Below are 72,089 nucleotides of genomic sequence, written 5' to 3'. Positions count from 1 at the left end.
CGTTAGCCCAAGCCCATCCTTAGGGGACTTGCACAGTCTCATTAGCACTCCCCTCTTTTATTGAGAAGACTAGCCCAGTCTTATAGACATTCTTAGGCATTAGTCTTTCCTCATTGCAAGGGCGATGAAAGAGTCATCTAGAGTCCCCTTTTAGGAGACAAGCTATGTCTCTGAAGAGAAAGTCGTATCCTTTGGAGACAGGTTTTTGTCTCATGAGTGAGTCAACCCTTTAGAAAACTACCCAAGTCTCATGAATTGTACCCCCTATTAGTTGAAGACCAAATCGGTCCATTAGTTGCCTATTCCAATCTATCATTGCAGGGGCAATGATGAGGATACTTGGAGCCAACCTCTCTTTTAGGAGACTTGCCTAGTCTTATTAACACCCCTCCTTGTCTCCCCTTTCTCTAAAAGACATGCTTTGTCTAAATAGCACCCCCTCTTAGAGTCACTAGTCTGAGAGCCAGTCCATTAGCATAGGAGTCTGTCCTTAGCTAGAGAGTCAGTCATTCTTTCAGGTGTCTGTCCTATCATCATAGGGGTTATGATTCTATCCAACCTCTCATCAAGTCATGTGATTTTATCCAAATCCTGCAAGGTATAGGATGTTGTCCAATCCTTGCAGAGATGTAATTCTATCTAGCCCTCCCCGCAAAGCATAAGATGCTGTCAAACCTTTGCGAGATATTAGAAGTCTATCCTACCCTTATGATGATAGGATTCTGTCCTCTTGTGTTAAAAAAAAAACTTGAAAAATATCTGAAAAACTAAGCACCTTAAAAGTCTTGAGTCATTAGGAGTGTAGTTAGGAGAATCTGTTTCCGAACTACGTTGGCTTGATCCCTTTCCACAGGGTACGTAGTGCAACTTGGGATCCATATCCCAAGTCCAGCCAAACCTTTAAAAATAAACTTTTCAAACCTTCAAAAAATACAAAAATTCTTCAAAATCTTTTCAAAAAGATCTTCCCCTAGAGTTAGGAATCTGTCCTAGATATTTGAGGTGTTTTAGAGTTAGGCGGTTGTCCTGTTTGTATTGATATTGTATGTCTTGTTGTGTGAGTGTCCCTAGAGTTAGGAGACCTTGAGTCATGGTCGGTTAGACATTTAGTCGAACCGATGGCTAGACTAGGAAGCATTTCGTCAGCCCATGGTTTTCCTTAGGATGCACAGCCTAGTTACACATAAGATGTAGAGCCCACCTGTATTAGCTTAAGGCTAACCAATTTGTATTAGTTAGGCATATAAAGAGTCCTAAAAATTACAATTCACTTGAACTTAAGCGATCGTACAAAAAGCTTTAAAAACCAGTCGAGTCTAGTTGATCGAGTCTAGGATAGCGGTTCTAGATGGTTAGGCATCGTAGTTTAGAATAGGTCATCGAACTACGTTGATTCTGATTCTTCCCGAGGCCGGGATACGTAGAGCAGTCAGGATGGATGGCCATCTTGGTCCGAGTCAAGTATTGCATTAGAGTCTTAGGATTCGTCGTGTCGAGTTGTGTGTGGAGTCAGGTTATGATGTGTGTTTTGTTGTGTTTTCTTACTTTCTTGTGCAGACCTTATACCTTTAGCTGTAGCATGCATGCGTTTACACACCAGAACTTAGACGCCAATTAGGTATGACACTCATAACCTAGCTATTCTTGGGTGACACTTCTCTCATTTATTTTACGTGTGCTTATTATTCATCTCCGAGACATGCATGATTAGGGAGACGTCTTTTCGGAGATATATATTCCCATTTCACATGACTTTTGCCCAAAACTCTTCAAAATTAATAAATAAATGGCATAAGAGACCAGGTGCTTGCACTTGGGCAGATGAGGTGCTCTTCGGACCTTCCAAATTCGTAACCAGGCACGAACCTTTTTTTATATCTCTAGTTATCCATTGCAACAGAGCATAGTATGGGATCCAGGGCCTATTTTCTTGGATGGTGACTCTTCTTTGTTGAAGGTACGTCTCGAATCTGGGCTGGTCCCCGAATCGAGAGGTATCTCACCTTTGTATCGCCACTCATGCTGTGAGAGGCACATTCTTTCGAGAGTTCCTTGGTAGAGCTCTCCATTCACGTGGATGATCCAAAGAGACTTTCGTGGGGGCTCGTCCCCCCGCCTCTCTCGGATCGGGGTCCACACCACGGAACACTTCTTCAACAAACAAGCTAAAGATCGTTACCAAGCCTGCATAGATCGAGTTGTCATCTTAGGGCAAAAAGTTATGTTTCAAGACTTCAACAAATTTGATCTTCTATCACTTTTTGAATTCCAAGGTTGGTCCTTCTTTCTAGTCTATAGCTCTCCAGTCTATCCTGAGATAGTTAGGTATTTTTATGCCATTCTGGATATTTTCTATGAAGGAGTAGTGATGAATACCCATCTTCAAGGAGACAAATTTGGATTAAATTTGAAGAACTTCTGTACGTGGCTTGATATACCTAATGCAGGAAAGAGGATCTTCTTTTGAGGGAAAGATGAAATAGAAAATCACTTTTCAAGAGAAGAAGTATACGGGACATTAGGTGTTGCTCCTCCAAAGGATAAGTTAAATATCAAGGCAAGTATAGTGAATGATGCAGCTAGGGTGATTCATAAAATTATGGCATACAATATCACCCCTAGAACAAGAAATTTTGATGCAGTGAAGCCCTTTGAAGCCCTTATAATCCATTGCATTATGAAAAGATCCAATTACATTTAGGCTTCATCATGTTGGGGTATATGGATGAGGCAGTCAAGAGAGAACAGGGTGGCCTACCTTATGGGTTGCAAACTACTAAGCTCCTAAGGCTCCATAAAATCAATCTTGCAAAAGCATTCTCAACAAACCCCGATCCTCCACTCAACCACTCCACCATTACCCTTATGAGAATTCCTATACCAGGAGTAGGTGGACCTAGTGGGGTCTCACCTAATGAGGTTGAAGAGGCGGTAGCTGAAGATGAACGCGTATCTTAGATGCAGGAGCAGATTAGAGCACATGAACAGGGATAGGCTCAGCAGCCTCAGCCTCCTATCACTGGTTCATATGAGATTCTTGCCAGAGATATCGCATCATTGAAATTTGGAATGGACACCCTAACGGCTGGTTTTGATACCCTCTCTACTTCCTTTACGACTGCACAGTGCCAGAGAGCCTACGATCATGATGAACTTATGGAGCTTATGGCGAGACAACATAGGGAGATGGTGCAAGCAAATCAGAGGAGTCAGGTCACCGGATACTACACCTCCAGGACTTCACCTCGTAAGGGGCACCAGCCTCCACCTCAGGACTGATCGATAGACAGCACCTACCCTGCAGCAGACACATACGATCACATCCTGTTGATGATTATCATGTTTTCTGTTTAGCTGTATCTTGCCCAGTATGGGCTTTTGGACTATGTTATTATTCTCTCATGGATGATGGTTCTGCCCGATGTGGGCTTTTTATTTTGGTTTGTATATGCCCAGTATGGGCTTTATGACTGATGTAGATGTTGCCCCGATGGGCTTGTGGATATTGTTGGTTACATGCCCAGTATGGGTTTTTGAATATTATGGATGGTGGCCAGAAAGGCCTTGTTCGCTATGGTTCATTTTATTAGTTATGTTTGACCTGATGAGAAGATGGTGTGTCTCTCTCATCTATTGGTTCATGTATATGGAGTTTTATGTTTCCCATATATATATATATATACATGATCTGTTTGCCATGGATGTGTATTCTCTTATTTCATTATTTTGATATCCATTTGTTTATTAGACTGAATTCTCCCCAAAGTCATCATGTTTTGTCTAATATTCATCCATTCATGTTCAAATTTTGAATATCTTTTGAATGGAGAAAATGTTGAATGGTTAAAGTGATTCAAATCACTGGGCCTATGTGCTTAGATCTTTTACAGTGAGACTAGATGCACATAGTCAGGGGGAGCTTTCACTTGCAAATGTATAACTATCTAGGGCCAAACAGCTTAAACTCAAATTATTTTATAATTCTGAGCATGTTCATGTTCAGGAAGAGACTTGTATACCCTATGCCAAGAAAACCCCTACATAATGCAACTTGTGAACTTGAAAGGTTAAGTTATAGAGCTGAACATATCCTTGCTCAGGTAGATACTTATCTGCTTTAAAAAGTTGCAAATGAAGCCCAAGTATTCAAATCATTCTGCCATGTCATGTCCTACAACATAGGTTTCACCTAGGGCCGATGACAAATTCATAGGGGAAAAGCCAAATGGTTATATCTTCATGTTTCTATAGATCATTGTGATGTGCTCACAAGGTCTATTGCCCCTATTCTTATGCTTAACTTGCAAATCATTTGATCAAAAACAATAATAATAAAAAAAGGGGCTTATCATGCATTTCATTTTTATTTTCTATTTGATAAGCATTTCTAGTGCTTGAATGGTATATCATATACAAGGCACATAGCTTAGACACGCTATTATTCATCTCGACACCCTACTTGTTATTTCACAAGTAAATCCCTACCTTTTTGCTGTTACCAAAAGGGAGAGAATTTTGAGAATTGATTAGGTAGTCCAATTGTATATGCACCATATGCTTTGTAGTCATTAATTATATTTATGCATATAGTGAGGGGGAGTTATGCTCTATTGTGTACATCATATCATGCATACTCATCTATTTGATTAACATCTCCTTCCTCCCTAATCAATTTATTTGCCATCATCAAAAAGGGGGAGAATGTAAGCCCAAGGGTTCCCATGGGTTAATTATTCACCTTACCTTCTTGTTTTAATGATAGCAAACTAAATTGATTAGCTTTATGGGCTAATGTATTGCTTTGAGGTGTTGTGTTGTATACAGGAATTTCATGTCATAATCGTCATTTCACAACTCTTCATGAAATTCCAAGGGTGATCCCGAGTACGGCAACTTATGAGGAGTGAGAAATTAGGTTTCTACCGAGTTTTAATTCTTTTGAAAACTCAAACCCAATTTTGGAAATTAAGAGATTAACAATAAAATTCAAGCACACAAGTTAAATCTAAAGTGCAAATGCAAATGAAGAGCAAGAGTAAGAGAGATTGCACCCGAGATTTAAAGTGGTTCGGTCCTCCAAACGTGAGGCCTACTCCACTCCACCAACCAAACCCGTTGATGGCTTCACTATGTGATCTTCTTAACTTCGGCGAAGATCGGTGCCGATTACAAATTCTGATTACCTTTAACCTTGGTGGCAATCTTCACCACGGAGAGTGGGCTACGCTTCTCCGAACACTCGCCCGATACAACGTTCTTGATAAGAAAGAAAGAACAAAATATCCCTCACAAGGGTTTACAAGAATTGCAGAAGATGTACAAATTGAGCCTATGATCCAAATCCTAATCTTTAGAGGATGAGAGGCATAATCAAGTTTGATTCACTCTTTGGATGTTCAAATGAAGTTTTTGAGTGTAAGGATTGATGTTTGGAAGTTTCGAATGCCCATATATATAGGAAAAACCAAATATGACCGTTCAATGGCATTGTTGTAATTCCAAGGAAAAATCGCAACGGCTAAAAATCCGACCGTTGTAGTATTCTCGGAGTTCCGAGAAAAAATCTCGGAGTTCCGGGAATACTACCAGAAGTTGGAAAAAGTCTACTGGACCATTTCTCGGAGTTCCGAGAAGCCTATGAAGAGCAGATTTTCACTTCTATTTTTAGGCTTCCAACTTAACACCAAGTTGGGATTGCTGTGAGGGTTCTAAGGTGTTGGAACTCCACAAAGACAATCTCTTATATATTTAGGGTGTGTGTTTAATTACTTAATTATTCCTTTCAAAAATCCTAAACTAGGATTGGATCTTAATACAATCTAATATAACTTGATCTTCAATGGATTCTTCAAGTCTTCATTTGTCTTGGACTTCGATGTCTTTGGCCTTCATGATGTGGTCCAATGAGATCTTCTTGGCCTCAATCCAAGCAATGCTGTCTTAGCACCAATGTGATCTACAACTTAGACAATCAAACACATTAGTGATCATAAATCACTTGTGTATTGGAATCATCAAAATAAGATGGGAATGCCAAGGTGGAAACCATTGGGCTTACACTTCACAACACATGGCTTGTGGATTAAGAGACGAAGGAACAAAGACCTTGTACCTACATTGGAGTCATCACCATTTGGAGATGATCAAGTCAAGGAGCTCAACATGAAGATCCCACAAGTTCCCCAGCAAGTTTTAAGGAGCTTGGAATTGAACATGTCATGGTGACACCTCATGTACCTTGACATGCATTGAAGATTGGAGGACAAGTCACAAGAGCCAAGACAAAGTTCAAGATGTTCATTCAAGCTGAAGAAGTCCAAGGAAGTGTAAAGAGCAAAGACATTCCAAGAAGACGCAAGGTTCTTACTTTTAGAATGTATTTGGAGTCCTCTTGATTTTATGTTTAAATGCACCTTCAAAAGGTTTTCAAAATATTTTTCATACCTAAGTTTTTATATCTTTGAAAACCATACACACACCCAAAAATGTGTTTGAAAGCCTAGGACTTTAGCCCAAGACCAAAGCCCAAAGCCCCTGGAATTTAAAGTTAAAAATGTAATTTTACTCAGGGCCGGTCAACCGAGCTATGCCAGGTGATCGCGGGATGCTACCTGGATGTCCAGGGCATCTCAAAATTTATCGGGCCGGTCGACAGGGGTAAGCAGAGCGACCGCGGATATGTTTTCTGAAAATTCAAAAAACATCCAGGTTGGGCTTAGAGGTCGACCGCCATAGCTCCGATCGACCGCGATAGTGTTTTGAGCCGAAAAATAATTTCAAACAGGTAGCCCTCGTCGAGCAACCGCCCTAGAACCGGTCAACCGCGCTGATATGAAATTTGAAATTCAAACTAAGAGCCCGATAAGGGCGGGCGACCGCCGCGACAAAGAAATAGATCTGTTGAGGCTTTCGTAGGTTGACTTTTTCAACCCTGTAATTTATATTTTTTCCAAATTGTCATATTTCCTTGTGGGCTATATATACACTATCCAAACCTTTCAAACCAACCTTTTGGCAAGATTTAAATCCTATCTTCTTGAACCTAAACTTTTATATGAAAGGTTAAAACCTCTTTGAACTGATATTTGTACATTCTATCAAGAGGTACTCCATAGGCTTTACATTTTATCTTCCTTGGAGTGTTTATGAGCTTTCAAAGTTGTAATCAGCCTATCTAAGAGGCAAAGAGAGTTTTTATTTTATTTCTTTATTTGTTTGTGAGGGTCTCCGATTCGGCCCGTTAAGAAAGGTGAATCAATGTAAGAGGGAGGCGCCCTCGCAAGGCTTTGTGTGAAAAGGGTGTGATCCTTTTGAAGGAGAAGTTGGTGTACGACTTTGAGATTCGCCCGTTAAAGAATCTTATTGGTTTAGTGGAGATCCCAAGGAGAAAAACTTGGAAGAGTGGAGTAGGTCAACTTGTGACCGAACCACTATAAAACTTGTGCCTTGTGGATGCTTTCTTATCTCCTTCTCTTTGCACTTTGGTGGTTGGTAATCTCTATCCTTTACTTGTGTTTATGTTTCATTAAACAAGGGTTAGAGTATATATGCATAAAGTCATATCTAATCCTTATCTTACATTATATTCATTGATTGATAAAGGTTAGACTTGTTAAGGTTTAATGGGTAAATTGATTTTAATAATCCATTAAGCCCCAAATTTTTAATTAGCCAATTCAGCCCCCCTCTTAGATTGTCACCTTGTATTTCAGTTTTTATCAAATAAAGCAATTACGTTTTTTACTTGGAAAAACTTAATTTAGGGATTTCTAAAAGTCAAAGAATTTCTAAAAACACTCCCACATAGTTTGGTTTCTATTTTATAAAAGCCAACTAGCTTGTTTCCAAATTGGAGCTTCTAATTGTGGCTAGTTTCCATATTTTGTGAGATTTCTCTAGAAGCTTTGGGTTGTGTATATGAAAATTGAGAACTCTATAAATACAAGACATAGGAATAGAGTTTGTAAGAGCTCTTCCATAATTCCATATATTAAAAATTGGTAGAGACATCCCAAAGTCTTTCTCTTCTTCTTCTTCTTCTTCAATTCCATCAACTAGTTTTGTCTTTTCTAAGTCAAAGACAAACATCCAACAAAGCTCCATTGATCATGCGTTCATTCAATCACCTTATTTTGATGATTAACAAACTCAAATTGATTAGTCGTTTATGGACTGATCGTTTGCCTTGAGTGTTGTGCTATAGAGAGGTAATTCACAGGTCAATCCATGCCAGCACACACCATTGATGGCCTATGCTTGAAGATGGACCAAACACGATGTAAAGAAGCTAAATCATACTTGGATCAATTCACTTAAGCTCAAAATGAGATCAAAGACATGGAGAAGGCATCATCAACACAATGGCAAATCAAAGCAAGAGGAGACCAATACAAAGGCAAGACAAGGTCATTCAAGAACAAGGTTGAATTCAAGCCCAACAAGGATGGAAATCAACTCAAAGGCTCAAGCTACGCTCAAGCATCAAAGGAGTTGATTGAACACAAGCCAAAGCCTCTACAAAGTACAAACAAGATTGAAGACCAAGCTATCTTACAATGTATATGGTCTATCATGTATAGTCTAGGTCAAATGCACAAAAGGGAGTTAAAACTAACCAAAAATCAAACTTAAATGGCTAGAGAATGATCAGAGTGGTGTCCTCACATATTTGGACCCACTTGACATTCCATTTAACATGCTTAGATTGAGTTCCAAAAGCCCAAAGAAAATCAGCACTGAAAACAGGAAATCCTGCTGGTTATAGGCTTCTCGGAGCTCCAAGAAATGGCCCAGGTTCAAATCATAATACTGTAACGGTCCACTCGGAACTCCGTGTGCGGACTCCAAGAAGACCGTTGGGGAGCCTAAAAAAGGCATATCTTGACCTCCCCTATATATATGAACCTAGGGGCCCTTGGGAACTTGGAGAATGATAAAACCTAACATTCCTTGAGCATTTAAAGGCATATTTACTACATTCTACCAAGATTTTCACTCTCTCCTCTCTTGTGCCTTGACTATAGATTGTTCTTGAGAGACCTTAGAGCTTTTATTTGTTCATCCTTTACTTGAGTGAGAGTGAGGGATATTTACTTGTAAGCAGCCTACTAAGAGGCAAGTGTGCTGCATCCATTCTTCTCTACATTGTACTTGGCAATGAAGGGCGCCGTATTTAAGACCCTTGGAGCTTGGACGCTCGGATTGTACTTGGCGGAAGGAACGCCGTATTTAAGTTCCTTGGAAGAAGATAGTGGATTCCTCAATGAAACAAAACTTGAAAAGAGTGGAGTAGGTCTTGGGGTTAAGACCGAACCACTATAAATCTTCGTGTCTCTTGTGTGGTACTATCTCTCTCTCATCCTCACTCTTATTTGTGCTTGCATTTAAACACTTAGAATTGAGTGAGTAGTTAGCATTGGTAATTAACTTGCTTATCTAGTACCTTGCTAATTAGCCCATTTAATCTTGTTAATTAAATTTGCATGAACCATGAACAAAGTGTTTATCAAAAGAACTAAAGAGAGTAGATTAACTAGGGTTCCACCAAGTGTTCGATAAAAGGCCTAAAAGAAACCATTCATCTTATTCCTTTATCTTGTTGTGAGATTTACGTTATATTTATAATCTTTAATCATCCACAAAGTATTTTGATAAAAAGATTAAAAATGAAATAATCAATTAGGGTTCTCAAAAGTCACCTAACAAGTGTTTGTCAAAAGGTCTAAGAGAGAATATTCACTTAAGCTTTTGAGAACTAACTAATCTTGCAAAAGATTTTAAAAAGGGTAAAATCTTTTATAAGACTCCCCCCCTCTTGGGTTGCCTATTGGTTTCCCACATTTTAATCTGATTTAGATCAGGTTATAAAGTAAACAAAGAGTTGTTTACAAGATCCTTTGTGCAAAGAAAGGAATCCATCGGTTCAACTTGCAGTTTCGCATCGATTAGATCGTTGGCGGATTTTCGAGGAGTAGATCACGCAGATATTTTTCTTCTCATCAGCAAAATAAGGTATTTATATTTATATTTATTAAATCACATTAAAATCAATTAATCCTTAGGAATCCTGGTTACAGCAAAAATTTTGTTCTACACGGTTTATTCTTCCGCAACGTGTAGAGATTTTGCTCGGAGTTTTACAACCAATCTAACAACTATAGGCATAAAAAAAACTGAAATGAAATTGAAGGAAAAAAAAAGAAAACGGGAGGAATTTTCCAGATACACGTATTTTATGAGCTTAATGGATCCTAGCTAGCCCAAGCATTCAGACATGAAAAATGTACCCCAAAGCTCAAATCGGTCCAATTTCCAGGGTTCAAATTAGTCCAATTAGCATGGCCTTATCTCCATTCTTTACGGAGAGCTACTTGGGATCCTAAACTACTCTACGGTAAAGTTTGGGACACTAATTCACTGATTATATGGGATTTTTATTAAAACAATGAATTTTAGGGTTCTGTCAAAATGGGGTGTCTACAAGATGCTTCATGAAATTTCCAAGAATAAGACAATGGAGAAATTGTTGGGCATATAGTATAACCCTAATATGTTCTAATATAAGCCCAATAAGATAATGCATCAATGTAGTGGGCGTACATGGGCTAGAATCCATTAACCAGTTAATAACCCTAGTGTATCTCTATATATAGGGGCTGGAGGCAACAAACTAGGTATTCCAAACTAGATACCTAGTGTGTAATGCTTCAAGCAATCTTGCTTGACCTAACAATCTTGAAGCATTATATAAAACCTTAATTTTTTGGACATTTGCCTCTTCCTCTCTAGTGTGAGTTTTTCTAACATAGGTTGGTTTTTCTAACGTTTTCTAACGTCTGTCTCTTTGAGCACAAAACCATTGTGGCCGATCCACACGATCTCAAGTGAGAAGAAAGAGAGGACATTAGCCTTACTCTCTGTGGAGGGTATTCTTGGATCGTCTGCCTCTCAAAACAGAAAGAGGAATCCCTTACAGTGTGTAGAGAACACCATTCATGGCTTCCGGGTATGTTCTTTTACTATTTCAATTCAATCCATATAGTTATTTGTGATTTCTAAAAGTCGGATCGCTAAGATCCGTCGCCTGTGTTCCTATTGTGTTGAACACTTACATGTGGCATCAGAGCCACGGTTCCGACGAGAAAACGGCGAGAAAACCGCTTTATAATGGTAAAAATTGAATAAAATAGGGTTTTTGAAGTAAAAACCATCGTATTTTGAATGCCACCATCAATCCAACGCAACAAACGGTTCGTCGATCCGATGTCTGGATTGTATTTCACGGCCATTTAAAGATTAAAAAATCACTTTTGGGGAGTTTTTGGACTTTGTCGGAAAATGGCTTGCCTCCGGCGATCGGTTTCTCCGACCGGCCGGATTCCGACGTGGTTGCGAAGGTCATCGAGAAACAAGTCCAAAGGTGCCTCAATCGGACGTCAAACGAACAAACAATGTCAAATCGAAATTTAGTGTATTTTTTGGAATTTTCTGAAAAATTTCTGGAATTTGTTGCTGTTTCGGGGAAGATGAACAATAACGGGTAGGAACCGGGCCGCGCGGGCCCGATAAGGATCCAAGTTGGATCTGCGCAGTTAAGGTCTCCAGACTCGTCTGGGCCCACCAGACCCAACAAGAACCGGTCCAGTAACATTTTAGGCCCGGGTTTGCCATGTTTTAGAGTTTTTGGACACGTATAGGACCGTTTCTTAGGGTTTTCCGCCTCCCTGAACCCATTTTTTGGGTGTGATTTTGCATTTGAGGCCAATAATTTATACTTACAGTGTAATTTCACCTCTTTTGACTTTATAATTTAAATTGAGTCAAATTTTTGGAGGTTTTGGGCTTGGTAAGGCTAGTTCCTAGGGTTTTAGACTCTTTTGAACTCGTTTATGAGATCTGTTTTGGTGTTTTGGGCCTCGATTATAAGGTTATAGTGTAATTTCAACTCTTTTAACTTTAAAAGTTTGATTTTGAGTTTGATTTTTGTTTCAAACTCCTCTGAAACTTATCTAAAAATGATTCATTCGAATCGAAGATGAGATTTGAGCCAGGAATCACTTGGAGAAGGTTAGACTGCAACAGTCTGCTGCTAACGCGATAACAAATCCCAAGAAATTTTCTCAGAAATCAAAGTGACCTAAAAGTGAACCCAAGTTGGAGGCCAAAAAGACTGTCATTAAGAAAAAAGAAGGGCAAGTGCCACAACTGTGAGAAATGGGGTCACTTTGTAGCAGATTGTAGGATACCTAAGAAGCCTAAATCTTACACACCACAGAAGGAAGCTCATATGATGGTAGGCAAGGCTGAGCCCAGTAGTTTTGTTGCTTTGTTGGGCAACAGTAACGCCAGTACTTCTTCTGACTGGTGGTTTGATACAGGAGCCACGTGTCATATTTTCAACTCTAAGAAACTACTTACAGATGTTGTTGAGGCGAAAGAGACCGTTATAGTGGCTAGTGGAGCAGAGGCGGAGGTGACTCATACTGGAAATGCAGACTTGGTCCTTTCTTCAGGTAAAATACTAACTTTGAAAAGTGTTAAAGTAGTTCCTGCTCTTCAAAAGAATTTAATTTCCATTTGTCTTTTAGACAATGCTGGTATGTGCACTTCTTTTTTGGGTGGTAGAGTAACTTTATCTGTTAACTCTTATTATTTTGGTTGTGCATTTTTTATCGATGGTATGTATAGATTGAGTTTAGCAAATGAAATAGTTAGTCCGGTTACTTCAACTCTTATTTATCCTAAGTTGTTACACAATAGATTGGGACATGTGAACTATTAAAAATTGGTCCACCTTGCTAAAACTCATAATACCCCTTTAGATACGTCGATTAAATTTAACAGGTGTGAAGTGTGTGCACAAACCAAGATCAATAGAAAACCTTTTCATTCGGTTTCTAGGAGCACACAACTTCTTGAGTTAATTCATTCTGACCTCTGTGATTTTAAAAATTTTACTACTAGAGGTGGTCAGAAGTATTTAATCACTTTTATAGATGATTTTTCAAGATATTGTCATATTTATCTGTTAAAATCGAAAGATGAAGCTTTAGATAAATTTAAAATTTTCAAGAATCGTGTTGAAAATCAATTGAACTTGAAATTAAGAGATTTAGGAGTGATAGATGAGGAGAATACACTATGACAGAGTTCAAGGAATTTTGTGCCTCTCAAGGCATAATACTTGAAACTATTGCTCCGTACTCGCCTCAATCTAATAGCATGGCTGAACGTAAGAACATGACGTTAACAGAAATGTTAAACTCTATGTTATTGACAATTGGCATGCCTACTTGTTATTGGGGAGAAGCAGCTCAGACTGCTAATCACATTCTGAAAGAAGTGCCACACTATAAATTGACATCCATTCCTTATGAGTTATGGAAAGGTGTGGTAGAAACCATTCTTGGTATGAAAGTAAGTTTTGATAGGCAAGGGATCACTCTTCGCCAAGCCCATTACATTGAAAAACCACTTTCTACATGGGGATATAGTGAGTGTAAACCGATTGAGACACCATTTGATTATACCAAAAAGTTGAAACCTAATGAAGGAGACAGTGTGAATCAGTTGGATTATTCTAAACTGATTGGTAGTTTCATGTATGCAATAAGTTGCTGTTAGCCCAAGGGTTCCCATGGGTTCAACCATTCACCTTTTCCTTGTTGTTTTGTTGCTAGCAAACCTAAATTGATTAGTCTTTATGGACTAATGTGTTGCTTTGTAGTGTTGTGCTTTAGACAAAAACTTTACATGTCATATCGCCATTACACAACACAACTCAGCACATGGCTTGCGGATCCACATGCACAAAGGAACCAAAGAGCTTGCACATACATTGGATACATCATCCTTGGAAGATGTTCAAGTCAAGAGCTCGAGTTGAAGATCCCACAAGCATGCCTAGCAAGTGCCAGTAGAAGCTTGGAGATGAACTAGCATTGGTGACCTTCTTATGCAACATAGAAGATGTTTGAAGAATGGAGGAAGTCACAAGACGCAAAGAAAGTTGAAGAGTTCTCTCTCAAGTTGAAGATATCCAAGAAAGTATCGAGGAGCCAACACATCAAGAAGACTCAAGGTTTTACACTTTTAGATTGTATTGGAGTCCTCTTGTTTAACTATGTTTGCACTTTCAAAAGGTTTTCAAAATGGTTTTCGTAAACAAATTTAACATCTTTGAAAACCATCTACACTCTCCAAAATACCTTTGAAAATCTTGGACAAAAGCCCAAAGACCATGGCCCAAGTCCTTGAATATTTTATATTTAAAATTGAATTTTCAAACAGGGCCGGTCGACTGGGGTCTCCTGGGAGACCGCGGTAAGGTGGCTGGAAATTCAGCACCTACATAAACTTAGCAAGCTGGTCGACCGAGGCCTCTCGGGCGACCGCAGATGTGTTTCTGAAAATCCAGAAACAATCCAGCATGGTTGGGCCGGTCGACTTACATAGGGCCGGGCGACCGAGAACAGGGATTTGGACAAAAATAAAAAAGTCCAAATTGCTCACGGCAGACGACCGCTATAGGCTCGGTCAACCACGACGATAAGAAATTTCAAATTAAAAAGTGAGCGCCCGAAAGGGCGAGCCACCGTGACACCTCGGTCGACCACGCCCATCAGGAATAGCCGTTGGGGCTCAAACTACTAGTTCTTTCTTGGCCAGTTTATTACGGTTTTGCACCCAAACGGTCATATCTTTACTTAGGTATTTATACCCTATCCTAGACCAACTAAACAACCTTTTGGCAAATCATTTTCAAATCTATTGAAGCCTACACTTTCAAATCTAAGGTTTTTAGTTTATCCTCTTCATGCTTTGATTTGTGTATTTTACATTTATCAAGATGATCTGCATAGGGCTTTCATTTGCTTTAGCTTTTTGGAGAGATTGTGAGCTTTAATCTTTGTATCAAGCCTATCAAGAGGCTAAGAGATTTTTTCTTTTATTTGTTCTTCTTTGCATTGAGCGTCTTCGATTCGGCCCGTTAAGAAAGGCGAATCAAGTTTGTGAAGAGGGGTTTTACACTTCGGCCCTTTAGAAAGGAGAAGTTTGAAGATTGTAAAGACGGTCTCCAATTCGGCCCGTTAACAAAGGTGAATCTTAAAGTTGTAAGAGGGTCTCTGATTCGGCCCGTTAAGAAAGGAGAATCCGGAGCAAAGAGGGTTTGTTCCCTCGGGGGCGGATAAGGTGTTTTGTATGGCTTGGAGATTCGGCTATTGAAGAATCTCACCATTAGTGAGGTACCCAAGGAGATAAACTTGGAAGAGTGGAGTAGGTCTTGTTGATAGACCGAACCACTATAAAGCTTAGTGTACATCTTCTTCTCTTGTTTGCTTTCTTGCACTTGGTGATTGGTAATATCTAAACCCTAGTTTTTATTCTCTTGCTTAATTAAACAAGCGTTAGATATAAATAGCTTAAAGTTGTAAATTGATTTTGATATCACATTTAATTAAGCCAAAATTTTTAATAAGCTAATTCATCCCCCTCTTGGGTTGCCCTACTCGTATTTCAGTTGCGCTAGACCAGACGTAGCCTTTACGGTAGGCATGCTGAGTCGTTTCACTAGTAATCCTGGCCATGAGCACTGGAATACCCTTATGAGGCTGATGAGATACCTTAAGGGTACTCTGGGTTGTGCTCTATATTATAGTGGCCATCCTCCTATCCTGGAAGGATATTCTGATGCATCATGGGGCTCAGAATTAGGTGACAGTAAATGTACCAGTGGTTATATATTTACACTAGGTGGAGCAGTTGTTGCATGAAAGTCAAAGAGACAGATTTGAATTGCTCTGTTATCTATGGAATTAGAACTTTATGCTCTAGCTTCTGCAGGAGATGAAGCAGAGTGGATAAGAGATCTGATCTTGGACATTCCACTGACCCGTTTAAAGATTAACTCTTTCAGTTTGTTCTGTGATAATCAAGCTACAATTACGATTGTAAAAAACTCACTCTTTAATGGTAAGAGGAGACATGTCAGGTTGAAACATGCCACGCTAAACTATCTCATAGAAGAAGGTATTGTCACTTTGGTTGATGTGCGATCAAAAGATAATATGGCCGATGCTCTCACCAAGGGACTGAACAAAGATCGAATATTCAAAACTGTGGGGGAGATGTGGTTGAAGACTGTATAGACATGTATTAACCTACGTCCATGTTATTTTGAATTTTTGAATCTCACTCTTTAGGCCAAGATAAGCACATGATACGTTTCAATGATGCTTACAAATGTTTTGTGTCATTCCACATTTGATGACATGTCTTTTTTGGAAAAGTTGTTTCATTCCAAACTTGATGATTCAACTTAACTCAAATTTGGATATGATGACTGGAACATTCCAAATGAAAACATGAAATGGTACTTTGCAAAAGAAACTATTTAGGTCTTGTTCTTGTATTGAAACTTGACAACGATGCTTATTGATATTAGTTTTTTCAGCCATTATGAAATTGTACTAAGTTCTTCTTGTAGAACTAGATACTTTAGTATTTTACAGGAATTGGTGAAAATGGAGGAGCTTGGCTCGATTTGGATTTTGATGAGGATGACTTACTTGATGAGTGAATCCTTATAGAGAAGTGGGGAATATTATTTTCTTTTTAGTTGAATAAATAGTTCACTTACATGTGAAACTTCTTTTGTTTGAGTTTAGATTATTTCTAAAACTTTTTCGTTATTCTTAAAAGTATTCTTGTTTTCAGTTGGATTACGGATCTTTTTTGATATAGTGATATGGATGATTCAATATTTTGTTTGGACATCACAATATCTATCTATTGGATTGTGCTATATGTAGAACATAAGAGGAGATTGTTGGGTATATGGTATAACCCTAATATGTTCTAATATAAGTCCAATAAGATAATGGACCGGTGTAGTGGGCTGTAGACACCCCATTTTGACCGGACCATAATTTCCCAAAATTAAATAAATTTTTGAAATCCGAACCTATGAATCAACCCAAGTCGCACCCCAACCCATGTCTTGGGTTCAAGTTGAGCATAACATAAAGCAATGCGACAGGGGGATGAAATATCTAGCACAAGAGTGTTCATACCAACCCCCATTTGTAGCAAAAACAATAGTTTAATGTATTGAACCCAATTCTTACCTGGACTACACCCATGTAAAATAAAAGAGTGATCATAAATATTACAAAGGGCTGTCCAGAGAGGGAATGGGGCCGAATATATCATTTACCTGTTCCTTACCCAGGCCACTCCCTCGTAGTGTAAAAAATGTTCGTAAACACAACTAGAGGGGGGCTGTCCAAGCAATGCAAGGGGTGTAAATTTATCATTTCTCCTTATATCCCACCGGGTTAGGACTTGAAAAAGGGGGCTCTCTCATTTTTTACAAGAAAAAAAAACACAGCAGAGATCGAGAGAGAGGCTGGAACCCATCTTCCTCGGCTCGATCTATGGCCTCCCTCTCCAGCTAGCTCGCAGGTGCCGACTTCTCCACCACCAAACCCTCACTCATCTCTCTTGATTCCTCACCACGACCATCTTCAACCTATTTCAGCAAACCCATCGCATCATCTTCCCCTCTCCATTTCCGCCCATTTCTCCACCTACAAACCCTAATTGCCATTAAATCCGGCCACCCCGTCAGCTATCAGCTATCGCCACCATCATCATCTTCCTCTTCTTCCACCTCCATTGACAACCACCATTTTTATGCAAACCCTTTCTTTCTCCAAACCCACCTTGAAACCCATTTCATTTTCCCCATCTCCACCATCACCCTTATCTCCTTCCTCAAGATCTTGTTTAATTTGTTCCAAAACCCTAATCATAACAGATCCGGTCCATCTCCACCTCCGTCTTGCCAGATTTCCATTGATTCCGGTTATCACTGCCCATTTCTACCTCTTTTTCCACTTCCCTTTCATCATCACCATAAATCCACAAACCCACAGCCACCATTTATTTTTCATCTCATATTTTGGGGACTTCATTTCATTAGAAAACCGGGATAGAGAGAGGGAGTTGTCATCATCTCAGAGAAATCACGGAGAGAGAGTGAGAGATCTAGAAGAGAAAAGAAGAAGAAGAAGTGGATTTGGCCCCAAGCATAACACGGATCGAACTCCTTGGCTGAATTTTGCTGAAGAAAACTCAGGTAGTGATTTGTTATCTTATATTATGTGTTGATTAAGTAAATTGCAATGGTTAGTGTGGAGAGATTCTATGGATTTAGTATGCCATTACTGTTGATTAGCTAGATTGGTTCATCTCATTAGATCTAATATCGCTTAATGACAGAAATTTAGAAGGATGAATCCCACAGTAGATCCGAGCTCTTAAAGTTCCTCAATGGGCTAATAATGCTATTCAATTCTTCTTTCCATTTTTCTTGTTGGGAATTAACACCAACATAACCATGTTTGTCTTCATACCTACTCAATTTGCTTCTTCAAATGCTATCTGTTTCTTTTGCTTAAATTCACCCTAGAAATTGCAACAATCATAACTAATGGAGGTGGTGAAATTAGGCAAGCTGTAATTGTTAAGTCATGTCAAGCATTCACTTTACCTAAATAAAGGCTCTCTGAACCAATGTCATTTGGCTCGATGCATTTCCTCCAATGAATTAAGCCTAAATGCATGGTGTCCAGCCTTGTTTTTTATTTCTGGATTTCAAGGCTCAAAATTACCAAAAATAAACATCTCAATCTTGTAGATCTCATCGAGCCGATCAGTTTGACATAAGGTAGCCTAAATTTGGCCAAAAGACGAGAGTTATGCCCGTTTAAAGTTTTCAGTCTATTTTTGTTATGTTTTTTAGAAATTATCGTGTCGAGTAACTTTTGGGCTGCTTCTGGTCGGAATTGTTCGAAACTATCAACTGGAAAAGTGTTTGTTATAATATTTCCTAAAATGGTCTTATTGCGCAAATGTTTTCATAAATGCTTTTTAATATGTCAAAAACTACTTACAAGCTTCAGTTTTTCTGAAACAACTGTCATTTCTGCAACAGCAGCTTGTTAGCCATTTTTAGGCTATTTCAGTTCTGTTTCGTCCAAAGCCGTAGAAGGGAAATATGTTTTTCACAAGATTTTCTAATACTTTGTCCTTGAGCGAATTTTTTTAGAAACGATGTTTTGAGTGTCAAAACTGAGCCCGAACTTTCAGTTAAAACACTAATGTCTTTTAATGGCGATGGATCGGAAGAGGCCATTTTTCGGCCACTTCTGGCTAGATCCAAGCGAAGTGGTCAACTGAGAGAACGTCTCTTATGCTGAGATCTACAATTTCGATTAGTAGAGTTTTTTATGGTTTTGATGTTTGGCTAGTCCAAAAGTCAGTGCAAAGTTGCATTTTTTACACTATATGTCATAACTATGCCATTTCTTGAAAATCACCGACAACTTGAGCTCTATTCAATTTTAATAATTGTTTTGGATGTTTGAGCTTGGTAGCAAGTTTTAAATCATATATTGAAGAATTTTCATGAATTGTTTGGCATTTTTTACCCTTTTTGGTGAAAATTGCATGTTGGGTGGAAATTTCAATTTTTTTTTAGATTGTTTTGAGCCTATATTGATTCTAATGCTTGTATTAGAATATGATGAGCATGCTAGCAAGTCACAGATCATATATTGATCAATTTTCATGATTTACTTTGTATTTTACAACCTTACTTGTGAAAATTGCATGTTGTGTAGAGTGCTTTCAATATATATATATATATATATATATATATATATATATATAGAGAGAGAGAGAGAGAGAGAACGGTTCCTACACATGTGTAGAGAGTTTTCTACACACAAGCTTAAAATACAGTGGGGGCCCACATTGTTTGGGTGATCCAAGCCATCCATTTTAAAGGCCCTCACATTGATAGGGTGTATACAAAAAATCAGATCCATAGGATCATCCCAACCCTACGATTTGTGGAGGTAAAATGGATGTCTTTAAACCTTCACAAATTAGTCCATTTTTTGCCTCCACAGTTCGAATGGTTAGGATGATCCTATGGATCTGATTTTTTGTGGACACCCTATCTATGTGAGGGCCTTAAAAATGAATGGTTTGGATCACCCAAATAATGTGGCCCCCACTGTATTTTAAGCTAGTGTGTAGATAACTTATCTACACATATGTGTAGGAACCGTTTTCTCATATATATATATATATATATATATATATATATATATATATATTATGCTAAATGAATGGAACCCGTGCTACATGTCAACCTAGACATCTAAACTTCTAGAATCATTTCCAAATCATGTTTAGACCTTCCAAATTCCATGAGTCTCATTTTAGGGGACACACTTTGTCTCATTTGGATGTTTTCCTTTTTAGGAGACTTGCTCTGTCTCAATAGAAGAGTTTTCTTTTTAGGAGACGACATTGGTCTCATCAGAGGGTTAACCCATAGGAGAATGCCCAGTCTCATTTGCACCCCCTCATAGAGTGGTAGATGTGCTTTGACTTACTTGCATCCCTTTCTAGTATTGATTGTTTAGGAGTCTATTTCATAGACTGTTAGTTTCTCCTATAGCTTAGGAGTTAGTCCTTTAGAGTCGTTGCCTTCTTCTTTGTTATTAGAGCTTTGCTGGCTTGGGATCTTAGATCGTTTTCTCTGTTCTTGGGGCACTAGTTTACTTGTTGTGGGTTGTCTCTTTGAGACGCTAGTTGCTTATTCGGGGTTTTGCCCTAGTTTGTGGTGTTACTTGTGTATTCCCTTTAAGAGTGAAAATATTTAAATGTCCTAAAGCATTGAAGAATTTTAAAATCCAAAAAAAAATATTGAAATAATTTAAAATCACAAAAATATTAGAATATTTGAGAACTCAAAAACATCAGAAATTCAAAATATAACAAACATTTGAAAGCTTTAAAACCATCTAAAGTGTTGAGTGTTTTTAGGAGCGTAGTTTAGGAAAGTTTGTTTTCGAACTACGTTGGCTTGATCCTCTTTCACGAGGTACGTAGTGCAGCTTGAGATCTTTATCCCAAGTCCAGCCAAACTTTGTAAATAAATCATTTGAATTCTTTAAAAAGCACAAAAATCTTTAAAACCTTATTTTCAAAAGATCTTCCCCTAGAGTTAGGAGTTTGTCTTAAATAAAGAGTTTTAGAGTTAAGAGTTTGTCTTTGATATGTTGTGTGTTTTGTTTGTGTTTGTGTTAGAGTTAGGAGTTTGTTACGCCTCCGTCCGGTCAGTTGGCGATTCACATCGCCGACTGATGACTAGGTCTAGGATGCGTTAGTGATCCCATTGTTTTCCTTAGGGCACACAACCTAGTTACACATAGGTTGTAGAAACCACCTGAATTAGCTTAGGGCTAACCTGCATTTAGTCAGGGCATATAGGGTGTCCTAAAATCCATAATCCACTGGAATTTAAATAATCGCACAAGAAGCTTTAAAAACTAGTCCGGTCTTTTAGGTCGAGTCTAGGATTGAGGTCTAGATATCTTAGGCATCATAGCTTAGAATAGGTGCGAAGAACTACGTGACTCTGATTCTCGTGGAGGAGGGGATACGTAGGCGGCTTGGATGAATATCAGACCATCCAAGAGTCGAGGAGTACGTTTAGAGTTTAGGATGTGTCGTGTGTGGTATCGAGTTGTGTTGTATGTTTTATTATGTTTTCTTACCTTCCTGTGCAGGCTTTATACCTTTAGTTGTAGCATGCATGTGTTTGTCCACCAGAACTTAGACACCAGTTAGGCATGTCACTCATAACCTAGCTGTGATTAGGCGACACTTCTTCCATTTATTTTGTACATGTTTATTATTTTATCCCCTGGTCATGCATGTTTAGGTAGACGTCCACTCGGGGATATTTGTTCTTATTTTACATGATTTTCACCCAAAACTCTTGAAGGTTAATAATAAATGGCATAAGAGACCAAGTGCTTGCACTCGGACGAATTTGGGGTGCTCTTCGGACCTTCTCCATTCGTAATCAGGCACGAGCCCATATATATTTCTAGTTATCCATGGTATACATAGCATATTTATTTTTGGGGTTCCATGGCCTATCCATGGATGGTGACTTTGAGTTATTTTAGGTACGTCTTGGTTTGAGGATTTATCCTTGGATCAAGAGGTATCTCATTTATCGCCACTCGTGCTATGCTATAAGAGTGGCACTTATTTTGAGAGTTCCTTGGTAGAGTTCTCCTTCACATTGTGGAGATCTTTGAGGATTGCAGGAGATCTCGTGTCTTCTGCACTCGTCCTCGGGATCGGGGTCCACAGGCTACATGGGCTAGAGTCCATTAACCAGTCAATAACCCTAGTATATCTCTATATATAGGGGCTGGAGGCAACAAAGTAGGTATTCCAAACTAGATACCTAGGGAGTAATGCTTCAAGCAACCTTGCTTGACCTAACAGAAATCACTTGAGAAAATTACTAACGAATTTGGAATATTAACGAAAGAATTTGATTTGAATATTACAACTAATGAAAACCTTGTTTTAAAGAGCAAAGCCTTAAGTGATAAAATTAAAAAACTTATTTTGGAAAGCAAAAGTTTAAAAGATAAAAATGATAGACTTTCATTGAGATGCAATGGATTGATGATATTTTTTAACAAATTTAAATGTGGCACATGTGAACTTGACAAAATATTAGAGATCGAATTATCTTCTTTAGGAAAGATTGGTCTTGGATACCAAGATTTTCCAAGGAATGGACCATATAAAAATAAATTTGTTTGACCATCTTCCTCAAACACACATGCTAGTTCTAGAACATTCATTACAACTTATCACTATTGTGGAAAATTTGGTCATATAAATTTTCATGTAGAAGAAGAAAATCAAACCATAAATATCTTTGGGTAAGGAAAGATGTATTAAAGGGCCCAAAAAGGTTTAGATACCTAAAATACCAAATTGAGCTTTTTTGTTGTAGTTATGCTTGAGTAGCAAATCCACCAAGGACAAATGGTATTTGCTTTTGATATATATATATATATATATATATATATATATATATATATATATATATATATATATATATATATATATATAAGGTATTCTCCGAATAATTCAAATCGAAGCAATTTGATGTCCGACTCGGGCAAGGGCCAACTTGATCCTCTTCCCTAGGGATCTCAGATGACGAAACCTTAGGAAAGCCGTTGACTCCAGCTATCGTCCATGTACGATCCATACTAGATCTGACCAACTGCCCAGCCTACCTCCTCTACATTCTTGACAGCCCATCTTTGTCTCAGTAGAGTTTGTACAGTTTGGGAAGGGATTTTTATTGATCCCGGACGAATCATCCGAAGAAGATCGTTTAACCGTTGAAAGAGCACAAAAATTTGAGCGTTTCTTATCACAATAGAAGTTTCGGTCAATAAGGTGGGGATCATCAAAACACCAAACCATCCAATATAAAGACAATTTTCAGTGCTGGTTATCGAGTTGCAGAAGCGACCCCATACGCTTTGTTGATTTTGGACCACGAGAACTATTTGTTTCGATTCAATCTTCTGGTCATTGTTAAAAGGAAAAAGAATTTCACATTCGGGGATCTAAACTACAATTTCATCATAGAGGTCCAATGAATAACAAAGGAAAAAAGAAAATTTTCACCCGAGGAACTAATAGGATTGTTGAGAGCAGAACGAATAGGGCACACTTTGGAAGAAGCGATCTGTTACTGAGCCATCTTATTGGGAATTACCAAGGAATCCCTGAATACTCAAAGTTTCATACCTAAAGCATCCCAGGTGTGAATCTATATTTCGATGTATCTATCTGTCTATCGAGATATATGATATATGCATGATGCATCCATGAAATGAGATAAATGAGAAATGAATCATAAAAAAATGAGAAAGAAAAAGGGACAATTTTTAGTTGTTCAACGGCTACAGTAGCTATAACAAAGATCGAGAAAATGTCTCCTTTTAATTGTCGACTATTAAATAAATAAGAAAATGTTATGAGATTCATATTAACCGCATTCAATATAATCAATCGTCCCATATATAACAAAAATTTGTGTAACTTTTTGAGAACTATTTGAATCTAGTAATTCAAATGGTTCTCAAAAACTCCAGATGTACGTGCTGAGTTGGAATCCCATTCTAAGGATTCTTGCAGTTCCGGAGTTGGAATCCCATTCTAAAGATTCTTGTGGTTCCGGAGGATCCATCTACAGGAGAACCAGGAACGGGGAGTTGTCCCTCTTTTTTCACCCGAGTCATGTCATATTTGTTTACTTGAACTGAAAACATAATTTATTCTAAAAGAAATTGAGGGGCTAATTCTAAGAAAGAAGCATTTTTTTCACTAGGTAATATGGATTTCTTAGGTTATTAAATAATACGTAGTGCGATACGGTCAAAAAAGGTATATAGTAAGAATAGAATAGATTAAGAAAATATTAGATACCCCAGAGACAAGGAAACCAATCAACAAATTATCCTACATTTTTTATTTGAAAATGATAAGTGTATAGTTAAAAATGCTACTCATGACTGTAGACACCTCATTTTGACCGGACCCTAAAGCTCCCAAAATCAAATAAAAATCCCAAAGTCGAATAAAATTCCGAAAGAAATTGGGAAGTTTCAGAAAAAACTGAGCCTTGAGTGCAAAAGAACCCGAAAAATCCGAGAGATACCCTGTTGTATAGCCCGTTGTACATTCTTCGCGACTCAACGAAGCCCGAGGTTCCCCATAGAATCCTTTATTCTGATACATCAGTATTCCCACTCTTTTTTCCTGAAATTCACAAAAATCATAAAATACCCATGAGTTTCTAGTATTGACACTCCTTTATTTGTAGCTTTAAGCTCCAAATGCTTGACTGCAACCTTGTTTTAATTTTTTCACTGACCCAGCTTGTCTTTTAGTGTTTGAAAGACTACGCAAAGGTTATTCCCATTCCCAATCATGTCCTCGTAAAATTTCAGGTAAAATGGCAAAAAAATGGAGAAAAAGACAAGCCGAGTTTGTGCCTTTACCAAAATATTGTAGTACTAACATCAGTACATCAGTGGCGTTCCCTGCGTGAAAAGACAAGTTGAGGGAGTGCAAGCGATCAAAAAATGATGGTCCTAAGGCCCCTAGCCTTTTCGAGTTACCCAAAGAAGAAAAACAAGTTGAATTGGTGTAATTATCAAAATACAAGTAGTACCAATATCATTTTCCATTGTTTAAACCAAGAACTGGGGTGCATTATTGAGGCAAAGAAGTGCTCATATCAGCCCATAGATCAGCTAAGGTAGAAAAGACAAGCTAGTTAGTGCAAACATCAAAGCATGGTTGTACTAATAACATTTCCTTTTGTTTATACAGCAGGGGTGAATCAACCATAAGGGGGTTGTCTCGGAAAGAAGGGGGGTGAATTATCCCACCCTCAGTGTGCCAGTATCAGTATCATGTGCAGCAAAACAAAACTTAAATGTTGGATCAATGTTGGATCCCATTTATTATCTGAGCCACTCCCCTGTAGGCTAAAATAACCAAGGCAATTACACTAAAGGGGGCCTAACCAGGGAAAGAAAAGGGGGAGAATGCATCATATCGGGTCTTGATTTTCTCCTTTTACAGAGACATAGCAAAGAGATGAGAATGCAAGGAAGAGGGTTTGCTGCTCCCATTGCCACCATCGTCCATGATCCCCTGCTACCTCCGACCGTTCCAAACCTACACCACCATCTCCACTATCTACACCATCCACAACCTAATTCCAGCAAAACCCTCTTCACAGACTGCTATACTTCTACCTCCGTCAAACCCTACCCCCATTCCAGACCACTCTATTACTTCTTCCATATCCTCAGCCCCGTTCTAACAGACCCCATTCATCATCTTCCCCCATTGTTGCTTCAAACCTAAACCCATTTCATCTCATACACCACTATCAGCCCAGCTCCACCCCAAACCCACTTCTATCATCCTTTTCCATAGCAACCGGCAACCTAATCATAGCACATCACCTCCATCTCGTTCCCAACTCCAGCCAACTCCATGGACCGTGGCCACTTCCCCTTCCACCATTTTTTTAGGACCCAGACCCATGCCCCTCTAATTACACTAAACCCTTTCCAATTTCACCTTAGATATAGGAAACCCACATCAATCTAAACCCAAAACCTTCAATCCTCAAACCATCTACCCAAAATCCCTAGCTTACTTTCCTAAGATCCGATCATTCTCTGGCCCATTTCCCGTTATCCGAGGTCCTCGGCCATCATCGTGATCTACGACCACCACCACTGGTTCAAGCATTTGGGATCTCTCTCATTTTCGCTAAAACATACAGAGAGAAAGAGAGATCAGAAGAGCAAAGAGTGAAAGAAGAGGGAGCTTTGCTACGGTTTTCCTCTCTGGTCACTGTTTTTTATTGAAAAAGCAATAAACTGCAAGTGCACAGATTGCGTGTAGTTAAGGGTCGAACATAAGGAAGAGATTAATTCAAATTCTCAACTTAGACAGAGTGCACAAATTATTCAGAATGTATCACTAATTTTCTAATCTAAATAAAACTATCAAATTAAATTAACTATTCTAAACATAATTTGAACAAAGTAAACTGATTATCTAATCTAAAAGAAAATTTGAAATCAATCTAACTATGAAAGAAAATCCAAAAACACACTAAATTGATTATCTAATTCGATCACTAAACTAACACAACTAGAATTCAATTTCGAAAATTACTTAGGGATAGAATCCACCATAAAGTTGGATCAAATCAATGGTTTGTAGATTTATTAATTCAATCACACCCTTGAATTGAATTGAATTGTGTATATGATGAATCTGGTCAATGGAAAATAAGATCAATTGATGTTATTTGCCATGAGAAATACATCAAACACACCCTTCAATTTAATGATTATATAAGACTTTATAAAACATTATCAACAATCTTGCATACAAAAGAATATCATAATGGCATGTCTGATCTAAAATCCGAAATTATAAACCCTTGTGTGTATGTGTGTGTGTATGTGTGTGTATATATATATATTAACAAGATTGAATCTAAAGCATTGGATTACAAACTATCAATTTTTATCCTTCCTCATGGCTTCATCTAAACCCTAAGTTAATAAAATTTAGCTACTCATGGCCGATTTTAAACACAACAAATAAGATGAAGAAAACAATATACTCATTCAATAAACTAAAAATAAACAATGAATAAAAATAAATAAAGTTGACTTCCCTCTTATTCGCCGAAAAGCTTCAAGTGAGCCCCCCCAAAAAAAACAAAGGCTTTGTTTTCTTCTCCAGTGCTCCTCTCCCCCTTCTTTCAATTGTGTTGAATCCCCTCAAAAGGAGAAGACTTTTTTCCTTTCGTTACTCTTTTTTTCCTTCCTTTTTTTCTTATTGGTCGTCCCACTCTATATTGTAGCAAAAACTGTTTTTTTTTTTAAAGAAGGAAATCCTAAGAAATTTTATCTAATAAAGAGACCAGCCAACATAGCAAACTTGACTCCTCTCTTTCCTTGAATTTTTGAATTTTTATAGAATACCACAAGAAAATAGAGAAGGCTCTAATCGAAAAAGTGAAGTTCCTACTAAGTAGGAAATGGTACTACAAAATAGGAATGGTTACGACAAAATAGGGAGAAGCCTCCCAACGAAATAGGGAAGATGCCAACCAACGAAATAGGGAAAATCCCTCCCAACAAAATAGGGAAGTTCCCACCTTTACTAAAATTGCATCTCACCCTTGTTGATTTCAGCAAAAAAAATATCCTAATTACTTTTGTTGTAGACTTGATATGATCTTAGCCATTGAAAATATGAACATCCAAAAATCATCTTTGCTCTTCAATCAGCCCATAGTTGTGCAAAAATCAAAGACAAAAGAGGGTGTCAGTAACAAATTTCGGCCCATGACTGCACTCTTTACTTAACCACTTCAGCTTGGTTCAATTTGATTTTCCTAGCTTTCATTTTTCTTCAAATTTCCATCTCCTTAGCTCCATTTTCCTTGAAATTCCTGGAATAATCCTAAAACACATAAAACATAGAAAATACCTTAAGTAGCACAGTTCTAAGTATAAAAAATGCATGCTTTACTATCTAAGATTCACACATAAATGTGCTCAGCAGATTCCCCCATACTCAAATTTTGCTAGTTCTCGAGCAAATAAAAGAAAATAAACAAAAATAAAAATGAAATAAAAACAACCTAACACACTTTCATAGGAATCACGATTGCACTTAGCACGTGCAACAAGCCTTTAAACCCCTAGGTTACCCTAGTGGACGAGTTGTGTCTCGTGAGTGTATGCATTGAATATACACACAAAATTCAAATTTTTATATAACTTGAATACCAATCCTTACTACGGAATAAAATAGAATATAACCATTTCTTTGCCTTGATATTATACTAAAGATTAAAATTCCTAAAGTACCCCCACACTTGGATTTTACTATCCCATTCCAAGTTTTGAACTAGTCATATATCCTAATTAAGGAATCGTCTTCATGTTTTTCACACTTTTGTCCCTAGAGGTTAAATCCTAGTGTCGTCTAGGCTACAAAAGACCTTGGTACAGAGACTTGATAGAAGTTTGGACACTCACATGGTTCCATCCTTGAAATTCTTTCCACATTCCCATTATTTCTAAGAATTGAAACTCAATTGTTCCTCTACTGCCGTTGGCGTGAATGACATGCAGGGCATGCACCAGACACCCAAGTTACTAAGTAGCATTGGAATTATTTTGTTATTGTGCATATATCTTTAAATCACATTTTGTGTGATTTTAGAAATTGATGCAGTATGAGTTCAAACTTAGTTATTCTTTTTTTTTTTACTTTAATCCGTACAATGTCTCAACCTCTTAAGCTTTCTAGATGACCCTTGAAACGAGCTTTAGGCCAATTACTCTCAAACTAGATGGCTTTAAGGAATTAGGTGTAAAACACCCCTCGGACTTCTTACTCGAGCCAAAAAGGCTACAAGTCAAGACTGGATCAAAGAATAAATTTTTTTTTCAACCATTTCATTCCATTTCTACCTTACCATGTAAAAATCTAAGTTCTAGTCGCATCTCCTAACCAAGATTTATGTAAACAAGATTACATAAAAGATCGGTCACATAGGTAAAAAGTGTTACTTTCTTATTAAATACCCAAATTAAAATATAGACTAGTTACCTTCCTTATAATGGGATATATAAAAAAATTTCTTTTCAAATAAAATGAGGGTATCTAAGTATCTCTTTCTTTTGCAAAAATATTAAAACCAATCGAGAAAGCAATAATTCTACCTTAAACCATAGAAAGAACTTACAAATAAGCTCACCCCCCATACTTAAGTGATGCAGTGTCCTCAATGCATGCAAAAATAAATAATGAAAACAAGGACAAAGAAGAGGGGCGTACCTTATACAATCAAGAAAGCATAGAATAAAGAGGCTCATGGAGATAGACCTCTTCGAAACGTTGTAATTCAATTAGGGGCTTCAAACGTTGTCCATTTACCATAAAAAGCTCACCAGTACAAGGATTCAAGATCTCAATAGCAACATGTGAGAAAACATTATGCACAATATATTGACCATCCCAACGGGATCTCAACTTACCTTGAAAAATATGCAACCTGGAATTGGACAAGAGGACTTTGTCACCAACTGTGAAAGATTTCCTAAGAATCTGCTCATCATGAAAAGCCTTGGTCTTCACCTTATAGATCTTTGCATTTTCATAGGCATCATTACGGAGTTCCTTCAACTCAGCTAGTTGGAGTCCTCTATAGGTTCCAGCAGTAGGCAAATCAAAGTTCAATTTCTTAATTGCCCAAAAAGCTTTGGGTTCTAACTCAACAGGACGATGCCATGCCTTCCCATACACAAGGCGATAAGGAGACTGACCAAGATCAGTCTTGAATGTGGTTCTATGAGCCCACAAGGCGTCCACTAGCCTAACGGACCAATCCTAGTGTTTTGGGTTGAGTTCTCCAGAATTTGTTTAATTTGCCTATTGGACACCTCCACTTGGCCACTAGTTTGGGGGTGATACTGGGTAGCCAATTTATGGGTGATCCCATATTTCTTCATAAGGGTCTCGAAAGGTCGATTGCAAAAGTGCTTACCCCTATCAGTAATGATAGCGCATGGTGTACCAAAGCGGGAAAAAAATATTTTCTTTAAGAAATTTGACCACCACTTTGTGGTCATTGGATTTACAAGCTATGGCTTCAATCCATTTGGAAACATAATCTACAGCCAACAAAATAAATAGATTCCCAAAAGAGTTGGGAAACGGACCCATGAAATCGATACCCCACACATCAAAAATTTCAACTACTAAAATCGGGTTGAGGGGCATCATGTTCTTCTTAGTTACACAGCCTAAAGATTGACAGGCTTTGTAAGCCTTGCAATAATCGAATGCATCTCTAAACAAGGTCGGTCAATAGAAACTGCATTGGAGAACTTTGGCGGCGGTTTTCTTTGGACCGAAGTGTCCTCCACAAGTTTGATCATGGCAAAAGATAAAATTGATTGGTGCTCATGATCGGGAACACATCGTCGGACAATCTGATTAGAACATGTCTTGAGTAAATATGGATCATCCCAGAAAAAGTACTTGACCTGTGAGTGAAACCTATACTTGTCTTGGGTGGACCAATGATCTGGTGCCGTACCCTGACCAAATAATTTATGATATTAGCATACTAAGGCACGTGCCACAAGCCTTTAAATCCCTAGGTTACCCTAGTGGACGAGTTGTGTCTCGTGAGTGTATGCATTGAATATACACATAAAATTCAAATTATTTTATAACTTGAATACCAATCCTTACTACGGAATAAAATAGAATATAACCATTCCTTTGCCTTGATATTATACTCAAGATTAAAATTCCTAAAGTACCCCCACACTTGGATTTTACTATCCCATTCCAAGTTTTGAACTTGTCATTGTGAGACCCGATCCCGCGAGAGGGGCGGGGCGCGAGCCGCCTCCCTCTCTCTTGGTCTCTCGTACCCACGCGAATGGCGTGTGCTTTTTATTATTGATTTTAATTACCCAACCAAGCAGGCAGCAACCAAGCCATAGGGTGCAAACAAACTTGCAACCTAATACCCATAAGGGCAGGGGTAAGCCGCCGAGCCTATCAAGGTGTGATTTAATTCAACTTTTCCATGAACTTGGGATCACTAAGGCAATCCAAAGTCCAGGCAAAAGAGAGTGACAGAGTCACCACCCAGATGAGGGATCTAGGACCCACAATTGACCTGAAATCTAGACTCGTTACCTGGTTACGAGAATGGAAGGTATGGGGAGTTACCATCACATGCACCATTCCTGCCCGATAATCGGTCTTCAATTCCAAAAGTTAACTCTTTCAATTTCTTTTAAATAGCTCATTTAACTCTATATTAATGTGCGAACTACGTGACATACATCCTAAGATCTAATTTCAATGTAATTCCTAAATGTGTATCTTGATTTTCTTAATTTGTTTGAATTCAATCTGAGTGAAAGTTCTCATAAAATTCTAATTTCATGGAAAGTCTTAAGTGATTTCATTACTTTTAATTTAGGATTAATATACAAAACCCTACTACTTATGTGTGGAGCCGACTCGGGCTTGGTATGGCACTCAAGTATCCAAGTTGCCAACTTATCCCAGCCTCACTGGAATCAGAGTTGATCGTAGTTCAGTGCACCTGAACTATGCTACTTATGCCTAACTCATCTAAAACACCGATTTAGACTGGATTAACTGTTTTATAGTTTACGAGACATTATTTAGTTCAAGTTGAGTAGATTTTATTATCCTAGGACTCCATCTAAGATGCTATATGGTCCTATCTAAGTGCAAGACATCCCTTTGACTAATGCAGGTGAACCTACATCCTAGGTAACTAGTGTAACTAGATCTATTGGCACGGTTGCTATCCATAGCAAACGACCGTGATGAGGCTGGACTCCTAACTCTAGGACTCCCTAAAACCTAGGACACAACGAGACGTAAGTGTTTCTAAGGGGTCCTAAAGGTTCCTACGATAGGAGACCGTAATCCAACGGCTCCTAAAATGCGGATCGAGTTAATTTGATTTGTTAAACTTAATGATTTTTTTATTTTTGAGGCTTTTCGATTCCTAAACATCTAAGGAATACCAAAGGCTCTATGGTTCGCAAGTTTCGGCCTCGAATTGCAACCATGGAAGGGAATCGTGCTCTCAACACTTGTATAATTTAGCACATAAATTATAGTATCTTATTGCCTGGCATATTTCTTAGGATTTCCGTGGACAGTGGACCTCGGAGCCCATATCATACTATAATTTACGCACTCCAATTATGCAGGAATAATCGCAATTAGTATACGATTACGGTTGCGATCTTGGCAGTTAGACTATCGCAGTATAGCGAATTTACAATGGAGATCTACGAACCCTAAGATTTCTGTTTCAAACAAGTTAGGGATTAAATTCATGATGTAAAGTTAAGATTTGTTGGAGGTTTTCACTGACTTTTGTGTTGATTTGCTATTAAATCATGATTTATTAACATTAAGACCAGATTGCTAGGATTACACAGAAACCCTAAGAAATCAAACCCCAAATCAGCTGAAACTTTTCCAGTAACAAGATATACATGATTGTGGCTTACTGGAAAAATGTCATTAATTATCATTAAGATTTGATATCAATTTCCGATTTTCCAAAATTTAAATCAGATTATAGATTAACACAGCAACTTATAGCATATCAATTTCACATTAATCTAAACTTTCACAAAATAGAGATCTAGATTATTATAGCTTATTGGAAAACTTATATGAATTTTCATTAAGCTTTGATATCAATGTCCAATTTCTCAAAATTCAAATCAGTTCATAGATTAACACAGTAACTTATAGCATATCAATTTCAAATTATTCCAAACTTTGACAAAAGAAAGATAATCATGAGATTAGACTACGGGATGACTTTCATGGACTTTTATTATGATTTGATGTCAATTGAAATTCACACCAAAATCGGATGAAACCAAAGATTACTTAAAAAGCAAACCTAATAGTATCCTAAAATCAAATAAAAAAATCCAGTAGATATATAATTTATTATAAAATTTTCTATCAAAATTTCAAAACTTAAAAATTAAATCTCCTCCATAAAATCGATTTTTATATAGAAAAGAGGAATTTGTTTCCTAGGAATTGAAACTTATTTATTAAAATAAATTACAAAATCATATTAAAACTTTGCAAAACCAATTGAAAATTTTTATCTAACATTCCAGTAACCAAAGTTACTGGTTTATAAAGAAAAATTTAAAAAATTTACTAATTTAATACGAAAACGAATTACGGCACGTAAAACGAAGAAGTGATTAGAAAATAAATAAAAAAACCTTTTTTCGGAAAAAAAAAATTTCATGAGAAATTCAATTTATTATTAAACATTAATTCTGGAGAGTTTCATCAATTCGTAAAACATTTTGATATTTATTAAAAATGATCGAAATTTAAAATAATTTAAAACCGGATTGAACAAATTCAAAAATATTCAACAATTTTTAGGTGTTCTGGAAATCAAAACATTGGTTTGAAAACAAGATTTCACAAATTTTGGACATGGTTTGATATACTTTTGGATTCGTTCATCAAGAAATAACCCCTTTCGGGGTTATTGTTTGAAAAATAGAATGAAAATTAAAACGGCCAAACTGCGATTGGAAATTAAGTTTCCAAGAGTATTTTATTTTATAGAAATTCCAAAAAATATCAGTTTTTAAAGAAACCCACATTTTCTAACACTTGCTTTGATAATCCGATTTAAATCCATATTGAATAAAAAACGAAAGAAAATCATTATTAAATGGAGGAAATTTAATTTTTTGGTGAGATTTTGATTTTTGAAAACTTATAATCTATATTATAACATACTGGAATTTCAAGGAAAAATTCATTGATTTGATCTATCAAAAGTAAAACCCTAGCATGCTTTTCTACTTTTGATATTACAAAGATAAAGATCCTACCGTTGATCGCGCTCCTTGTCTCTAGGGTGCGTAGATCCGAGGTACAGCTTTGTCGCACCCTTTTATATGATGAAGAAGACCCAAAGAACACCCCAAAGATCCTTGATGTGTGATTTTTTGAAGAAGGAAAGGGATTTTAAGCATCCCTTTTGTAAAGAACCCTCGAGAGATATGAACACAATTCAAGAAAGAAGAGATTTTTTCTCTTGGGAGGAGAGAGAAAAATGACGAATTTGAATTTATTTCAATCTTTTTTAGGATTGTTTGCTTTGATTTTTATACAAAAAAAGCTAGGGTTAAGAGAGAAATAGTAATTTCTAATGCGAGAGCTCCCTTTTTTGCTTGCTTCCAATTTTCCCCTCTTGCTTTCTTTCTTTCTTGTTTCCAAATTGGATTTGATTCCAATCTTAATTTCTTGTCAATCAAGACATGCTATTCTCATTGCACATTGCTTCTTTAGAAGAAAACCTTTTTAAGCAATCATTCCTCTTTTCCTTTTTTTCTTCTTTTTATTTTTTATTTTTTTTATTTTTCTTTTAACAAATATGATGTCACCATTGTGACATCATCAAGGTTGGGTGCTCAACTCATGTGGGTCAACCATGTGGGCCGCCCACCATGGTGGTCGACCCATATGGGTGAACCCACATGAGCTCCATCTTTGCGGCTTTAGCCCAATGGGCCATTTCACACGGGTTTTGGGTTTTTCCGTAAAAAATCAATAAAATCTTTCTAAATTCAACATTCTATATAAGGACCCAACCCATTTGACATTTATGGTGCATCCCTCACACATGATCGGACCATCTTTTTTGGAAAATAACTTTTCGGACCAAAATGCCCCTATTTGACTGTTAGACATCCAAATGCGACCAAAATACCATCAGATTGATTCACCCCTAAAGGGAAAAATTAAAAATGGAAAGTCTTTGTAGTCAAACTTCAAAAATAGAAACTTTTATAATTTGGTCCTTTCGGTGAGCAATATTAAACAGGATCATTTGGTATGCATTGAAAATACACAAACTGCCCTCAACACTTAGAATTTTCAAATTAAGCGAAACTCCTGAGAAATTCTAAATTTAGCAGGTTTTCCAAAATTCAGAAAATCATTCATAATCTCTCAGACGTATTTCGGGGATCAAAAGAATTACACAGGAAAAGACCAAATTACCCTGAGGTGCTAGAATTTGGCGAGACTAGGGAAAACCCTGAGAAATTCTAAAAATAGCAGATTTTTGAAAATTGATGAACGGACTCAAGATTTCTTAGACACAACTTAGGGACTAAATATGATATGTTTGGAAATGTCTAAAATATCCACGAAGTGCAAGACTAAAAGAAAATCTTGAGAGATCTAAATTTAGCAGGTTTCCCAAATCTTACGAAATTACTCCTAATCCATCAGCCGTACCCTCGAGATGGTTTTGGACATATGAGAAATGATTGAAATATCCATAAGATGATGAAAATGTGGAAGCCCCTTGAGTTTCTAAAAATAGCAGCTTTTTCAAAATTTGTAAAATCACTCAAGATTTCTCAAATATAACTCGGGGGTCAAACGAGACACATCGGGAATGACCAAAATACCTCTGCAGTGCAAGATAGGCAAAAATGAGGAAAACCCTGAAAATTCTAAAAATAGTTGGTTTTTCATTTGCTTGGAAACTTGAACTTTCATCTTACAGATGCATAAGGAACCCCGTAGAGACCTTCAGGATCGCGAATCAACTTCAAAACTCCCATAATAAAATGAAATCTACCATAAAATGCATGGATGTCTAATCTAATGCTGAATATGGATTCAAAACTCGATGATACTACCGAATCTTTTGTTTTTTAAAGCGTAGCAAAATGGGGGTGTCTACAGTCATATATCCTAATTAAGGAATCATCTTCATGTTTTTCACACTTTTGTCCCTAGAGGTTAAATCCTAGTGTCGTCTAGGCTACAAAAGACCTTGGTGCAGAGATTTGATAGAAGTTTGAACACTCACATAGTTCCATCCTTGAAATTCTTTCCACATTCCCATTGTTTCTAAGAATTAAAACTCAATTGTTCCTCTACTGCCGTTGGCGTGAATGACATGCAGGGCAAGCACTAGACAGCCAAGTTACTAAGTAGCATTGGAATTATTTTGTTATTGTGCATATATCTTTAAATCACATTTTGTGTGATTTTAGAAATTGATGCAGTATGAGTTCAAACTTAGTTATTCTTTTTTTTTTTTACTTTTTTTTACTTTAATCCGTGCAATGTCTCGACCTCTTAAGCTCTCTCGATGACCCTCGAAACCAGCTTTAGGCCAATTACTCTCAAACCAGACGGCTTTAAGGAATTAGGTGTAAAACACCCCTCCGACTTACTTACTCGAGCAAAAAAGGCTACAAGTCAAGACTAGATCAAAGAATAATTTTTTTTTTCAACCATTTCATTCCATTTCTACCATACCATGTAAAAATCTAAGTTCTAGTCGCATCTCCTAACCAAGACTTTTGTAAACAAGATTACATAAAAGATCGGTCCTATAGGTAAAAAGTGTTATTTTCTTATTAAATTCCCAAATTAAAATATAGACTAATTACCTTCCTTATAATGGGATATATAAAAAAAATTCTTTTCAAATAAAAGGAGGGTATCTAGGTATCTCTTTCTTTTGCAAAAATATAAAAAACAATCGAAAAAGAAATAATTCTACCTTAAACCATAGAAAGAACTTACAAATAAGCTCACCCCCCATAGTTAAGTGATGCAGTGTCCTCAATGCATACAAAAATAAATAATGAAAACAAGGACAAAGAAGAGGGGCGTACCTTATACAATCAAGAAAGAATAGAATAAAGAGGCTCATGGAGATAGACCTCTTCGAAACGTTGTAATTCAATTAGGGGCTTCAAACGTTGTCCATTTACCTTGAAAAGCTCACCAGTACAAGGATTCAAGATCTCAATAGCACCATGTGAGAAAACATTATGCACAATATATTGACCATCCCAACGGGATCTCAACTTACCTTGAAAAATATGCAATCTGGAATTGTAAAAGAGGACTTTGTCACCTACTGTGAAAGATTTCCTAAGAATCTGCTTATCATGAAAAGCCTTGGTCTTCGCCTTATAGATCTTTGTATTTTCATAGGCATCATTACGGAGTTCCTCCAACTCAGCTAGTTGGAGTCCTCTATGGGTTCCAACAGTTCGCAAATCAAAGTTCAATTTCTTAATTGCCCAAAAAGCTTTGTGTTCTAACTCAACAGGAAGATGCCATGCCTTCCCATACACAAGGCAATAAGGAGACTGACCAATATCAGTCTTGAATGTGGTTCTATGAGCCCACAAGGCGTCCACTAGCCTAAGGGACCAATCCTTGCGATTTGGGTTGACAGTCTTTTCCAGAATTTGTTTAATTTGCCTATTGGACACCTCCACTTGGCCACTAGTTTGGGAGTGATACGGGGTAGCCAATTTATGGGTGATCCCATATTTCTTCATAAGGGCCTCGAAAGGTCGATTGCAAAAGTGCTTACCCCTATCAGTAATGATAGTGCGTGGTGTACCAAAGCGGGAAAAAAATATTTTCTTTAAGAAATTTGACCACCACTTTGTGGTCATTGGATTTACAAGCTATGGCTTCAATCCATTTGGAAACATAATCTACAGCCAACAAAATAAATAGATTCCCAAAAGAGTTGGGAAACGGACCCATGAAATCGATACCCCACACATCAAAAATTTCAACTACTAAAATCGAGTTGAGGGGCATCATGTTCCTCTTAGTTACACAGCCTGAAGATTGACAGGCTTTGCAAGCCTTGCAATAATCGAATGCATCTCTAAACATGGTCGGTCAATAGAAACTGCATTGGAGAACTTTGGCGGCAGTTTTCTTGGGACCGAAGTGTCCTCCACAAGCTTGATCATGGCAAAAAGATAAAATTGATTAGTGCTCATGATCGGGAACACATCGTCGGACAATCTCATCAGAACATGTCTTGAATAAATATGTATCATCCCAGAAAAAGTACTTGACCTGTGAGTGAAACCTATACTTGTCTTGGGTGGACCAATGATCTGGTGCCGCACCCTGACCAAATAATTTACGATATTAGCATACCAAGGTTCACTATAGATGGTCAACAATTGTTCATCGGGAAAATTCTCATTAACAGGGCATTCATCATTCTTTGCATTAGGGAGACGGGACAAGTGGTCTGCAACCAAATTTTCTGTACCTTTCTTGTTCCTAATTTCGAGGTCAAATTCTTGAAGAAGCAAAACACACCTAATAAGGCGAGCTTTGGCATCTTTCTTACCCACAAAATATTTAATGGCAGAATGGTCTGTATAAACTATTACATGCGAGCCAATTAAGTAGGACCGGAATTTCTCAAGAGCAAACACAACAAATAGAAATTCTTTTTCAGTTATGGTATAGTTAAGTTGTGCTTCATTGAGGGTCCTACTAGCATAGTAAATCACATATGGTAGTTTATTAATTCTTTGACCTAAAACAGACCCTATGGCAAAGTAAGAAGCATCACACACTAATTCAAAGGGTTCAATCCATATGGGTGCTTGAGTGATAGGAGTCGTGGTTAACTCCTTTAGACGCTCAAAAGAATCTAAACACTCTTGGGAGAAATCAATTTTTTTGTCCTTAGCGAGCAAGTTAGTTAAAGGCCTAGCAATCTTACTAAATTCTTTGATAAATCTCCGATAAAAGCTAGCATGGCCCAAAAATTATTAGATATCCTTCACATTTTTTGGGTGGTGGTAGATGAACAATAAGATCCACCTTGGCTTTGTCAACCTTTAATCCCTCATTAGAAACAACACGACCTAACACTATGCCTTCCTTCACCATAAAGTGGCACTTCTGCCAATTAAGAACTAGGTTCTTTTCTCTACTCCTTTCTAGGACCAACTTTAAATGGTGAAGGCACTCAGCATAGGTGGAGCGGTGTATAGAAAAATCATTCATAAAAACCTTAAGAAATGACTCCACCATGTCTGAAAATATGCTCGTCATGCATCTTTGGAATGTGGCAGGCACATTGCATAGCCCAAAAGGCATGCGTCTGTACGCAAACATTCCAAAGGGACATGTAAAAGTAGTCTTTTCTTAGTCTTTGGGAGCTATAGGGGTTTGGTTGTAACCGGAATACCCATCTAAGAAGCAATAATACCCATAAATGGCTAGTCTCTCTAACATTTGATCTATAAAGGGCAAAGGAAAATGATTCTTCCAAGTGGCTGCATGTGGGACCCTGAAATTCCACTAAGCAACCCAAGAGGGGGGTGAATTTGGTTTCTTTAAAAAAAAAACTTTAAGGATTTAAAAACTTAGCTCACACTAGTTTTGTTTAGTTTTGTGGACCTCGATCCAAGAATGCCGAAGGACGGATCCCCCTACATCCTTTGGATCTCCACATGTGAACGAGAGCTCCACCAAGGAACTCTCGAAATGATGCCCCTCATAGCATGAGTGGTGATATATGAGATACCTCTTGATTCGGAGACAAAACCCTGAATCAAGACGTACCTGAATACAAAGAAGAGTCACCACCAAGGGAAGTCGGCCTTAGAACCCATAAGATACTTTGTTGCAATGGATAACTAGAGATAACAAAGGTCTGTGCCTGGTTATGAGTTGGAAAGGTGTTAGGCATTCAACTCGCCCGAGTGCACTCGGTGTCTTACGTAATTTTTATTATTTTCGAAGAATTTTGAGCTAAAATCATGTGAAATGGGAACGGGCATCCCCAAGAAGACGTCTACCTAAGTATGCATGACCCGGAGATGGGGAAAGAAAAATAAATAAATCATAACTCAACACATCTAAGAAAGCAGTAAACAACTACATGCACAGCTACAGCTAAGCAGATAATGACAGACATGATAAGATAAGCAGGAAAAGCAGTAAAGAGCTACATCTAAACAGAGAATCGAGATAAGATGAATGGATAAATGCTACAGCTAAACATGTGAATGAGTATGAAACTGATCAAGAAGATATATCTAAAGAGTGAACACTCAAGATAAAGAAGTAAACACACTAACATGCGCCTAATTACGCAGACGATAATACAAAGCAGTAAACAACCAAAGTAGTAGAATAAATACATTAGCATGTGAGCCTATGCAAGAGATAATACTAAGAAAATAATAACTAATCACATGCTAGAAAAGTAAGCAAGCTTAAAGTAAACACCTAAGAAACCAAAGACAAACAGGCAGTAAGCTAAAAGATGCAAGAAAATGAAGAAATCAGGAAATTGACAGTATTCGAGGACCAAAAATGTCAGGAAAAAGAAAATGGGACATACGATAGGCTCAAGGAGCAATTCTAAAAGAATCAAGCCCAGCGATCCTGTTTCGCTAAAGATTGCATATACCTCAGTCTCATGGCCGTCGTAGCCTATCGTTGGGCTCAGCGTGGACAATCCCTGTGAAGGGGCCATGCTATGTCATCGCCCATCCCAAAATCTGATAAAACGTCAAAAAACTGTTGAAAACCGAAAAACCAAGATCAAAATTAGAAATGGAATGAAAAGAGGGCTCCGAGTGACCTGGCAATCACCATCATTGCCGATATTTAGTTTTTTTGTATTTTTTAGTTTTTATTTTGAAAGGTTTAAAAAAAGTTTTATTGAAAAGTTCGACAAAGATCATTGAAAAAAAAGGTTTGCAAAGTTTTTATTTAAAATGTTTGACAGGACTCGGGATTATGGTCCCAAGCTGCCTACGTACCCTGTGAAAAGGGATGAAGCCAACGTAGTTCGAAACAGCTCTTTCGAAAAATGCTTTTGTTATTTTTGCTTAAAAAAGGAATTTTTGACTCAAGAGGACAGACTCCTAAACTTTATGAAGGTAGGACAGAATCCTATGACTCTATAACAGTAGGATGAAATCCTATGACTCTATGGAGATAGGACGGAATCCTAAACTCTATAAAGGAGTAGGACAGACTCCTAAACTCTAAAAGGGAGTAGGACAGACTCCTCAACTCCGTAAAGGGTAGGACAGACTCCTAAATTCTATAAGGGTAGGACAGACTCCTAAACTCTATACAGGTAGGACAGACTCCTAAATTCTATAAAGGTAGGACAGGCTCCTAAATTCTATAAGGGTAGGACAGGCTCCTAAACTCTATAAGAGTATAACAGACTCCTAAACTCTATAAGGACAAGATCCCTTAACCTACGAAAGCTCTAAGGCAGGAAGGGAAGGGGTTGGCTCAACAAACATTCTGTCATAGCCTGGACCTTAAAAGGAAATTACGAAGGTCAATAAATGGAAGGAAAGAGAAAAGAAAAGGAGGGGCTCCGAGTAGCCTCATCATACCCCGAAAACTTCAACCCTTTTTGCCTGTCCTAACATAAAATGGTTTATCCTGGAGATGAACGATTTTCAACCTATGCATGGAAATCACATTCTATTCTATAAAAACAATTGACAGTTCAAATCATCACAGTATGCAAACATCAAGTTTTAAACGAAACTATTCTGATGTGACAGCTGAAATCCCCTTACAATCATTTTAAGTTTTGAAAAGTTCATTACTTATATCTCAACAGATCCACACTAAACCAGGAAATGAAGACTTCACAGAAACGTTTGCAACATCATGCTCTTAAACCAAAAAACTTTAAAAACTAGAATTATGACATCAATTAAAGAGACCCACGTGAACATGAGCTTAGTGAATACATCCATTACGATTTAAACACTTCAGGGGTACAAACTATTAGCAAACATCCACCCTACAAACTTTGGCAAAAACACTATTAGAATTGTTTCATATTCCACTGCATGAACATCAAAATATTAATTACATGGAGAAAAGAAGCATATATATGAATCCTTCATTAAAACTGATAAGTACTAATCAACACGTCCATGTTCCGACAATAGAAGGGTTCAAGTATCAGCCCTTTTAACATCAGCATTATAACCGAATATACTAATTCATCTTATTCTTTCGGATCATAATATTTGATTTTATGCAGCCATTAAAACCTGAGTTTTTTGCATCATCAAATAAAAGGCAGTGGAATAGGGTAGAGCAATTAAATGAGCAAATCTGCAATCCTACAAAACTTGGATATTCAATTTGAATTCATTCTACCATCCAAAGCATTTCCAGGTTAATTCCCAAGCACCTCACATGCAACTGAATTCAATAACTTGATGATATGTAAAGGAAATCAAATAAGGCCTTACACAAAAGCTACAGTCAAATCAACAAGAGCATGAGAATACAAAGTTGAGGAAAGACATTTCCATGACTTCGAACCAAAGTGAGGTGAATACACCGACTGCCATTTTATATGCACATTAATATAAATCGGAGGAAAACCTGTGCATAGTACCTAAGATTGATGAATTTAACCCCGGAGGATCCACCTGAGTTTTACTAAAAATTAACATATAAAGCCACAAAAAAGGAGAGGAAAATATTCATCAAAAGACTAACATGATTTTAAACCCCAAGCCCATGAAGCCTTTTATGAGATGTAAAATCTGTGCTAGACCCCTAAAACCTCCATTACTCATCATATAATATAATCAATCAAACTAGATTTCAGCCATGAACTAAAAAAAAAAATTAAGTAAGAGGGTTACCTGAAATGCTAATCGACATAGGGCTAGAATTGATGCAGTGAGAAAATCTTGCTGATGATATGAAGGACTGCTAATTCTGAGACAATCATCACGCCGAGAAATGATGGCGAAAATAAATGACAGAGAAGACGAAATCAAGACAAGTTTTCCTCCTATCTCAGACCTTGAAATCAAAAATCCCTTTGTTCTTCTTTTTAATTAAAGGGTGAGGGAGATGGAATCTATAGAAGGGTAACGGGGATGGGAGGAATGGAAGAAATATAGCTGCTGTTGGAGTTTGGAGGCTGGTGGTAGTGGTGGAATGGAGGAGATGATGGTGGTAGTTGAGGTGGCTGTTAATGGGGGTTGAACAGAGAAAGAAAATTGGGTATGGAAAATGGTAAAATGAAATGGGAATGGGCTCATGGGGTAGTGTGGGAGATTTGAAAATGGAGAATGGGATAGTGTAAAATCATGGAGGAATAGGGGTCTATTAGGGAAACTAGAAAGATGAAATGGGATGGGCTTTAGGTGTTCGGTTGGAGATGATGGTGAGTTGTAGAGGTCACAGACGAGGTGGGAATGGGGCCTGAGAATGGGATTCGTCCCTCTATCTCTCCCTCTCTCTTACTCTCTGCTGGGAGTAGCCCCCAAAATTAAGAAGCCTCCCCTTGAAATTTCACTTCAATAATCCCAAACCAAGTCAATAACCTCCAAATCGGCTCCTTCTTTTCCTTTCTCTCTTCAATTCTTGTGAAACCTCAATGAATTCCTCCTCAGATCTATGATAGGGAGCAAGAGAAAGAGATAGATTGGAACATAGGGTCTGGATAGAAGGTTTTTGAAGTGGGTTTTAGTGGTAGAGAAGTTAGAGATGGTGGTTTGGATCTATGGTGTTGGTTGCAGAGAGAAGATGGAAGATGGGTTGACGTCTAGGGCTGGGTTAGGATTAGAGAAATGGTGGTTAAGAAGATGAACCAAGTGGGTTTGGGGTGGACGTAGTGAAGAAGATCCAAGGGTTTTGGGTAGCTGAAATGGTTGTGAGGGTTTGGAAGAAGATTTATGAGGTTATTGTTGGAGAAGAAGATGGGGGTGCAGAGGCCATGGCTCTCTTCTCCTTTCTCTTTGCAATCTCTCTCTCCTTCCTCTGATTTTTTCAACGAAAGTGGAGATCCCCCTTCTAAGCCCTTGTTCGATGGGTTTTAAGGGAAAATGATATTTTCGCGCCAGCATCATCCAATGGACAGCCCCCAAGTGCATTTATGAATTTCCTTTTCTTTACAAGGAGGTGGTCCTGGGCAAGAAATGGGGGTAACATATGGCTCTTTATAAAAAAAATTCATTTAGAAGGAAAATGATATTGGCAGCATCATTTTTTATTTTGGCACTCCCTTTATTGTATGACACCCCTTTATACCAAATATCTCAAGCTGATGTCAGCATAATTGTGTTGATTAGAGCATCATTTCTACCAAATGGGGCATCCTTCAATGGGTTAATTCACTTCCCTTCCGCAAATGGCACTAACCTAAACTTGCCTCGGCTTATTTGGCAATTTTCATTGGTTTTGCTCACAATTTTACGGGTAACTTCCTTGGAACATTAGCCATACCTTGGGAACTTCACTCTTGTCAATAAGCACAACAAGATGACAAAATTTTGGATTTCCTTTGCATTTGGGTCTAACTCTTCGGAAATTTCTTCGACTTCAAGACTTCGACTCTACTTAGGGGACTTTATGGCCTTATCAAAATGGGGTGTCTATAAGTTTAAAAAGATTAAGAATGAGATTCCAATTCAAGAGTTAAGGTACTTACCAATAGAGAAGAGATGAAGAGACAAGAGGCTTGACACAAGGGTTTTATAGTGGTTCGATCTTAAACCCAAGACCTACTCCACTCTTCTCAAGTTTCTCTCATTTAGGATTCCACTAGTCTTCTTCTAAAGAACTTAAATACGGCGTTCCTTCTGCCAAGTACAATCCGAGTGTCCAAGCTCCAAGGGTTTTAAATACAGAGCCCTTCATTGCCATGTAGAATGTAGAGAAGAAAGGATGTAGCACACTTACCTCTTAGTAGGCTGATTACAAGTAAATAACACTCACTCTCACTCAAGAAAAGATGAAGTAAAAGCTCTAAGGTCTCTCAAGAACAATCTAAAGTCAAGGCACGAGAGAGAAGGAGAGAGTGATTTCCATGTTAGAATGATGTAAATACCCTAATAAATGCTCAAGGAAGGTTAGATTAATCATTGAGTGTTTTTTCCAAAGGCCACAAGGTTCATATATATAGGGGAGAGTGAAATATGGCTTTTTTAGACTCCCCAATGGTCTTCTCAGATTCTGCGCTTGGAACTCCGAGTGGACCGTTACAGGTTAATTTTTGAACTTGGACCATTTCTCAGAGCTCCGAGAAATTGTCTCTGAGTTCCGATCTCGGAGTGCCGAGTAGGCCATTTTCAGCAGGATATTCCTATCTTGTAAAATTCATATCTCATTCGTTTCTTGTCTGATTTGGACGTTCTTATACTCTACAGATATGAAAAAAATGAGAGATATCTGTTAAAAATATTTTCAAAAATATTTGAAAATATTTTAAACAAGTTTTGATAGGATTTAGTTGCTGGTCCAGGTTGGCCTTCAGAACTCGGTTTTTGTTCAAATGTGATGGAATGCCATATGGGTCCCAACATGTTGGTACACCACCATGGCCATTCACTTATCCATTTAAGTCCTTCTTTAAGCTTATTGGTCTCTTTGAAAAATATATTTTAGGGGTTTTAAGATGTGCCTTGACTAGAGAAAACATAAGAGAGATAGGTGATACAATCTACCATTTTTACCACTCTCTTAAATGAACTCTTGAGGTAGCAATTGCTTAATCTTCTCTTTACTGCATGGCTTGCTTTGGGATCTTTAAGGTTGAGCTTCTTTGCTTGACACCTTCCAAGGATGATGCCACCATTTAGTTCAAGGTCCTTTGCAAGTTGTTGATCCACAAAGCCTTCATTGATCACTCAATTCTAACAATGTAAAAATGCAAGCACGAATAAAAGAGTGAGAGGGTGTGAGAGAAAGAGAAATACCAACACAAGTAACATAAAGATTTATAGTGGTTCGGCAAACGGCCTACTCCACTTTTCTTAAGGTCGCACTTGAAGTTTCCACTATTGAGACCTCCACGACTCCCGACTCCGAGGCTTTTACAACCCAAAGGAATTAAATGAGGATGCCCATGGTGCCTTTACAATGTCTCTCCTCCACGTCCGAGAACTAAGCCGACAACGTCTCTCCTACATGGCCAAGAACTAACCCCTTCTCCCAAGCATGGAGACATAATCTTAACCTTTCATTTTCATTATGAAGATGGGTTATTTGATTTAGAAAATCATTAGTTTCATCTTCATAAGATTTGGAAGAGCTTGCCACATTTTGGAGTTTAGCAATTTGGCAAAATTTCTCATCCAAACTACCCTTAAGGGTTTCAATCTCAAGTTTAAAATTTTCAATTTTTACTTTTACTTGAGATTTGGAAGAAGAATATTCATTTTTCAAAGCATCAAGTTCATTTTCTAATTTTGAAATAAATTTTTTAAGAACTTTATTTTTTGAAATCTGAGTATGCAAAGTAATGCATAATTCATCATAAAATATGTTTCCACTATCACTACTTGATGAATTACAAGAGGGGTTAGAATTTACCTCATCTTCATGGGTGAGTGCCATGAAGCAAAGATCATCTCTATTAGCTTCCCCTTCACTTGAGCTTTTTTCTGAAGTGCTAGAAGCATCACAGGCGGCTACAAGACCCTTGTTCTTTTTCCAATACTTCTTTCCCTTGTACTTCGAGGAAGATGACTTGAGAAGTGGACACTCCGGTCTTTTGTGTCCCGTCTTCTTACAATTGTAACACCTTATTCCTCCTTCTACTTCACTTTTTTCTTTCTTCTTCTTTTTATCCTTTTTGTGCTTCTTTCTCCATAAGCTTTTGAATTTTCTCAAAGCTTCTTCTTCATCACTATCCGCCTCATTTGAAGAAGATGAGTCCGCTTTCACCTTGAGTGCTAAGGATCTACTCTCTTTTTCTTTCTCTTTTGGCTTCTTCTCCTCTTGTCGGCTAGTGAGGAGCATCTCATGTGTGATAAGAGATCCTACAAGCTCCTCAATTGTTAGCGCCTTGAGATCCTTTGATTCTTGTATGGCGGTGACTTTTGGATCCCAATGTGGAGGAAGTGACCTAAGCAACTTACTCACAAGCTCATCAGTAGGATAAGATTTACCAAGATTAGCTAATTCATTTGATATTTTAGAAAATCAGGTATACATTTCGGAAATACTTTCATTTTAACCCATTCTAAACATTTCATATTTGCTCTTTAACAAGTTTATTTTGGAATCCTTGCCTTGTGATGTTCCCTCATGGGCAACGGCAAGAGTATCCCAAATAACCTTGGCGGAATAAAAAAGAGCTACTCTATTAAATTCCTCCGTAGATAAGGCGCAAAACAAAAAGTTTATAGCTTTGTAATTTAAATTTGCATGCCTTTTCTCTACAACATTCCATTCTTCAAATGGCTTGGAAGGCAAAGTGTATCCATTTTCTACAATATGCCAAAGCTCCACATCTATCGAAGAAGATAGATGCGCATCCTTGTCTTCCAATGTCCATAGTTGGACCCATCAAAGAAAGGAGGTCTAGTTATGGAATGGCCTTCCGGAAGTCCGGTTCCATTTATGTTTGCCATTTCACAATTAGAAAGTTGCCAATGATCTAATGATCTTTCCCTTTTAAAATTTTTTTAAAAAAATTTACCAACGATTTAAAGAAAAGAAAATCTTTTAAGAGCCAAGGCTCTGATACCAAGTGAAATTCCAAGGGTAGGCCAGAGTACTTATTCTAATGGCAACTCATGAGGAGGGAAAATTTAGGTTACTTAACAAGTTTTAATCTTTTGAAAACTCCAACCCAAATTTGAAGATCAAGAGATCAAAAATAAAAATTAAGCACACAAGTTAAATCCTAAGTGCAGTGCAAATGTAAAGCAAGAGATAAGAAAGACTGCACTCGAGATTTAAAGTGGTTCGGTCCTCCAACGCGAGGCCTACTCCACTCCACCAACCAAACCCGTTGATGGTTCACTATTTGATCTTCTTAACTTCGGCGAAGATCAGTGCCGATTACAATTCCAATTGCCTTTAACCTGGTGGCAATCCTCACCACGAAGAGTGGGCTCCGCTTCTCCGAACACTCGCCCGAATACAATCGTCTTTGAATAAGAAAGAAAGAAACAAAAAATCCCTCACAAGGGTTTACAAAGATTTGTAGAAGATATACAAATTTGAGCCTAATGATCCAAATCCTAATTCTAGAGGATGAGAGGCATAAACAAGCTTGATACACTCTTAGGATATTCCAATAGGTTTTTAGAGTGTTAGGATTGATGGTTATGAAGATTAGAATACCCATATATATATAGAAAAACCAAATATGACCGTTTGAGGGGCATAGTGGTAAATCTGGCAAAATCCCCAACGGCTATAATTTCTTCCCGAAATAGTGGTCTCGGAGTTCCGAGAAATTCTCGGAGTTCCTAGAATTTCTCTCGGAGTTCCGGGAATACAAACAGAAGTTGGAAAAATGTTACTGGACCATTTCTCAGAGCTTCGAGGAATCTCTCGGAGTTCCGAACTCGGAGCTCCGAGAAGCCTATTTCCAGCAGATTTTTAATTCCGTTTCTTGGGCTTCCAACTCTACATTAAGTTGGGATTGTTATGAGGGTTCCAAAGTGTTGGAACACCACAAGGACAATCTCTTAAACATTTAGGGTGTGTGAGATTACTTTATTTATGCCTCTAAACACTTAAACTAGGATTGGATCTTTATATTCTAAAAAGACTTTGATCTTCAATTGTGATGCTTCAAGTCTTCATGCATCTTGGATCTCCGATGTCTTTGGCCTTCCTAATGCGGTCTAATGAGAGCTTCTTGGTCTCAATCCAAGCAATCTTGTCTTTATACATTCATGATCTACAACTTAGACATTCAAACACATTAGTGATATAAAATCACTTGTGTATTGGAATCATCAAAAGAAGATGGGAATGCCAAGGTGGGAACCATTGGGCTTACAGAATTAATACCAGATGCCCTTGCCACCGATTGAACAAAGAAGAAGATAAAAGCTTTGCCTCTATGTAGGCTACAATGCAAGTTGAAGCTCCAAGGATGCTCTCAAAGATAAACAAGTTTAAGCCTAACCAATCTCAAATAATTTTCTCCAAATCAAGGCACAATGAAGGATTGGTGAGAAAGTTACCCAAAAATGGTTGCAAGTGAATTTCAAAGGGTTTTTAATGTTGGAGTATGTTCATCATCTCTTTTAGACCCTTTGAATGAGTATATATGAAGTCCCAACACAATATGACAGTTTTAGGGGCAAAATAGTCATTTTCGGGTCAAATATTCAACTAGCCGTTGTAGCCACAACGGCAATTTGTTTTTGTTCCAGGTTATTTTTTCGAGCTCCGAGAAATGTCTGGGAGTTCCGAGAAGAATTCTCAGAATTCCGAGACTAGTTTTCCAGCATTTAGCTTCCAACTTGTAAAATTCGTATCTCCCTCGTTTCTCCTCGGATTTTGACTTTCTTGTACTCTACAGATATGAGAAAAATGAGAGCTATCTGTTAAAAATATTTTAAATAAGTTTTGATAAGATTTAGTTGCTGGTCCAGGTTGTTTCTTTGGAACTCTGTTTTGTTCAATGTTGTGCTGAATGCCATATAGGTCCCAACATGTTGGTACACAACCATGGCCATTCACTTATCCATTTAAGTCCTTAAAGGGTGTGTTAGTCTCTTTGAAAAATATATTTTTAAGGATTTTAAGATGTGCCTTGATAAAGAGAAAACATAAGAGAGAAAGGAGATATATGCTACTATTCTAAGTACTCTCTTGAACTTCTCTTGAGCCAATCTTCATTCGATCTTCAATGTGATGCTTGGCTTGCTTTGGGATGTTCAAAGTTGAGCTTCTTTCTTTGACAGCTTCTAAGGATGATGCCACCATTTGGTTCAAGCTCCTTTGTCATTTTCATTGCTTATTGATCCTCCACTTTGGCCTTCATTGATTTTTCCTGTTTGTCCAAATGGTTGTGGATGATGTTGAGCTTCTCCTTGGTAGATCCTCCAAGGTATAGTTTGTCCAAGTATGCTCTAGCTCCTTTGTCCATTGGTTGGTTAATCTTGAAGCATAGGCCATCTGTGTGTGTTAGCCTGGATTGACCTATGACTTTCCTATCCATAGCACAACACTCAAGGCAAACTTATTAGCCCATAAACGACTAATCAATTTGCGTTTGTGAATCATTAAAATAAGGTAAGAGGATGAGCACTTGGGCTTACACTAATACTTGGTTACTAATTATAGCAACCAACTATGATGAGGCTTACAACACTCGTAACTGTAGGACTTCTTAGGACTTACGACTCAATCGCGACCTAAGTTTTCCTAAAGGGGCTCCTTAGGCATCCTACTAGGTGAGACTGTGACCAACAGTTCCAGAATCATTTTGCACGTGGGTTTGACCAACCTAATTTATCAAGTTAGTAATTTCCATCTTTTAGGGGTCCCTATCACCTAAAAATCAGGGCATTCTAAGGATCTAAGGGTAAATTCAACTACGCTAGGGTTTTGACCAAAATAGCAGGTTGTGAAGAGTCTCAGTTATTTTTAGGGATTTTTACTTCAGTAACTTTGGGATTACAATGGTTCTGGAAAAATGTTGATGTTCTGAAATTTTTCAGGATTTTACGAAATATAATTAATTTTTAATGATTTTTATCAATTTAGGCAATTTATCTATGTTCCAAAGCAACCTATACTAAATATAGTCCAATTCAGTCCAAAACAGTATTGAAACATGCTCATAATAGTAGTAAATTACAATAGATATTTCAGGCATTTTTTTGTGATTTACTATTTTTTACAGATTAATCAAAATCAGGCTGATTTGAAAAGAAAATCATTAAAATTATCAACTAACATATAAAAATTATGAAAAATTCCTCAAGAAAGGATCAATATATTTTACTATCAAATTTCGGCCTCATAATTTTTTTTTTCATCAGAATCATAACTTTGAGTTGAAAATCAGTTATTTTCTCTATCAACTTACTAATATTAATGAATAATAGGTACTAAAACACCTCAGAAATCAACCAAAATTTTACTAGAACATTCCATCAACATTCTTAATTTGTTTCAAGAGTAAAATCTAAAAAATTATTGGTTTTAATATCAAAATTAATCATCATGAGTAAATCAATGTTTTGACTATAAATCTATGAAAACAATTGATTTTCTAAATTCCAAAACCCAAATCTACTAATATATATATAAGAAGAGAAAATGGTTCCTACACATATGTGTAGAGAGTTCTCCACACACAAGCTTAAAATACAGTGGAGGCCCACATTGTTTGGGTGATCCAAGCCATCCATTTTAAAGGCCCTCACATAGATAGGGTGTCCACAAAAAATCAGATCCATAGGATCATCCCAACCCTACGATTTGTGTAGGTAAAATGGATGTCTTTAAACCTTCACAAATTAGTCCATTTTTTGCCTCCACAGTTCGAATGGTTAGGATGATCCTATGGATCTTATTTTTTGTGGACACCCTACCTATGTGAGGGCCTTAAAAATGAATGGTTTAGATCACCCAAATAATGTGGCCCCCACTGTATTTTAAGCTAGTGTGTAGATAACTTATCTACACATATGTGTAGGAACCGTTTTCTCATATAAGAAATTAATTTCTCGAAACTTTTAGAAATTTTAAATGTCTTTTGCTATTTTTAGTAATTAAAACACTTTTCAAGTGATTCATAAAAACACTAAATTAATCCAAAAATTCTTGAAATTTTTTGTGTGGTCTTAAAACCTTAAAAAACTACAGAAAACAAATTTTAGCAATTTTGGACTTGTTTTGACATACTTTTGGATTTAATCTTTCAAATATTACCCTTTTCTTGGCAATTTTTGAAGGATTAAAAAGCTAACCAAACATGTCAAATCTTGATTTCCAATCGTTTTTAATGTGAATTTGATTCAAGAATCAAAAGATTCAGAAAAACTTGGAGTTTTACAATACTTGCTTTGAAAAGTAGGTTTTAACCATCAATTTATTAAAATCAATTTTAATTAGCAAATATAATTTTCCTTCAGCAAAGAAATAGATAATATCATATATTAGTTATTTCCATAACATACTGAAATTTCAAAACAAAATTCAATCATATGCTTGATGGTTACATACAAAATTCTAAAATCTTAACCCTAGGCATGTTTGTAGTTCTTATTCTAAAAGAGTTAGGGTACCAACCTTCAAAAGTTATCGAAAGTCTCTAAGGCTTTTGATCAAAGATATTCATATTGAAAAGCCTTTTAATCTGCAATAGAAAACCCAAATCGCCGAAAAAGATGAACCGCTTCAAATAATACCCAACAGAAGATGAAGGAGATGGGTCTCCTTCACTAGAATTCAAAGAGATATGGCCGAATCCTCCTCAAAAAGGGGTGGACGAATTTTCTTTTTTTTGGGAGAGGGATGGCTGGATGAAATTCCAAGAGAGCCAAAAGAGTTGGCTTTGCCTTGTTTTTATAGAGAATGGTAGGGCAATGAAAAGAAAATGAACTTTCCAATGCGGGGAGTGGCCTTTTTTGCTCACTTTCTATTTCCTTTCATTATTTGCTTTTCCTTCAAGTTTCTAATTATACATATTTCCATTATCAATAACAATTGACTTGCTTGCTTACTAAAACATGCCAATTGTATAGATGGAGAATATACACATTGCTTTTTTAGAAAACTTACATAGGAAAGAATCTTCTTACAACCTTTTAACTTTGACCACAAATCCACCCTCATGGGGGGACGCCCAACATGTTGGGACCACATGTTGGCCGACCCACACATGTGGCTGAACCACACATGTGGTTCCCACATGGGCTTCGGTCTATCGGCTTTTTGGTTAGTGGGTTTTTTGGGTGTATCTTTGACTTTTATGAAATCTAACCAACTTTAATGGATAATCCAAACTTTGTAATGATGGGCCGACACCATGTGATGCACATTATGGGTCTTTCACACATGGCCAAACCTTATTCCCCCCTTGAAAAAATCATTTTTGCCTAAAAAGGCCTAATTTGATCTATTCACACCAAAAGTGGCCAAAATACTCACGAATCAGAATACCCCATAAAGGTGAAGTTAAAAATGAAAAGTAGACGAGGTAAATTTTAAAAAATAGAGAGTATCGAAGTTCACCAGATATGGTGGATGACATCAAACAGGATCATTTGGAATTACTTGGAAATGCCCAATATAGCAGGTTTGAAATAATTTATGATCTCTCAGACAAACTTTAGGGATAATATGGGACACACTAGAAATGACCAAAATACCCCTAAGATGCAAAAAATGATAAAAATGGGGTAAACCCTGAGAAATCCTAAAAATATCAGGTTTTCACACTTGATTGGAAACACAAGATATAATCATCTGGAGACCAATGGAACCGCCTAAGGACCTTCGAGAGTGCGAATTAACACTGGAACACTTGAAATGAGATGAAATTTACCCTAAAACACAAGAATGCATAAGCTAATGCAAAGAGATTGACTTGGGATTTGATGGACTCATTGAACCCTTTATTTTTTATAGCATAGCAAAATGAGGGTGTCTACAGATACCCCCCTTTGGTAGAAATGACATAGTCATCGAATACCAAAGCAAAAGTGACAGAACCATTTTGTGTAGCTTTAATCAACAAAAGATTCTCTACACTAAATATATCCTAAAAGCAAGACCCTAAGTGTAAAAATCACGCATCCCAGAACGAAAGATAATTAGGATGTGGCGTCGTTTTCAAACGGGCAATGAGAGAACGAGAGACCGTTGTTGAACGGATTTGGAGAAAATGAGACACCATGTTCGAACAAGCTCAGAAAGAAGGAGACACCATTTTCGAATGGGTCTCGGAAAGGACAGTGGACCGTTTTCAAACGGATCCAAAGGGAATGAGACACCGTTTTTTAACGGGCTCGGAGAGAAAAGGGTGCCGTTTTCGGACGGATTTGGAGAAAATGAGACACCGTTTTCGAACGGGCTCCGAGAGAAAGAGACGCCATTTTCGAATGGGCTCGAAGAGAATAAGAGACCAATTTTTAACGGACACGGAGAGAATGAGACACCGTTTTCGAATGAGGACGGAGAAAATGAGACACCATATTCGTATGGGACTCGAATAAAATGAGGCACCATTTCGAACGGGCTCGGAGATAATGGGACACCCTTTTCGAATGTGCTCGGATAAAATAAGAGACCGTTTTCAAACGAACTCAGAGAAAATGAGACACCTTTTTCGAATGGACTCGGAGAAAATGAGACACCATTTTCGAACGGGCTCAGAAAGAAAGAGAAATTATTTTCGAGTGGGCTCAGAGGGAAAAGGATACCGTTTTTGAACGGATTTAGAGGAAATGAGACACCGTTTTTGAACGGGCTCGGACATAATGAGTTACCATTTTCAAATGGACTCGGAGAGAATGAGACATTGAAATCCGAGGAGTGACTCGGTTTGGCAACCTAGAGGGGGGGTGAATAGGATGTTTATAAAACCTTTGCCCTTTAAAAACTTTTCCTAAGATTTCACCCAAGACTTATCCATTTTTTAATTAAGATTGAAATAGTTGAACTTTAACATTATTACAAATTAATATAAGTTCAAAACCCTTATTGATTAGCAAACTTAATTAGGTGATTTATAGCCTAGTTATTTTTTTCTTGGGAGGAGAGAGAAAAATGACGAATTTGGATTTTTTTTGAATCCTTCCTAGGATTGTTTGCTTTGATTTTTATATAAAAAAGATAGGGTTAAGAGAGAAATAGTAGTTTCCAATGTGAGAGCTCCCTTTTTGGCTTGTTTCCAATTTTCCCCTCTTACTTTCTTTCTTTCTTGTTTCCAAATTGGATTTAATTCCAATCTTAATTTCTTGTCAATCAAGACATGCTACTCTCGTTCCACATTACTTCTTTGGAAGAAAACCTCTTTTAAGCAATCATTCTTCTTTTCCTTCTTTTCTTTTTTTATTCTTTATATTTTTCTTTTAACAAATATGATGCCACCATTGTGACATCATCAAGGTTGGGTGCTCAACTCTTGTGGGTCAGCCATGTAAGGCGCCCACCATGGTGGTCGACCCATATGGGTGAACCCACATGAGCTCCATATTTGCGGGCTTTAGCCCAATGTGCCATTTCACACGGGTTTCGGGTTTTTTCGTAAAAATTCAATAAAATTTTTCTAAATTCAACATTCTATATATGGACCCAACTCATTTGACATTTATGGTGCATCCCACACACATGATCGGACCATCTTTTTTGGAAAATAACTTTTCGGATCAAAATGCCCCTAATTGACTGTTAGACATCCAAATGCGACCAAAATACCCTCAGATTAGTTCAGCCCTAAAGGGAAAAATTAAAAATGGAAAGTCTTTGTGGTCAAATTTCAAAAATAGAAACTTTTAAAATTGGGTCCTTTCGGTGAGCAATATTAAACAAGATGATTTGGTAACCCCTGAAAATACCCAAAATGCCCTCAACACTCAGAACTTCAAAATTAAGCGAAACCCCTGAGAAATTCTAAATTTAGCAGGTTATTGAAAATTCAGCAAATCATTTATAATCCTCAGACATATTTCGGGGATCAAAAGAATTACATAGGAAAAGACCAAATTACCCCGAGGTGCTAGAATTTGGCGAGACTAGGAAAAACCCTGAGAAATTCCAAAAATAGCAGATTTTCAAAAATTTATTAAAAGACTCAAGATTTCTTAGACACAACTTAGGGACCAAATATGATATGTTGGAAATGTCTAAAATACCCTCGAAGTGCAAGACTAAAATAAAATCTTGAGAGATCTAAATTTTGCAGGTTTCCCAAATCTTACGAAATTACTCCGAATCCATTAGCCGTACCCTCAAGATGGTTTTGGATATATGAGAAATGATTGAAATATCCATAAGATGATGACAATGTGGAAGCCCCATGAATTTCTAAAAATAGCAGCTTATTCAAAATTTGAAAAATCACTCAGGATTTCTCAAATATAACTCGGGGGTCAGACGAGACACATCGGAAATGACCAAAATACCCCTGTAGTGTAAAAATGGGCAAAAATGAGGGAAACCCCAAAAATTCTAAAAATAACAGGTTTTTTTAGTTGGTTGGAAACTTGAATTTTTATCTTCTAGACACCATTAGATCACGACTCAACTTCAGCATTCCTTCAACAAGTCAAAATCTACCCTAAAATGTACAGATGCCTAATCCTAGGTGGAATACAGACTCGAAACTTAACAAACTACCAAATCTTTTGCTTTTTTAAAGTGTAGCAAAATGGTGGTGTCTACAGCTTGGTACAATTATTCAATCGAAAATAAAATGCTCACTACTCACTCAATTCTAACTATGTAAAAATGCAAGCACAAATAATAGAGTGAGAGGGTGAGAGAGAAGAGGGAAATACCAACATAAGTGACACAAGGATATATAGTGGTTCGGCAAACAGCCTACTCCACTCTACTCAAGGTTGCACTTGAGGATTTTCGCTATTGAGATCTCCACAACGTCTGGCTCCGAGGCTTTTACAATCCAAGGGAATTAAACGAGGATATCTTTGCCACCTTTACAAATGTCTCCCTACACGGTCGAGAATTAAGCCCTTCACCCGAGGGAATTAACACGGGATACGTTTCCACCTTTCTTTTCTCTCCTACACCGCTAAGATCTAAGCACTTTCCGAAGAAGAAGATAGCTTTGCCTCTAAGTAAAACACAATGCACAATGCAGCTCTCAGAATGTTCTCTTAAAACTACTTACAATTTAAAGCCTAAACCAATCTCAAATATTTTTCTCAAATCAAGGCACAATGAGTTTGGTGAGAGAGAGAGAGAGAGAGAAATAACTCAAAAATAGTTGCAAGTGTGTTTATAGGGTTTTTTATAGTTAGAATATGTTCTCCTTAATGTTTTGAAACCATACAACATGTATATATTGGTTCCCAACTCAATATTACCGTTTCAGGGGCAAACTGCTAATTTTCGGGTCAAAAAGTCCACTAGATAGTGAATTTTCACTTTCTGGACTATTTCTCGGAGTTCCGAGAAAATGTCCAGAGTATGAATTATACTCCTTGGACCATTCCGAGATAACTCTCGAAGTTCCGAGCTCGGAGCTCCGAGAAGCCTATGAACAGCAAATTTTCTTATTTTTGTTGTTAAATTCTTTTAGGCTTTTGGAACTCATTTTCTATGAAGATTGGAATGTCATGAGGGTCCCATAATGATAAAATACCACATGGTCATTCACTAATCCAATTAGGCTCTAAGGGTGTGTTGTAGTCTCTTTGGAAAACATTATTTTTCACTAGTTTTAGGGGTTTAAACAATGTACCTTGACAAGAGAAAATGCAAGAGAGATAGGAATACATTCTACCATTTCTGTCACTCTCTTGAACTCTTCTCTCGAGCCGTGATCTTCTATGGTTGAGCTTCCATGGTTGACATCTTCAAGTTGTGGTACAAGCTCCGTGGTCCTTTGCATTGGTTCTTGAATCTCCAGCTTCGGCCTTTATGATCTTCTCTATATGTTCAATGCTTTGAGATGGTTTTTGAGCTTCTCCTTGGTAGATCCTCCAAGGTGTGGTTTGCCCAAGTATGCTCTAGCTCCTTTGTCGATTGGTTGGTTCATCTTCAAGCATAGGCCAACAAGGTGTGTGCTAGAATGATTTGACTTGTGTAGGACCTGTCTAAAGCACAACACTCAAGGCAAATGATCAATCCATAAGCGACTAATCAATTTGAGTTTGTTAATTATCAAAACAAGGTGATTGAATGAACCCATGGGGAACCCTTGGGCTTACAATCTTCCTCTTTTTTATGATGATAAACCAAATTGATTAGATAGGTGGGAGGAACCTCTTACGAGGATTAGATAGACAATTTAATCATTACTACTCCCCCTCAACATATGCATGAGTTATATTTAACAAGTTATAATACAAGAATGCATATGATAATAGATCTAATCAATTATACAAATTCTCCCCCTTTTGGCATTAATAAAAAGGAAGGATTAAGCATTTAAGGACAATACATAAAGCATCAAGATATACAATGAGAATATGATGCTCCCCTAACTACTTATAATGAGTTACCAATTAAAATCAAAGTATAATCCAAAGTATATTGGCATGATAAGAGCATATAAACATAGGAAACGAATAAACTAATATAAATCAAGCCTATGTTGGAAAAACAAAGAGACATTCCAATTTTAGCACAAACTTTTAGGGTATATCATAGTATATGAATAAAACCAATATTAATCTACCATATAACCCGTAATACAATATTAGATTAGCAAGTTAAAGCTTATATATTACTTATCATGAAAGGTAATGTTTAAAGTTTAGCATGATAGGTCCCCTTTTTTTTTGAAATTTCTATTAGAATCTTATAATGAGGTGATGTGTAGTTATAGACTCATAATGATAAGCAAGAATATATATTTTTCAAGTTAAAAGTATTCTCTTGAATTGTCATGCATAGAAATGAACATTTGATCCTAATATGGCTAACTATTAGGATATATGGCATGACAATGAGCTCTATTATGGATATATGGATAGCCAAGTGGAAATAGACATGATGAGCACTCAAATTCATAGAAATTGAGATAAACAAGTTTGATTTACTTCTATGAATGTACATCTAGAAAGATATGCAATTTTTAGCTCTTGTTTAAAATGATATATCATTTAAGCTCTCCCCTTCTTTTTTTAAGATATTCAAATTTTTAGCATAATTAGTGGAAAAATATTTGAATGGATAGTGTACGCATCTTACAATGATCCATATAAACATAAAGATAGCAACAATTAGCTCTCCCCATTAGTATTTATCATTGGCCTTAGATAAACCTAAGATTTAAGGCATGACATTACATAATAGGCCAAAGATATGACAATGGAATACTTGAACACTAAAACTTATTCTTGAAATAGATGATATCATATTAGACCATCCAAGATAAGTCAAAAAACTTAGAAGAATATGGAACTAAGACCTAGCTATGGGCTTCTTGTCTTAAACTCAAAAACACACATAAAAGCATAAGACAAGCCCGAACAACCCATATGGAGCAGCCATGCTCTAAATGAGGGTACTTATCATATGTGAGGTGATAACCACATTAGGAATCATATGATAAGTAGCTAATGATAAATTTACCTTCAAGCTTCCCCTTTAAAAAGGAATCATGGAATGCATGAATCCAAAGGGTTGTCCTCACATAGACTCCAAGGATTTTTGGATATATTTTTCAAAAGATACCAAGTTAGACTCAACCCATGGGCTATAATAACACTCTATTCTCTATGTGTCGGTTTATCATGAATAAAATTATAGCCATAGTCTAGCTTTACATGATAAACAAGCATAGCACAAAAGATTTTCAATATTTGGCTCATGCTCCCCCTAAATATAATATAATATTTTTTAAATTAAAGCTTTACTTTCCTAAGTATGTAATATACATAACTAGCTAGGGAGATCACACACACACATATATCTATTCATGTTTGAGATGCTGGCACAAGGCCAAATTGTTATGTATTTTAATTAAGGTGAATGCACCGTCTCCCTCTTAGAAACTAGGAAGGCTAAGGTACCAATTGAGTGATTTTTTAAGATAAAGGTTTGACAAGGGGTGATAACTATAGAATATATATATACCAATTTGAGTTCAATTCTATAGGACTAAGGCATAATGAGAATGGTCAATAAAGTATCATGTCTTAGAGAGACATCCATGATTCATGAAGGTGAGAGTATACCTTACGAGAAAGATATGATCCATATCAAGGTCTCCATGGATAGTCTATTATGTTTGGACAAGGTGAGCATGACAAATGAAGTACAAGGTCCAAACATCTACTTTCTACATCCACATACCACATATGTAAAGATAAGGCATTAAGCACATAATGCATAAGCCCATTGAAAACCAAAATGTATGGGAGACATGTGTTCCCATCACAATGTATTGTCTGTAATCACTATGTGAGTTTCAATTTTACTCAAGTGAGTAAAAGCCCAAATATGATACTAGATTCCTATGAAATTTTCAATTTAACTCGAGTGAGTGTCATACATTGAATTTAGATTCATGTTTCAAGTTTCCTATATAATATATTCTTATATGATTGTAGGGAAAGATCCAAGGATTTTAGAATATATATGTATATATATATATATATATATATATTAAATGATGCAAACCACCTTGGATACATGTATTCCAATATGAACTTTCATGACTACTTAAAGAAAATACATACAAAATACCTACACATTTCAAGGTTCAACTTAGTCATGAGATTATCCAATTAAAGCTTTTGGAAATACATTAATTTTTAACCCATCTATGATTTTTATTATATTTGATGATATACATTTAAGCATGTAACAAAATGGGTTTGATAGGACAACTAGGTGCAAAGTAATAAACATGTTTGTTCACCTATGGCACAAAAAGATGTCTAAGAAGGAATTTGAAGTGATTTCTTAAACATAGCATCTAATATATTAGTTTTGCAAGAAATGATATTTTAAAACAATTTCAGTACATAATTATCTAGTAAGTGTCATATTTGTCCAAAAATAGAGTTTAAAGAATGATACATTGGTTTTTTCTCAAATTGTTTTTTAAGTATTATTTGATTGCCAAAAATTTCTATTAAGTTCAAGTCTTTAAACCTATGGGTTTCTTTTCTTTTGGTTTTGCTAGAATGATGTGATCATTTAACCTAACTCCTAGCAACTACAAAAAATGGGTTCAAATTTTAAAGATGTACTTGAAGCTTTAATTTGAACACATGGGCAAAAGGTGTGGTTGAATATTCTATAAGCACAATTTATGGTTTTCACTTTAAGTTCTCTTAGAGTGGCTTTCTTTTGTGGATGTTCACTAAGTGCAAGAAGATCTAAGTCATAATGTATGCACATAGAGTGGTGTTTCTAATTATGATATTCAATTATGCTCAATATAGCAAAGTCTTATGGTGATCAAGTTTAGGTGTATAGACTTTGAATTTTCAAAAAGGATTTATCATTTAAGCACCAATCATGCAAAGATACATGGAATTAAGCATAAGCACATGGTATCTATACAAGCAAACATTTCAAATAATATTCAATTTAAAGCACATACCACGAAATCTAGGATAAACATAATATAGATCAAGTTGGGGGTTTTGGAACCCAAACCATGTTGGTTCCAAGCAAGTTTGTTCTAGTTGATGTATCTTTTCTCATCCAAACAAACTCACTACTTTTTACAAATCTAAACTTGCATTTAGATTTATAATGTCCAATTCTACCACAATAATCACAAGATGCATAAGAGTAGGTAAATGGACGGGATGAACATGATGATCTAGAAGAATGGTTATGATGGCAATTGTGTTTTACACTTTCTTGTAGCTTGTAATTTTCCAACTCAAGTTTCTCATTCTTAATTTTCAAATTATTGATTTCCATTGATTCAAGAGATGATGACTTCTTAATTCTTTCTTCTTCTTCTTTTTGGGATTGGTTCTCATGTTTAATTTTTTAATATTTTCATTTAATTCTTCAATTTCAAAGACAAATGAATCATTTTCCTTTTCTACTATTTCGAGTTCTTTTTCATTTGAAGCATAATCCCTTGTAACACTAGCTAATAAGTTTTCTAAGATTTTGTTTCTAGCTAGTTGTTCCTCAATGTTTTCATTTAAGTCTTGAATTTCTTGTTCAATTGATGCAATCCCATCATTTAATTCCTTTAATGCTTGGCGGTTGATATTTCAAGTTTCAAGTGTTGTGGTTAAGCATAGGAGTTTGTTTTGACAACACTTTTCAATTTGGTTCAAAATATCTTGTGCATTTTGGCATGAGGACACTTTTTCATAAATGGTAGGAGGTAAGGCACAACATATAGTGATTAGGGCTTTAGTGTTTAGTAAAGATAATTTTTTGTTATATTCATTTAAGCTTTTAGATTTAGCATTTAGAACAAACCCATTTTCTATTATCTTTACCATATCTCTAACTAGACTTTTAAGATATGTCTTCGTATGGATTACCCATGATCCATAATCCGATCCAATGCAAATAGGTAGTCTAGATCCCATCTTTTAAGTTGCCAAAAATTTGATCTTTTAACTCTTAACCGGTTAGGATCTTAATCAAGAGCCCAAGCTCTGATACCAATTGAAATCAGAGGAGTGACACGGTTTGGCAACTCACTCAATTCCAACTATGTAAAAATACAAGCACAAATAATAGAGTGAGAGGGTGAGAGAGAACAGGAAAATACCAACACAAGTGACACAAGGATATATAGTGGTTCGGCAAACGGCCTACTCCACTCTACTCAAGGTCGCACTTGAGGATTTCCACTATTGAGACCTCCACAACGCCTGGCTCCGAGGCTTTTACAATCAAAGGGAATTAAGCAAGGATGCCCTTGCCACATTTACAATGTCTCCCCTACACGGCCGAGAACTAAGCCATTCACCCAAGGGAATTAACACGGGATGCCCTTCCACCTTTCTTTTCTCTCCTACACCGCTGAGATCTAAGCGGTTTCTGAAGAAGAAGATAGCTTTGCCTCCAAGTAGGCTACAATGCGCAATAAAGCTCTCATAATGTTCTCTAAAAAAGTACTTACAATTTAAAGCCTAAACCAATCTCAAATGTTTTTCTCAAATCAAGGCACATTGAGTTTGGTGAGAGAGAAAAATAACCCAGAAATAGTTACAAGTGTGTTTTTAGGGTTTTTTAGAGTTGTAATATTTTCTCCTTAATGTTTTGAAACCATACAACATGCATATATAGGTTCCCAACTCAATATTACCGTTTCAGGAGCAAACTGGTAATTTTCAAGTCAAAAAGTCCACTAGCCGTTGTAACCGCAACGGCTATATTTTTTGACTTTATACCATTCTCTGAGTTCTGAGAACAATTCTCAGAGTTCCGAGAAATCATCTCGAAGTTTAGAGAAAACAGCCAGATATTCACTTCCTGGACCATTTCTCGGAGTTCCAAGAAAATTCTCGAAGTTTCGAGAAAACGTCCAGAGTATGAATTATACTCCCTGTACCATTTCTCGGAGTTCCGAAGTAACTATCGGAGTTCCGAGCTCCGAGAAGCCTATGAACAACAGATTTTCCTGTTTTTGTTGTTGAATTTATTAGGCTTTTGGAACTCATTTTCTATGAAGATTGAAATGTCATGAGGGTCTCATAATGATGGAACACCACATGGTCATTCACTAATCCAATTAGGCTCTAAGGGTGTGTTCTAGTCTCTTTCGAAAATATTATTTTTCACTAGTTTTAGGGGTTTAAACAATGTGCCTTGACAAGAGAAAATGCAAGAGAAATATGAATACATTCTACCTTTTCTATCACTCTCTTGAACTCTTCTCTTGAGCTGGGATCTTCTATGGTTGAGCTTCAATGCTTGACATCTTCAAGTTGTGGCACAAGCTCCTTGGTCCTTTGCATTGGTTCTTGATTCTCCAGCTTTGGCCTTTATGATCTTCTTTGTGTGTTTAATGCTTTGAGATTATTGTTGAGATTCTCTTTGGTAGTAGGGGTGTTCATTATTCGGTTACAACTGAATAACCGAACCGAACTGAATTGGTTCGGTCGGTTCGGTTCATTTTTTTTTCTTTTCGGCTCGGTTTCTATGTTTTTTTTTTTTTGGAAATTCGGTTATTCGGTTTCGGTTTCGGTTATCTCAAAAAAAAATTCGGTTAACTAAAATTTTGATAAAAAACATTATTTAAAAAAAAAAAAGTGTTGTATGGGCACTACGTAGGATGATCAAAACTGTCCATTTGATTGATCATTGCTTAATTAGGGTGTGCTCAAAAAATCATTTCGATTGGATGATCCTAGCCCTCCGATCGAAACCGAGATTTTTTTTCCTTCTTTTTCTCACACTATTCGGTTAACCGAAATAACGTAATTTTTTATCGGTTCGGTTTTTAAAAATTTCAGTTCGATTTCGGTTATTTCGGTTCGGTTATAACCGAATAACCACACCTACTTGGTAGGTCCTCCAAGGTGTGGTTTGTCCAAGTATGCTCTAGCTCCTTTGTCTATTGGTTGGTTCATCTTCAAGCATAGGCCAACAATGTGTGAGCTAGATTGATTTGACTTGTGTATGACCTATCTAAAGCACAACACTCAAGGCAAATGATCAGTCCATAAGCGACTAATCAATTTGTGTTTGTTAATCATCAAAAGAAGGTGATTGAAGGAACCCATGGGGAACCCTTGGGCTTAATGACACCGTTTTCGAACGGGCTAGGAAAGAATGAGAGTCCTTTTTCAAACGGACTCGGAGAGAATGAGACACTGTTTTCGAACGGGCTCAGAGAGAATGAGAAACTGTTTTCGAACCGGCTCAGAGAGAATAAGAGACCATTTTCGAATGGACTCGGAGAGGATGAGACACCGTTTTCAAACGGGCTCAAAGGAAATGAGACACCATTTTCGAATGGGTTCAGAGAGAATAAGAGACCATTTTCGAATGGACTAGGAGAGAATGAGACATCATTTTCGAATGGGCTAAAAAAGAATGAGAGACCGTTTTCGAACGGACTCGGAGAGAATGAGTCACTGTTTTCGAACGGGCTCGGAGGAAATGAGACCATTTTCGAATGGGCTCAGGGAGAATAAGAGACCATTTTCGAATGGACTCGGAGAGGATGTGTAGACACCCCCATTTTGCTCCGCTTTAATCAACAAAGAGGTTAGTGTTTCGTTATTCGTTTTTCAGTGTTTCCAATTCCCGTGTCCGTCCCTTATGCTTTCTCAATCTTTCCGATCATTTCTGCAATGTTCTGCATTTTTCTGCTAAGCGTTGAGAGGGGTTGTTCTCAAGAATTAAAGCAAGAGAGAATTTGGACCCGTTCGGCGGGCCTGCATTGAGCATTGGTTTAAATTTGGATCAAACAGGGGGCCCGTGCATTGTTTTATTGAAAAATGAGTTTTGAACCTACTTCGATCCAGTGCATAAAGATGTCCATCAAGGGAGCGGTCAAGATCTCAGAGACGTCGTTTCAACAACCAATTTTGTTACGATCATCAAGTTGAGTTATTCGGATAAGCCTACAGAAATGATTTAGAGAGGCGCAGCCAATCTACATTATGTTGCATCAAATGGATAGTTCAGACCATTCTATGGAAGTGATTTGGGGAGCGCAATCTATTTGGGCCGTGACCCATAAATTGGACGGCTGAGATCATCCAATGGAAAGGATTTGAGTGCAAGTAGAGCAGTGCAAGAAGAATTTACCCAAAGTGGGGCCTACCATTTATTTACAAAAGTAAATGGATTTCAGGAGGATTCGGTTGCCACTTGCGAGGGGCTTTTTATGAAGAAAAGAAAAATGTTTCTAACTTGGGTTAATGGTTTATCCATCTAAAATCAAAGGTCTAAAATTTGCCCATCTCAAGTGGGACCCAATTGGGGTTAATTTGGAACCAAAAATATGATAAAATGTCTTTAAAGACATATTTTTCCAATAAAGGACCCCACTTGGGGCTGATTCCAAATCCAGAGAATTGAACCCTCGTGAAATCTTGATTTCTATCTCATTTAAAAAGGCAACGTCGTGAGGAAAAGAGAGCATAAAAAGTAACAGCAAAGAGAAAGCAAGTAACCTTCTGTTTTTGTGCGGAAAAATTAACCGAATAAATCTCTCCTTTAGGCAATGTTCTAAACGTGAGCCTCAATATCTCTCTACAATTTAACAAAAAAAAAAGGTTGCCAATGCATAAAAAGAAATTTCTCAAAAATCCTCTGGGGAATATTAGAAAGGTTCGTTCATCATCCTTAGAAGGGGGGATCGGCTATTTTGAGCAAGGGCTGGTGGGAAAAAGGAAAAAAAAAGAGAATCGAACAGGCTCTTCGACTCTCGCCCTAGGCTTCTCTCTTTTCTTCTCTCCCTCTGTTCCCTAACACCCACTCTCTGCAGACCTCTGTGTTTCTGAATTCTCCATTCTCCCCCTCTTATCCCTCATCTCTCCTTTCTCTTACTTCTACTCTCTGCATAGAACAAAAAAAAAAAAGAAAAAAGAAAAAGAACAAAAACAGAGTGCCGTTTTCACTTTTTTTTCTCCTCTCTGTTTGTTATTTTTCGACCATATTCCATCTCTATCCCCCTCTTAATCCCTCTCTCTCTCTCTCTTAATCTTCCTCTCTACCTCTCCATCTCTCATATCCTCACCCTCCCTGTCTCACTCTCACCATCTCACAAACTCTCTATTTCTCATCCCTCTAACCTTCCCTCTTCAACAAAAAAAAAAAGAAGAAGGAAAAAGACTACAAAAAACAGAGTGTGTTTTAACGTTGTTTTAACACTCTGTTTTTTGTAGTTTTCTCTTTCTCTCTCTCAATATCTCTCTCTCTCTCTCTCAATATCTCTCTCTCTCTCTCTCTCTCTCTCTCTCTCTCTCTCTCTCTCTCCCCCCATCCACCTCCATCCACAGCAAGATCAGAAAAAAATAAAACTAAAAAAAAAAAACAGAGAGAAGAGAGAACGAAAGAAAGCGGGCATTGGATTATGCGTCGGCGATATTTTTCGGGTTCTCCGGTTCTTGGACTCGGCAGAGATCTCGACTACAGGTTAGTACACTATTCTCAGATTTTTCCCGGATGATTTGGTATATTTTATGTATTTTTGCATGATTTTTAGTATTTAATTGGATTTAATTGAAAATTAAATATGTATGCTCAAAATCATGATCTGCATGGGTGTTTCAATTCCGTTTCGTCCCAAAATTTAATACAATGATCTATTTAACTCGAGTAAAATAACCATCGGATCGGATCGGATATTGAATTAGAGGATTTTTAAAATTTGAGTGAAGAGTGGTATTTTATTTAAATATTAGCTGAGTAATTACGAAATTCGAAAAAATAGCCATCTCAGGATGACCTATTTTTTTGAATTTAAAATTTTTCTTGTGTTCATCATATCAGAACAAGATTAAAGGATGTTTTCCGGAGTCGTAATTTTCTCGAAAATCATGTTTTAAAAATAGAAAACTCTTCAAAAATATCTTTTCGACGAAGAAAAATAAAATATATACTAAATGAATTCCAAATTTAATGAAATTTCGTGGGAAAATAATATGATACTGATACATTCTACCATGAATTTTTGAGAATTTGTAGAATCTGTTTGGTATATTATTTTATGCTTTCTTTGAAAATTATCAGATTTTGGGAGAATTTTCACTGATATCAGATCACAGATAAAATTCACAAAATTTATAGTAGTTTCTGTGTTATGTTTGCAATCTGGTCCTATTATTGTTAATTCAAAATTAAATATGAGCTTAATGTGAAAATCTGCAAAACTCATCCAGTAAGCTACATACATTCCTATCTTACTGCTGTAGAAATTTCAACTCATTTCGAATTCGTTTACAACAATTTCACTTGTAAAATCACTCATATGTTTAAAATTAATAAATTCCATTGAAAATTCGAAATTAATTAAAAATCATCACAAAGTTTCTAAAGAACCTTAAAATTCTGTCACATATTAATTTCTTAATCCGGCAAAACAGAAATCTTAGGATCTTTAGATTTTCCTGGACAAATGGCCAGTGCATCCATAATCGTATCCCAATCGCAACCAATCTTTGACAATTTGAATATTTAAGCTATAGCATGTTGTTGGCTCCGAGGTTACTGTCCACGGAAATCCTGAGATATGCCAGGCAATAAGATGCTATAAGAAAGAGCGCACGATTCCCTTCCTTGGATGCTATTCTGGGCTGAAATTGGTGAAACCTAGAACCATTGGTATTCCTTAAATGTCCAGAAACTGAAAATCCTTGAAATCTGAAATTCATTAACTTCAAGAACTTGAATCGATTTGTCTCGAGTCTTTCGGAACCATTGGATTATGGTTTCCGATATAAGAACCATTAGAGCCCAATTTAGGAACACTGGTGTCAGGTCGTGTCCTAGGTTTTAGGGAGTCTTAGGTTTTAGGGAGTCCTAGAGTTAGGGGTCCAACCTCATCACGTACGTTTGCTATGGATAGCAACCGTGCCATAGGTTTAGTTACACTAGTCACCCAATCTTTCCCTAGGACAAGCCTAGTAAACTAGGATGTAAGTTAACCTGCATTAGTCTAAGGAACAACTTGCATTAAGATAAGAATCATATAGCATCTTAGATGAAATCCTAGGATAATAAAATCCTCAACTTGAATTAAATAACTTATCTTAAAACTGTTGAAACAGTCAAATCAGTCTAGATCGGTGTCTTAGTTGAGTTAAGCATAAGTAGCTTAGCTTAGGTGCACCGAACTACGTCGACTCTGATCCCAGTGAGGCTTGGGTACGTAGGCAGCTTGGATGTCTGATGGCATACCAACCGCGAGTCGGCACTACAACAAATTGTGGTGTTTTGTATATTAATTTTCTCGTAAATGCTTAATCAAATCACTTAGGATTTTCCATGAAATTAGAATTTTAGGAGAACTTTCACTTAGATTGAATTCAAACAAATAAAGTAATCAAGATACACACTTAGGATCTACATTCAAATTAGATCATAGGATGCATGTCACATAGTTCGCACATTAACAGAGACTTGAATGAGCCATTTAAAATAAATTTAAAAGAGTTAGCTTTTGGAATCGAAGACCGATTATCGGGCAGGAATGGTGCATGTGGTGGATAACTCCCCATACCTTCCATTCTTGTAACCGGGTAGCGAGTCTAGATTTCTGGTTAATTATGGGCCCTAGATCCCACATCTAGGTGGCGATTCTGTCAGTCTCTTTTGTGTGGAATTCAGATTGCCTCAGTGATCCCAAGTTCACATAAAAGATGAATTAAAATCAATCATAAAATGCACACGCCAATCGCGTGGGTACGAGAGACCAAGAGAGAAGGCGTGGCGGCTCGCGCCCCACCCTTCTCGCAGGATCGGGTCCCACAGGATGAGACACCGTTTTCAAACGGGCTCAAAGGAAATGAGACACCATTTTCGAATGGGCTCAGAGAGAATAAGAGACCATTTTCGAATGGACTCGGAAAGAACGAGACACCCTTTTTAATGGGCTCAGGGAGAAGAAAAGATACCACAGGAAATTTGACGAAATTAGCAATTTGATTAATCCTTCTAAGGATTGATCAGAACAAGAAACAGGGTGACTTAAATTCTGACAAAAAATGTCGAAATAGAATGACTTAGGAGATTTGACTAGATTGGCTTTTTGATTAATCATTGGATGTTGGAGCAAGAAACATGACGACTGAAAGGCTGACTTATTCACCCAAAACTAGGGGATTTAGGATGCAAAAGTGTTGAAACATTGAAGTACTGGAGTGTTTCAATTGGAAACAAAAAACATGGGACTTGACCATGGCGCGTAAATTTTGATCCTTTGAAAACAAGGATGGATTTGAAGGGGATTTGATTTTGCTCATTTTTCAAAGAAATTGGCTCAACCAACATCACATTTGAGACTTCCTAAGATGCCTCTCCTGGATAAGATTTTCTCATAGAACTGTGTCGTATGATATTTCTATTTCTGAATTCTTCGGAGCTGATCTTCTTTAAAATGAATCTCTTTCACTAGATTCTCGAAGTCTTTCCTTCAGGATTAACTTGGCTCTTGTACAATCGCAGGGAGCTAACGACGCCGGCCCTCTTTCACCAAGACAGTTGCATTATTTGGACACAAGGACGGTGATTGACTCTTCTTAAAGAGGAAATTTGGGTAAAAGACACTATTCAAAGGACTGAGGAACTCTGAAAGGGTGAACTTAGAATAACAAAGATTGACTTACTACACTGACAAACACAATGGTGATTATGACTTAGTTAACGTTTTGCTTGGTAAGTCTAGCCTTTCAAAGAGTAGTTTGTCAATTGATAAACATTGGACTTCTTCCGTAAAATGGTAAAGCCTCAAGGATTTGATTACCTCTCATTCGATTACTTGGTTTCAATGTCCCCTGTTTCTAGGATGACATTTAAGTTTGCTTGAACTTCTTAAATCTTTGATCTTGATACTGGATATAGCCTTCTTGGATATATTCTCTTACCATGACCAAGTCACTTCTTTAGGATTTTCAACTTGACGGACCGTGTTGGCCTTAACTTTTACCTGAATCGCCCGTACGGGTTTTCGACTCAACAAGCGATTGATCTTAAATTTTGCCTACACTACCCTTTCGGGTTTTCAGCCTTCTGTTTTCTTTTTTCTTCTTTTTTCAGTTTAGGGACCTAGATCCTTAATTCTTAATATCAGAAGGATTATATAGGTAGGGTAGGGCTTTTCAAAGAAAAGGCTTATGGCTTTGCAAAAATTTTGACCAATCTTATAAACGGCTTGCCTACGTATCTCAGTGTAGGAATCAGGTCACGCGTAGTTTGGGGCAGATGCTCTTTCTTTGAAGGTAAATTAATTTTTCTTTTTTTCGATCTTGATTGTCTCTCCTTTTCTTTTCTTTTTTTTTCTTTTTTTTCGATTGACTACTTTTTCTCTGATTGATTAACTCTCTTTCTTATTCCTTTTTGAAACGATTGAATGTTTTCTTTTTGAAACGACAGAACTCGGTTTGATCGAGCTGCCTACGTACCCAGTGTAGGGTTTAGGTCTCACGTAGTTCGGGGCAGATGCCTCTACCTTGATGGGTTTTCAAAAGAATTTTATTCAGGCTCAAAGGGTTTACAAACGGGTATTGTTTTTTACACTAGGACATGAATTTGGAATTTTTTTGGCCAAAGGAGGCCTTCCAATGTTCAGGTTTGGAATTGATCTAGGTCGATAAATTCTCTTTATTATTTTTTTCTAACTGAGTTTGACGGCATTTTCAGGTAAGAGATAATGGGTCTTCTTTCAAGACTCTGATATTTGCTTTTGATTTCGATGGAGATAACTAGTTCTTTGACATCCTTCATCTATGAATCGGTAACTCGTGATATTTGACGATCGCCTTTCGGTGCTTGCTTATGAACTTTCTTATCTTGAATTTGTTAGCTTCACATTATCACATGATGAATTTGGAAACCAAGGTCATCGACTGGAGACATGAAAGTTGTTTCCAATCCATGCCCCTTGTATAGCATGCGTCGCTCACTTCCTTTATTCTTTTCAGCTTTCTATCTAGGTTTTGCCCCTGGTATCGGTTGCAGCGCTTCTAGACAATCTTCTTATCCTTGAAATGGGTTTATTAACTCTTCACGCTCTTTTGGAGGGAAAGATATTTCCAATTGGCATTTACTAAATTAAAGTTTTAGTGCCAATGTTTATCATTTCAATTTCTTCCTTACAAGGTTGGGCTCGGCGCTCCTCCTCTTGTTTAAGCATTTGCTGTAACTCAAGGGGAGTTTCATCGGCACTTCTTTCTCGTTTGAGGAGGGAGTCTTATTTTTGTTGTTATTAAGATCAGAAGCATGCTTGATAAACAAAAACAGATGAGCCATTGGGATTGAAATTTCATTTAAAGAAAAGTTATTACACTGAATGACCTATGTTAAACATGCCCAGGATTCAGAACTCTAAAACTGAGAAGAAAAAGTGAAAAGCAACTCGACTCTGACATGTAAGACCTATCTTAATAACTTGACTGATCACAATGACTGACTTAACATAAAATAGTAAAGGACTAAAATTCTAATTAGAGTGATTTTCTTTTGCTACAACGGTCTGGCTTTGGAGGCTCAGCGTAAGCTAATTCACTCTGAATTGCTGCCACTGGTTCTTGGACTTCTGAATTTATGGAGATCAAGCTCGATGTATTTTGACCCATCATAGTGCATTGCTGGTGGTGATTATTGTAAGACTTCCTCTTCATTTCCTCAACTGGCTCAAATCGTGGTTCGCGGTCATCAGGAAGGGATGAAATTCCGCAGCTCGACAAAAGATTCTGAGGGTCAAGGAGCTTCATGTCTATATGGTCTTGAATGTCATATTTCAAATTGTGGCATTTATCAGTAGTATGACCAGAACGTAAACGGTAATCACAAATTTTTTCATTTGGGAGGACCTGGGAAGAGGTTTAAGAATAGGCTCTGGTCCCAACAGTGTTATCATTCTCTCTTTGAGCAACCATTTCAGAGCATCAGATTGCGAGATTGGCAAGTCAGTGAATTCTCTTCTTGGAGTCTCAGATGGTTGCCCTTGATCATAATGAAGAATTAAAGGCCCAACATGATTCTGATGATTCCGAAAGACAGAGTTCCTTGCAACAACATCCTGGACTTTGATATTCTTATTAGGAAAATTTCCAGAATTTTGGGACTGATAATAACAGGTTTGTATTTGTTACTTCATTTGATGAACCTCT

At 37.2% G+C, this 72,089-nt stretch overlaps 1 protein-coding gene and 1 long non-coding RNA gene across 2 annotated transcripts; both read right to left on the bottom strand.

The window, feature by feature from the left end:
* Positions 1-27,774: 27,774 nt before the first annotated feature.
* LOC143862358 (uncharacterized) lies at positions 27,775-43,736 on the bottom strand. The gene is made up of 2 exons (XR_013240270.1): positions 42,606-43,736; positions 27,775-27,978 (listed from the first exon to the last, which is right to left on the bottom strand). It is a non-coding gene; the product is annotated as an uncharacterized LOC143862358 (long non-coding RNA).
* Positions 29,374-37,592, bottom strand: LOC143858799 (uncharacterized). The gene is made up of 2 exons (XM_077369521.1): positions 36,843-37,592; positions 29,374-29,847 (listed from the first exon to the last, which is right to left on the bottom strand). The coding sequence occupies exons 1-2, from the start codon at positions 37,590-37,592 to the stop codon at positions 29,374-29,376; spliced, it is 1,224 nt and encodes a 407-aa protein (XP_077225636.1).
* Positions 43,737-72,089: the final 28,353 nt, after the last annotated feature.

The sequence above is a fragment of the Tasmannia lanceolata genome, unplaced genomic scaffold (assembly GCF_043159265.1).
Source record: "Tasmannia lanceolata isolate RefF3 unplaced genomic scaffold, GAP_Taslan_0.1 ptg000003l, whole genome shotgun sequence".
Taxonomy (NCBI): domain Eukaryota; kingdom Viridiplantae; phylum Streptophyta; class Magnoliopsida; order Canellales; family Winteraceae; genus Tasmannia; species Tasmannia lanceolata.
Note: the sequence above shows the minus strand (reverse complement) of the source record. Positions and strands in the feature narration are given on the sequence as shown.

Coding starts and splice junctions, on each gene's coding strand:
- LOC143858799 (XM_077369521.1), bottom strand. CDS start 37,592: ATGACCACAAAGTGGTGGTCAAATTTCTTAAAGAAAATATTTTTTTCC. Junction 29,848..36,842: donor AATTACAACGTTTCGAAGAG/GTCTATCTCCAT, acceptor GATCTTGGTCAG/TCTCCTTATCGCCTTGTGTA.